At 38.2% G+C, this 66,646-nt stretch overlaps 1 protein-coding gene across 1 annotated transcript; it reads right to left on the bottom strand.

The window, feature by feature from the left end:
• Positions 1 to 15,230: 15,230 nt before the first annotated feature.
• On the bottom strand, positions 15,231 to 58,575 carry LOC149804104 (uncharacterized). Its single transcript, XM_089954071.1, has 12 exons — positions 58,113 to 58,575; positions 56,591 to 56,729; positions 56,138 to 56,206; positions 54,363 to 54,691; positions 50,950 to 51,084; positions 46,187 to 46,387; positions 26,073 to 26,185; positions 25,226 to 25,457; positions 22,276 to 22,492; positions 19,857 to 20,571; positions 18,824 to 19,118; positions 15,231 to 16,853 (listed from the first exon to the last, which is right to left on the bottom strand). The coding sequence occupies exons 1-12, from the start codon at positions 58,326 to 58,328 to the stop codon at positions 16,449 to 16,451; spliced, it is 3,066 nt and encodes a 1,021-aa protein (XP_089810197.1). The 5' UTR covers positions 58,329 to 58,575; the 3' UTR covers positions 15,231 to 16,448.
• Positions 58,576 to 66,646: the final 8,071 nt, after the last annotated feature.

Below are 66,646 nucleotides of genomic sequence, written 5' to 3' on the forward strand. Positions count from 1 at the left end.
AGTATATCGTTTACAACCATCAGAGATGAAATTACAAGAAGCGTTGCTAATCGTGTAAGAAACACCGGTGACACAATGACAGGTGAACTCAGCATGAACGGAAATAAAATAGTAGTGTTAAGAGATCCAACATCCGACGAAGACGCAGCATCAAAAAAATACGTCGACACCGTAGATGGTAAATTATCCACGTTGCGGGCCAAGTATGACATTCACGTAGGCGCGTTTGTAAGACTTCGAAGAAACTTTCAAAAAACCAATGAATCTTTTGATGAGTTCTTTGGAACTCCTCCCGTCATCGGCATGAAACTTTCTGATATCAAGACCAACATTTACACGATCGAACAAACACAGCAAAACATCGTAGCGGGGATTCCTGAGATCGTTAATAAAACCAATTTGATTAAAATTTCAGCCGGAATAACTCCCGGGCATATCACAAACATCGTATACACTGTATCATCGGGATTCGCAACATGGTCGCAGCAAAATAAAACTATCAAATATACTGCAACAGTCTCTGGCGTGTACAGGTTGTCTGTGTTTAGTGCTGCAAAATTTGAAATATCTACAACGTATCCATGGCGTCATTCAACGGATAAGTTTTCCGGGGTTGTATCTGTTATATTAAATAGCGGAACCGAAGAAATATTTATTCTGGAAGCAGCTGATAAGAAATTAACCGCAACATCTTACTGGTGGTGTTTGGAATTTGTAGCTGAAACACCTCAATTGGTTACGTCATAAAGTATAATGAGTACCTCAATCGACGTTCAAAAATTTAGGTACAATCAAGCGCGTGAATGGCAGGCAGCATTAAAAGATAGAGTCGAACAGTATACAGTAAAAGTAAAGAAATATCGACGACGATTAGTTATCATTGATGTGATTGTTTATTCAGTATCCGCTGTTGTTGCTGGAACGGGTGTTATATTATCAGCGGTGACAATGATGGCACCAGTAGCCGTAACTATTTGTATTTCAGCAGCAACAACTATTGCAGGTGTGCTTAATATCATCACCAAAAAAAATATGTACTTGCACAAATGAAAAATTATCCGATTACTTAATAAAATTACACACAACGACGGTAGCATACTCGAAGTTATCCTCGTTGTTATCAGCGAGTCTCAGTGATGGAATTATATCTGATTTTGAATTTTCAATGATAACTAAAATATATCATGAAGGTATCGGTATTAAAGATACAAGTATTAATAATGAGAGAATTACTCCAGCAGATCGTGACTAATACAACTCCGTCAAAGATAACGATGATCTCGGTAAGTTCAACTAATCCTGAATTTAGTATTAACTTTCCTACTGCAATTCCAGTGAAGGAAATAGCACTAGCGCAATTACGAGTATATTACAGCTGGCTAAATATCAGATCAAAATCATTTAATGGTACACCAGCAAATAATTCGCTTGTATTTGCTAACAAGAACAAACCAGATGGTACTCCTGACTGGATAGATGTTGGAATACCAACTGGTAGTTATGAGATTAAAGATATCAATGAAGAATTTCAACGTAGAATAAAATCAATAACAGGAAAAGAAGCAAAAATATCGATTAATGTTCATGACCCGACGTTATCCTCGACGGTTGAAATACATTCTCCTGATTACGTCGTTGATATTTATCAATCCACGATAAGATCCGTACTAGGTTGGCCGGATGTTCCTCCAGTGTATGAAGGACCACCAGAACCAAAAAAATCTGATTATGTCACAGATATACAATCATATCATGAAATTAATCCATCATACAAGATCATTTACTAGAAATAGCAAGCGCAACATTAGGCAGTAGATTTACATTCAGTAATGCGGACCATATGCAGTGGGATTTTATTTATGAACAAAAAGACCGAGGAAGCACATAATCTTAGGCTATTCACCTGATTGAACTAAAAAAATATTTTGGGATCATTAATCAAGAGCATGGGATATATTTAGAAAAACTACAACAAGCTTTCCAGGAACATCTACTTAATCTGTCATCAGGAGATGGAACCCCCCATAACGAAATTATCAAACACCTAGAAATATTAAATCAGCTGGTATCCGATATGGAATATCTTCACCTGCGAGTAATTCAGGCAACAATTAATTATGTTGATGATAATATAAATCAACATAAACAAAAAATTTTAACCACATACAATATAAAACAAGCTGACCTCATGAATTTTAAATTTCCTGGGTATAATGTGTTCCAGATAAAAAAATCCACCAATGATCTCATCGATAAATTTTTTCCTAAAATACTCAATGCGTGGAAAAAACTAGCATCACCTCCAACTGTTCTCAGACACAATGATGATCCACACGGCGGCGGCAGACACGTATCTCCAGGAATCGTTAATATAGCCAGCACGATCGTGGTCAATCTGGTTTGTGACGTAACTGATGGTAGCTATCAAATAGATCTCCGAAAATCAAATCAGGCTCAGCAAGGATATATTTTATATACATTTACACCACAAAGTATCCCCTGGAAGTTTAATCGTGCAAGAACCAACTAATCCTGTGTATCTGCGGTGTCACAATAATATGTTAACACGAATAAATTTTAAACTCACAGATCACCTTAATCGCTTAATTGACATACGTGGAGAAGAGCTTGTAATAAATCTATATGTGAAATTTTAATTAATCAAGTAAATATTATATAATGTACCAGCACGTGATGGTTTTTATACATGACAAAGAAGTACTTGAAAACGCCAACAGAACAGCGTTTTCACAACCTCCAAACATGGAGCAATTTAATGTTAATTTAGTTATTGATGAATACGGAAACGAGGATTTCCTATCAACACAAGAACAGTTAGATGAGCTCTGTCGAAAACATATTATCGAGATCATTTGTAGCAGAGATCAGATTCTAAATTATGCACACTCCTGTATTAAACTCGATCAACTTAAAAAATATTTCAGAATAAATAAATAAATAAATAAAAATATTTCAGAATAAATAAATAAATAAATAAATAAATAAAAATATTTCAGAATAAATAAATAAATAAAAATATTTTTTATTATGGATATGGTGATTGGTACTTAAAATTATGCAAAATAATCAGATTGTGTGTCTGATATGGTGATTGATACAAATCAATCAGTTTTGTAATTCTGATGGGGTGATTGGTACTCAAATTCGTGTAAATTAATTCTGATGGAGTGTTTTGTACTTAAATTCATGCAAATTAATCAGTTTTGTAAATAATTACTATAATCTGAAATAATTTATTCAGAAAAGAAATATTTTATTATTATTTTAAAATTTTTTATTATTATGAATTCGATCAGTTTGTGTCTCTGATTTGTAGTTTGGTACTCAAATTAATCAGGGCTTTGCAAAAAAAAATATTTCTGAAATATGTTTTTACTCGAATTCATGTAAATCAATTCTGATGGGGTGATTGGTACTCAAATTCGTGTAAATCAATCAATTTATTAATTCTCATAGGGTGATTGGTACAAATCAATCAGTTTTCCAAAAAATACTACAAAAAATATTTTATTATTATTCTGAAATATTTTATTTTTTTATACAAATCAATCAGTTTATTAATTCTGATGGGGTGACTGGTACTTAAATTATACAAATCAATCAGTTTTGTAATTCTGATGGGGTGATTAGATCTTTGATCATAGATCCTTGATCTTAATATTTTATTTATTTTATTTTATCAGAAATATTTTATTTTATTTTATTTTATCAGAAATATTTTATTTTATCAGAAATATTTCAACATTTTTAGTCAAATTTGTTATTTTTTTCAGCTATTTTAGTCGATTTGTCAAGGAAAATTTGTCAAATTACAGTTTTTCGTCAGGTTGCACGATTCTGAGTACCAACTAGCCCATCGAAATTACGAAATTGATTGGTTTACATAGTTCTGAGTACCAGCTAACCCGTCAATTTCAGAATAAATATGTAATATTTCAGAATAAATATATAACATTTCAGAAAAAATAAAATATTTCAGAAAAAATATAATATTTCAGAATAAATATATAATATTTCAGAATAAATAAAATATTTCAGAATAAACATATAATATTTCAGAATAAATACAATATTTCAGAATAGATATATAATATTTCAGAATAAATATATAATATTTCAGAATAAATATAATATTTCAGAATAAATATGATCTCAGAATAATATTTCTGATCAAAGATCTACCCAGTTACCGAAACTTTCATCTTCATTTTCACTAGAATTACTCGAGGTTACTCGCTAACATAATTTTTCTTAAGTATCTTATGCGGGTACTGATTGTTTTTTTCGTTTCGTACTCGTTGGATAATCCCGATCTGACCTTTTCTACTGCAACAGAAAGAGGAATAAATTCATTTACGTGATCATCGTTCACCATAGCTAGTGACTGAAACATAGCTGCCTGAATTCGCTTTATGAACTTATACTGAGATGATAGAACATACTTATTTTCATTTTTAAGTTCTTCTAACATTTCAAAATCAGATATTATTTTTTCAGGATTTAGTTCATCAGATATGTTAATTTCGTTTTCTTCTAGTTTTTTAATAGCAGAAATAATGTCTTTGATATTTTCATGGTTCATTATATAATATATAAATATTTAAAATAAAAAAAAATTATCCCTATAAAACCCCTATCGAGTGTTTAGCGAGTTCGTCGGGATGTTTTAAGGACGCCACAACATATACGATGAAATGGATATATACAATCAATGACGAGCCCCTATCGAGTGTTTTAGCGAGCTCAGATTATGGATATATACAATGAATGACGAGCCCCTATCGAGTGTTTTAGCGAGCTCAGATTATATATGCAATGAATGAATGACGGCACAACATATATTATGAAATCAACTTCTATTCGAGTGTTTTAGCACGTTAATTAAGTATGAGATGAAATATATACAATGAAATGAATATATACAATGAAATGGGTATATACAATGAAATGGGTATATACAATGAATGAATGACGGCACAACATATATTATGAAATGAACTTCTATTCGAGTGTTTTAGCAAGTTCATTAAGTATGAGATGAAATATATACAATGAATGAAATGAATGAATGAATGAAATGGATATATACAATATACAATGAATGAAGGACAGTACAAACATACACGCTTAGCAGACCCCACCCCCCAATAATCGGCCCGTGGGTGATACAAAACATGTATCAACCTCCAGTTGATATGTGGTTGAGGGTTTTGCTGAGCGGGGTGGGGGTGGGGGTGGTGGTTTGCGGTTGCCCCCAATTATTATAAAAATCCCAATTATGCGTAAAGCACCGACAGTTGTCAGCCATGGGGATTCGATCCTGGACCGCGAGCGTCACAGTCCAATACGATACCGATTAAACTATCGAATCAGTTAACAGTATATGTTTCGGAAATTAATATATAGCTAATAATCATTGAAAAGGAACTAATTTCAAATATTTTTGCTCAAAATACAATTCTGAATTCAAGAAATACGTTTTCACCAAACAAGTTAGATTTATAAAGCTGGATTAAGGAATTTCCTATTTACTATACCGCTTATGATCCACGCCATCTATGATAGAACAATCCAGTCCAGATCATCTAACTGCTAGATTTTTCCATCCTCTCTATAACATAACTGCTAGATTTTTCCATCCTCTCCATAACTGTTCAATGGAGAAATATATATTACGAGATTTCCACTCGTAAATTTGTATACGTGAAAAATATAGTCAAGGGAGTATTTAGTTGCAAATATTACTCGATAAAAAGAAAGAAAAATAAATAACCACACATACGTACATAAATACATATCATATATATTTGTGTACTGAACAAGAAAAATGCAACTAATTTTTAATTCCAAACATTATTATACACATATTTCTGTAATCGAGTAAATACATTCAGGATCCCTGTACTGTACTGTAACCCGATGCGATCGATACAGACTAGACGCTGGATTCTACACTCAGTAAGCTAAATATACATGTCGGTTTTCTGTGTTTACAAGTATTTTATGTGCTGTCTATGTGTAGTGTGCCGTTATAAATATTTCACGAATAGAGAAGAAAATACACGAAACGTATATTTTTGTAAGTTAGAAACCATAAACGGGTATGTAGATAATTATGACCATGTACCGAGAATCATAAAATTACCTCCCTTTCGTATGGTCAAAAATAAGTAGTATAATAATGATAATTTCTGACCCAAAAAATATAATTCGAGATATTGATGATAATTACTGATATTGGAAGGTGATTCTTTGTTTATATTTTTTGAGAAAGCAGTTTTATATATATTTTCTGCTACTTTTTGTATTGAATACGGGTGAATATCAAAATATTTCGCAGGAGCACATCGAACGCAATATAATTTCTTCACCAGTTTCTGTGTTTGTGGAATTTACCGCCCTTCTAGAAACTGTCTTTCATCTTCCAGTATTATCACGTGCAGAGTTTTTTGCTTTGTGTGATAACTCGAAGGTTGGATAAACTATTATTTTGAGGATCAATAACAAAACCATCTTTGATTAAACCCTTGTGACACTCATAAATGAAACGATGACATAGATAATGTTTCTTTCCAGCAGTAAACATTAGATAACCAGTATTAGTAACAACACCAACCGGTCTTTTTAACCTACAATTTCTGATCACACCATTACGATCTGATTCGTAATTCTTGATGATAGGATGTGGGATAAATTTATCTTGCTCTATATATGCAATAATATTATTTGTTTAAATCATTGTTTGTCTGAAATCTTGATATATAATCCTCCACGGATTTTATAGCGTTTTCACTACTATTATTTTTTTGGTCATAATATCTTTTAAGTTCTCTGAACCGTTTTCCACCGCTCTTTCCACATAATCCTGTTTTTCCTCGCACTCCAATACCACATCGCAGACACGGTATTGGTCCTGGACTCCCCCGCCGTATGCCTTAAGTGCATCCAACAAAATTCACTTCTACAGGATTTGTTGCATCGATTTACTGAACCGATGATCAGCCATTTGCATTGAGACATTGTATATATAATATTTTTTATTTAAATATTTGTTTTAATTATATGAACGAGTTTGAGAGATTATCCCAAACTAGGCATTCTAAATATAAATTCAACCTCGACAGATTAACTTCTGACTTACCAGTACGAGATCTGGTTGATCCGAAAAATAAAAGTTTGATCAGTAAAATTCATGACTTCAAGAAAGAATTTTATACAGATGGCGCATCTCATGTATGGTCAAAGTTCAAGATTATTCGCAACACTGTCAAGGACGCTACAATGAATGACAAAAGAGCGGCAACTATCATTAACTACATCGCTGAGTACGAGGGCAATCAAAAATATTTCTTCAGAGTAAAATGTATTGTATTAACAGAAACAGGTAGTTGGATTATCAGTGACAAATATGATCCTGTCCTTGGTAATAATAAAATTGCCATATTAAGTAAAAATTCCAGACCGGGTCTATTGACTGATATTGATAAACCGTATTATGAGCGACCGTACCCTGTATCAGCAGTTATTTATGGAATCTATAAGATAAATAAAAAACCCAGCGTTGATAAACTGACACCTATGAAATTTTCAAGGTTAAATTGTGTAGCCGAACGAGTAATAGAACATTTTACAAACGCGATGCGTGGAAACGGATTAACTGATTTAAGACGTGAAAAAATATACTCGTGGGCTGATTCAGTTAAGGATACCGGTGCTACAGTAAAAGATGTTGCTGTATTAGGAAAAATATTAAAATTTCCAATCAAAGCATCAACGATAACGGGAGAAGTACTGTACGAATCAAAATATAAATCGAAAGGAGCTCCAATAAATATTATTGATCATAACGCGCATGCATGGACTAGCGCAGTAACAATATTTCCACGTGATCGAACTGTTAGATTTTACCCCTCAGATATGGGGGAAAGTATGTTTGATTTTATCAACGAAATAAGTAAAAACGATCCTGCATCGGTATGGTTATTTAAAAGTAGTGAGGAAGGTGGATTTGATCAGTTTGTTAGACCAAACGGTGAAATATATCGAACAGAATATCTCCATGACGAGATGAAAAATCTCGCGGAAATGTTTTTCACGGAAAATACTGACAAATTACTAATTGTTTTACCGTTCCATCTGTTGCGGCTCATTTTGCTTGAGAAAAAAATTCATGGAAACCAACACGAATTGATTTACTAGAGGACGTACGCGCAAGTTGCGTCGAATACGGACACGGCGGATTGTGGAATACCAAATATAATTACAATGATGTTATTTCGGTTGATATGGTTGAATGTTATTCGGGACGTTTTCTAGGATACGGAGATTGTTCCGCGTACTTTAAAAGATTCTGTCACCCTACAAACGAGATGACGCGAGTGGCAATTAATAGACCATTACCTGATTTTGATCTGACTGGATTCGCTTGTATTGGATCATTCGAGTTTAACGAAAATCTTCACCAAATTTGTTATGTTTGGTTTGGCAGACATTTTTGTGAAAAACGTCGGGTGCCTATGGTTTTATTACGATATATGCTAGATTGTGCGGTACTGACATCGTTGGTGGTTAGTGAAGCAATGATATCATATCACGCGCAGACCGAAGTTTGGTTGCCCATGCCAGATTCTATTAATCTCGATGAAGTCATTAAGGAATTTAAGGAAAAATGTCCTGGTGTTTCCGAAGATGATATTATCAAAGAAGCTCCTAAAATACTCGAGATTAAACTTAAAACCGCAAAAGATCTAGGTAGAAAAATTATAGGTAAATTTACTCAGGGTGGTGCATATGATCATAAAAGACATCACGCACGATTAATTCTAGATGATGCCGAGTACGATTTTATAATTGCTGATACAACAGCGACAAATATAATTGTAAATCGAGAAAGTGTTTATTTATCCGACGGAACAAAATTAGGTACGATCGTTAGTTACATAAATGATGTCTCCCCACAGTATACTCATCTAAGATCTTCTATGTTGGCTTATGTTTCTATACATTTATTATCGATGATTAATAGATTTCCTGAGACCGCAGTCAGAGTCGTAACAGATTCGTTTTATATTTCGAGTAATATTTAGAATCTGTTATGGAATTTATAAGTAATGATGAACGATGGAGTTCGTGGAGAATAAAAGAAGAACTATTACACAATTATACAGAATCAGCAGATGTTCCGATGAGAAATTTTTATCGTAAGTGTAATAAAATATCAGAAATGTCGAAAGCGCCGTCGCTGAGTGATCCAATATCTAGATATAAGACAGTATGTCTCAATGGACCTGGTGGATGCGGCAAAACGACTCGAGCAATTAATGTTTTTAGAAATTCAGATATGATCGTGCTGACACCCACACATGGACTTGCTCGAGAGATGACACAACGGCAAGTACAATCGTGCACGAATCATAGTTTCTTTCGGTGGCGCGGGGATACATGGACTCCTGAACGAATGGGAGAAAAATATATACCTAAAATAATTATTTGGGACGAGATATGTACGGTGTCATTGAATACATTAAAAACGTTGCTTGATTGGTTGTTGACGAAAAATACCGCTATAATAATGTGTGGCGATCATGGTCAACCGCCGCCTTTTGTTGGACCATCTCCACATGATTGGTTAAAAAATTTCGCTGATTATTACGAAGAAATAGATGATGATCATAGATCTCTCGATGAAAATTTAAAGGAATTAAAAAAATTAATCAGATTACAATCAAACAAAATTCAGTGTGAAATAATACGCGGAGTAATCGCAGAGACCTCAATGAATGATTTTTTGAATTTATGGAGACCCAACGATTTGATAGTAGCAAGCAGAAAAATAATCAGAGACGCTTTACAACAGCAGTTATTTCAACTACATAAAGAAAAATATTCAGAATTACCCGTACCGTTGTGTTATAGACCATCACATACACGAAAACAGAATATTAATGTTGATATTCCAGGACAGACTGAGAAGCAAAATCTCGTATTAAATGATATTGTCGCCGTTGATATCAGTGAAGTCGAAGATGCATTACACGCTGACAAATCTCCATGGGTGTTGGGATACGCTATGACGATCCACTCGTCTCAGGGATTAACTATTTCTGATATACGAGTCTGGATTGTAGACGATCGTATTGAGTGGTCAAATTTAGTCTATTTAGCGGTATCGAGGGTCAGAAAAATATCTCAATTACGTAGAATTATAATTCCTGAAATCGTTAAAAAAATTTAACATCATCGACGGTGATGTAATAAGAAAAAAATTAATCGGATACAAACAATCTGATAAAAAAAATAAACGCGACTTTGATCTTGATGTTGAATTTATTGTTGAGTTAAAACAGCAGCAGAATAATAATTGCGCAAGTTGTAATTGTATAATGCTGTGAAGGTACTCGAATAATGATTCGAGACAATTTACCGTAGACAGAAAAGATAATAGTCACGGTCATACACCAGAAAATGTGATGTTGACCTGTCTCGAGTGTAATCGACGTCGCGGCGCTAGTTAAGTGATCGCGATGGTAGTTGTGTATCCTCAGGAATTATTTGTAGTTGTTCACGTACAAATCCACGTTGAGGAGCAGCCGAATCTAATCTGTAGATTGCAGGTCTACCTGGGGATCTTGTCATGGTGGATATCTTGTGTGTGGTAACACTCCAGATAGGATCAGTCGCTCTTTTCTTACCACCTTCAAGTTCACCAGGCTCGTATAAATACCTTACAGTAATATTACCTAATAATGGCTGTGTTAAATCACGTCGTTATATTGGTATATTTTTTTGTGTAATTGCATTTATAGGTTTCATGTTGATTGTTCGTGTAATCTCATTATTTAATGCAGCTATCACACCTGGTAATCTTGCAACCCATTCGCGAGATCTCGTAACCTGAATAAATTCAATTGCATATTGATATCCAAATAACTGCTCGGCAAGTGTTCGATTAAATCGCTCTACAGTTGCTTGATCACGGTGAATTGCAGTATGCCCTCGTCGTATTTTGGTATTATGTTGTTTCATCAACGATGATACTGGACCAAGAAATTCCTTACCAGGATCAACCTGTAATAACTGTGGCCATCGTAATGATCCTCGTTGATAAATTCGTTCAAACGCATCAGATACTTCAGATGATGTTTTCGTTGATAACGTCTCTGCCTCTTTATACCTACTTGCAACATCAACAACAGTTAACGCGTACTTGTACGTTTTTCTACGTACAGTATCATGTGGTAAAAACAGAATATCTGCTTGATGAACTTCATTAGGAACACTAACATCGAAATATGCGTACTGAATTCGTTTCGGTGGTGGTAGATAACTTTGCCATATTGCTTGTTTGGATAACCACGCTTTAGCAGTAGAATGTTTAACCGCTGCTGCATCAGCACGTTTGCTAATTGCTGCTTTGCCTCTCCAGTATCCTGTTGGTGAATAATAAATTGATTCCATTATATATTACCAGCCCCAAGCGCTAATTTACCTTTCATCGCAGATCTTACCAACCAATTAGCTAATTTTTCTTTAATATTCTTATTTTTTATAGAATCTAGCGCATGAATTAATTTCACATCTGCAATATGCCTATCTTGTAGATTTTTACTTTTATAAGCTACATCATGAGCGTGACAAGCTCGATCAATAGCGTTTATTGGTTCCTCGCCTTGTTTTGGTTGATCCTGATTATCAAGTCTGATATCAAGTCTGCTACGAGGACCGCAATAATTATATCCTGGTAGATGTTTTTCTCCTGAATATTTAGACCATGGAGCACCTGGAAACTTTGACATCAAATTAGCAATATCACCACCGCGCTTATTAGGTAAAAATGAAAATTTCTTTCTACCGCACACAGAACATTTTCCACCATACGCTATATTTTTATTTTTTGTTGTAACCGTAGCTAAATCAGTAGTTGGAGTTTTAACTTTACAGCGTAAACAATATAAATTCATGTTATAAAATATAAGGATATAATTGATTTCTCAGCAACTCGGCGACGAGAGCCAGTTAAACACCACCCTGCGTTACCAAATTCCATCAGAATGATTATCATAGGACCATCTGGATCGGGTAAGACGCAATTATTACTTAATTTGATAATGAGATGGTTAAAATGGGATAAATTGGATTTGGTAGCACCATCCGTTGATGATCAGAGGTGTTATGAAGTATTAAAAGATTTTAACGAAAATGCAAGATTACTGGACGAAGATAATGATGTTATAGAGTTTATAACCGATATTGATGAAGCGCCGAGCGTTGATGTTTTAGACGGATTTACTAATAATTTAGTTGTGTATGATGATGTGATGCTAGATAAACAAACAAATCCAGCCAGAATATTTTCTCGAGGTAGACATAAAAATACAGATGTGATCTATGTTACTCAACGGTATACACAAATACCAAAAGTGATCAGAGACAACTGCAATATTTTAGTTGTTTTTAATGGAGTTGATACATACACGATGAGAAATATTCATCAAACTTGGTGCAGCAGTGACATGGACATAATTAAATTTAAAAATTTCTTTTCACGAGCGCAAGTTACTCCGCATGGATTTATAACAATAAATTTACATGATCCAAGAACAAGATATCGTGTAGGTCTTGATAAAATCTTTTAATGTTTCTGATCTTTTAAAAAATTTAAAATTGATAGCAGCAGAGAGGGCGCCTACCAATGTTGGGCGTCCAGTAGAGGAAACAAAAAATAAATAAACATGTACAGTACTTTATTTTTCAGCTATTATTTCGATCTAAGGTTTCATTGATGGGGTTGGTTTCAACAAAAATGAAAACCTCCCAGGAAGCTTTTATTTGTAAAAATCTGGACCCTTCTGCGGATTAGATTTCCATGACGGTTTTTATTTTTTTGTCGGAATTCTTGGGTCTGTTCGCCCTCTTTGCTGCTCATTTAGACAGACGTGCAGGCATGCGGGCATTCATCTATCCAATCAATATATATATATATATATATATATATATATATATATATATATATATATATATATATATATATATATATATATATATATATATATATATATATATATATATATATATACATACATACATACATGCATACATCCATCCATGCATACAGACAGACAGGTAGATGACAAAATGTTTCTGTTCAATTTGAAATAATGCACGTCTCCATGGGATGTGCTAAAATGCTTACAAAGTAATGAATCGCAATAAGAATTATTGCTCCGAAAGTCTAAGAAAATTGTTTTTCACCTTTGAGTTGCAGGGCTAAATTAATGTCACGTGTGCCTGATTATTGATGATTTTCTATTTACCAGTGCTACCTATACATTTACATTTGCTTATAGAACACAGGAAAGGGTACAATAACGACTGTTTTTCCCTGAAGTGAAAATTGAGTTTGCTTCTAAGGCTGTCGGGTAACAAACAGAAATGTTCAATGGCAGATACTTGTGTTCAGATGTATGTTTGCCCACTGGATAGCTTGAGCTGGATGTAAAACGATGTACCCAGTTATATTTATAACATACAACAATTCCTTCGCAAAATACATGATAGTCGCATGGATGTACGATCAATGTATTATTTATTCATCGACATATATGATGGATATATAATTGATTCTCACATATATAGTGACGTTGATGTTTATGTTCAAATCATGTGATACTATTTATCTCGAGGCTGCCAAATGATAAACATGAGAATCCGATTCCGACGAAATGGTGAGGAACTACCTTACTATGCATAATCCTCCCAACGTACCGAATGAACCATCAATAACCGCCTTAATTCCGCATATCCGTTTGTCCAGAAACATTGGTCTCTCATATTAAGTTATTCACCATCGTCCCTCGAACCAACGTCACCAGTGACTGCAGTATCCGGGTTACACAAAACGACTCCACGTAACAACTAAAATTACAACGACGGAACCCTGTGTTAAGCAAATCTACATTTTGTGTAAACTTTGGTGAATGACTGTATTTATGTTGTGTGTAATTTTCCTTCATGACTGTAAGTCGTAGTGATCATCTATAAACAAGATATTAAAAAGTTAATTGTTACTAACCATCTGCATTGGTCCGAAAATGTTTTGTTGATAGCGTGTGCGACGAACTGCAGCACATCAGAATTGGGTTCGGTACCAGCCAGCGACATTAGACTTTGTATCCCTTTCTGATACGATATTTCAGATTTCGGCTCACAATCTGAATCAGTAGTCAAGATTAACTTATGTGTAATCTACGAAAAAGCGATTGTGACATCATCAACGTCTTTAGTCTCAAGTCCAAATAAAGCAAGGAAGATAAAAATGGAAATAAGAACAACACGAGACGAATATTTCTTTTAGCTGCACAATGCTACATTAGAAATGCTGGAAAAGAAACTACCAGAGCAATTATAACCAGAAAATGAGCCAGCAAAAAGTATTTCCCCGGCTACGTGTTAGTTTATTATATTTTAGTCTTGTTGTGTTGCATATAGTTTAGGTTGTCGTTGTTGTTGTTGTGGGGTTTAACGCCATTTTTCAGCACACGATACACACACACACACACACACACACACACACACATATATATATATATATATATATATATATATATATATATATATATATATATATATATATATATATATATATATATATATTTACCACACGTATGTTCGTGTTAGATTTTAGTTGTCTTGCATATCGCTTTTAGTTCTGGACTTTGCCATGTCGTATTCTCTACATATGTGTACAGTTTTGTCCATATCATTGTTTTTGAATATTTACAATTTATGTGCAGATAAAACTGTATCACAAGCGTGGATTACATAGTCATTACACATTTATAATTTAACGCTGCATTTATTTTTAGTTGAATGTAATCATGTAAAATGATGTCTTTGCATGTATTTTGCAGCACAGAAAAGAAGTTATAAATAAAGAGTTACCTAAGTATGTATGTATGTAGGTAGGTAGGTAGGTAGGTAGGTAGGTATGTTTTTTACTTTTTTTATGGTAGATATACTCCGAAATTTGTTATTTCTTACGTGAATGCTAATCGATTTTAAATAAAGTTTATCTATATATGTGCCCATTCCTAGAAAAGCAAATACAGTGAAATTTTCTTTCATATGCGTGGTCTCCTCAAATTTGAAAAGGAAAAATGAATCAACCAATGATTCATCAGTCATTCAATAACGAGATTGTACAAGTAATATAAAATCACTTCTTTTATTAAAAAACCATGATATTTCAAAAACATTGTAACATCGTACATCTTTAAATAGAAAATACTTATTCCACAGTAGTTCCAGAAAAATGGTTCATCCTTGAAAAACAAACATTGGCTGATTTCTTTAAACTGGAGACGACAGCACTGAACGAAATGGTTTATGAACTTGAACAAGTAGATGATAAGACTAATGGACGCGTGACTTTAATTGTATAATTTACAACGGTTGGCTGGAAAACAATCTTCACAAACGCCTTAAGTTATGTATGAATAATTCGTGTATCGATCCTACTAAAATTTGTTCGTTAATTGCTGGTGTTGCTATTCAACGTATAAACGGGATCGGTCCACTAATTGATTTCTCATAAGCTTTAATCAATATATAAGATATTACAATTACTGTCTTCATTAGATTAGCAAACAAACCACACGTTTCCGTTCATTTAGAGATTTTCCTCAGCCTTGACAAACATATATTTCGTAGCATTTCTTGAGACTCGTCCTGCTAAACAAAGCATCTCCTAGCCTGGACTTAATAACATAGCCTTGCACCAAGAGTTCATATGCTATTTTGTCAGTAGGAAATTAAATAAAGGATATTAGATATGTATTGATGCTGATGAGATGTACATAGAGTAAAACAAACAACAAAAAAATCCATTTACAAGCCAACGGGTGAATTTAAAAATATTTCGTACTCTCCCTTATTCCTCCATATTGTAGACTGCTTCTCTGACTGTGAAATAGTCACTGGTCCTGTGCCTAAGCAGGGTTCAGATCTGCGTTGAATGTCATTCACAGAAAGAGCTCACATACGCCATTTTTGCCTTTAACCTTAAAGGGCTTTCGTATAAAGTTGTTTTGCTCTCGTCCTTTTGTATTGCATATATTTTGTTGCTGTTTATTTCTACAGCAAATTAGAGCATTGTGAATTTGAACGTTTTCATATGAAGGGTCAGCGCTAATAGTACAATCTTATTAAAGTAAGGTTTTGGTCTTTATTTCTGTAACAAATCTGGCCTTACCGATAAATATCAGGCAACAGGGCAATCGAAATAAAATGGAGAATGAGTCCAGCTAATGAAGGATAACTGTCTTTCATCTTCTTTCGAAGAAAGAAACAAAACAATAAATACATAGCTGGAAGAAAGGAATATCCACAACTCACAACATTCGGATTCAGATATTTGAGTTCCTCAAGATTTATTCTTTCCTCAAAATAGCCTCGAAGAATTTTTTGAGACCTTGCAATTCAGGCCGCTGCTTTGGTTCGTATGCCCATGCTGCCTTGATGCAGTCAACCCAATCATCTGGCGGCTTGGAAAATCCATCCATCGTTATGGATGGTCTCATTCCATTTCGAACACTTTCCTCAAATGACCCAAACACTTTTGGCTGCGTGTGTTCTGCTGCATCTATCCCATACCACATCTCCCAGAGAATAATACCAAGAGCAAATATGTCTGCTCTGTGGTCATAGTTCATCGCGGATTGGAGGAGCACTTCAGGTGCCATATACATACGGGAACCAGCCACAGTGTGGGCGATATACTCTACCGGTTTGGTAAGTCCTACATCGCTTAGCTTTACAACGTTGTTTTCATCAATCTGAGAATAGAATGTACTTGTATAAATTTTTCATGCCAGTAAATAAATTAAATAAGAATACAAGATAAAATGGAAGCTAAAAAGTTCAAAGGAATTTTGTTGAGATAACAAAAGTCACTAGAAGGGACAGACGCTATGCTGGCGATACAGACTTTCCTTGAATCCAAGATTTTAAAAAATCTTCTCTTACTTGCGGAGTTTTAAAGCCATCTGACAGACATGAGAGGTGTAATATTGACACCATTTCCATTAAGAATCAATGATATATTATAAGAAGTCTTTTTGTGACAACCCTTGTTGATATGTCCATCCACACAAGAAAAGAAGCAATAACTAAATTAGCAGCCACATTGAGTGTCAGATGGAATTCTTTCCTAGACCAGCTAGACATCATAATTAGTCTTACCTTGAAGACCCTTAGCAGTATCAAGAGGTTTTAGATGACGGCAATGACGATCATATTGGGGTCAGATCGGCATCATTTTGTTTATTTTCAACTTGGTCCTATAAAAGTACTTTACTGACAACCCATGTTGATATGATCCTTCATGTAAGTGTACTAGCGATAACAAGATTGTCAACATGGCTATCGTTGAGGTCATAACGTGCGTAAAATACCATTTTAATTGAGAAACAACTATGCTTTGCGTTTCATTTATCCGTCAGATCTGATGGACATCGGTCCAGTAGTTCAGAAGCACGAAAAACAAATTTGTGTTAAAGGATGATGAACAACAACAAAAGGCCATCCCATAATTTCTCGGCTGTCAGAAGTAGAACTAAATATATAAATCTAATTAACAGAAACTTCCCAGTGTGTCTGCACCAACCACAATAGGGACTGTCACTCGCGTATATGCCTGCACAGCCACAGCAGACGATGCCAACACCCCAGAGACAGACATCACTCCAAGGGCACTATTCTCATGGTCTCTCGAGACTGAGACGCCAATGATGATGTTGATGAACAGAAACAAAATAGTTTAAGGTACTATCGAATTACATATTTTACAGTGATCTAAAGACTAGCGTGTGTGTGTGTGTGTGTGTGTGTGTGTGTGTTTACATCAATGTTTCGTCTGGTCTTGCGTATATTAAAGATTATTCTGGCACGTACTTAAGCATTGCTATGTTATGCCTTAGTGAGATGAGATTGGGTTTTCCTGCTAATTCATGGCATTATTTGCTTCTTCATGACATGCAATTTGGATAATAATTGATTCAGAATCATATACGTTAATTCTCAAAGGATAGACGTGCTTTGCGTTTGCATTAATATTTTTTCTTCGAACATTTTTCTTTCTGTAATATTTTGTGCATTTGAAAATTGCTTGGATCATACTAACCACCCTAATGGAAACTGTACGGGTTACATTTTCTTAAAAGTGTTGCAGTACAAAATATATTTTATATATGTCAAGAAATACGATATTATTATTGCTTCTTTGGCTCTCTATGCAAGAACAATCTAAAGCGGTTGCTTAGCAACGCCGATGGTACCTTCATTGGACCCTAAACAGTTATGTGTTAGGTTAATGGGCTCCATGTGCATGTACCATCTCAAGCACTCGCATGGAAATAGCTGAGGTTCCTTCAGTGTACCCCAGACAGTCATATGTTTGATTCATATCACGGTTATTTGCAACGATTTCTTAGCATCAACAACTAGTTAGCATAAAAAATGGTCGATGAATTTATCTGGAAATTAGAGACACAATATTACAAATGTTTTCTTAATGTTCCAATCTATATTTAAGGCATCTAATTGGGAAAACTGGGCCAGACATATTATATTCAATCTGATTGAAGGATTCAGCGCTTCGATTTTGAGACAGACTACAGTTATGTTTTTTTTTATATCAAGGCTGGATAGATTAAGCGAGGTAATCACCTTTAAAACGCCTTGACCTTATCTATTGAAACATGTTGAAAATGTTGCAAAAAATAATTGAAATTTATATTATTCGTACCAGAATATTGTCCAGCTTCAAGTCCCTGTGAACTAGCCCCTTTCCATGTAGATACTGAAGACCACTGGCAATCTGTAAGAAATATTTCGCCAGATTATGCATGGCACGTAGCTGTTGGGAGGAACCGTCTGTCAGTTTGCCAGGATTCTCGCTGTCGTCTGAGATATATATATTTTTCAGTGTGTTCTCACACTTCTCCATTATTAGTATCCACTGAACTCCTTTCTTCTGGGCAAGGTTCTTGTATCTGTATGTTGCGCCATAATACTTTATTACATTTTCATGCTCAACATTTCTGAAAAGTTCGGAGAGATGTGTGTTTACATACGTATGAATACATGCTTGGATAGTTGTGTGTATTGCGCGATTCCAACGATTGTGCAAACGTGCAATGAGTTCAAAAGGGGATGTGTCACCAAGTAAATTAGGATAATTTCTGACCATCATTGCTGAAAATTCGCTAATTAGATCTGGGAAAGGATTTATGTATTGGTTATACGCAAAATCTTTAGCAGACGACAGCAATCTGATAGGATGATACTGTGTCCACTGGTATCATCTTTTGAAAAAGTAAGCGTGGGTAGTTTTACATCATATTATGTATGAAATCCTAGATGAGATTAAAGATAAACCCATTTATTCTGCAGCATGGTACCAGTTAAAACAAAGAATATTTGCATAAAATTACCAAAAGAGACCAATATAAAACGTCAAAGATTTGCGCAGGATTTGTGTATTGCAATGTCAATTTTTGTTGTACACTTTACATTTACGTGAAACGGAAATTCATTTACGCAGTCATAACAAAAATAGTTGCGTGTATTAAGGTCCGTACTTATGAATAACTTTTTAATTGGTGATGTATTTCCCAACTTAACTTTTTAATGACGATCGTTATATGGTAAATTGTATAAATACGCTATTAATATTAGCCACGTATATTTCTTTCGTCTTTGTTTTGAACGATGTTTACTGAAAAATAATGAATATATTCACTACAATCTAACTGAATACTGGAATTGATTATAATTACCTTAAAACTCTGTCCTCAAGTAAAATATCAGTAACGGTACTTGCTCTCAGTTCATCACGAAAGACTTTCAGGGCAACTGGAATTAAAGATGACTCACTTGTTCCTCCTTCTTTTAGCTGTGCCAGGTAAACGTCTGCAAACGAACCACTTCCTATAGGAGCCGAGTCTTTGCCCCACACAAGGTCGCTCAGTTGATAATCAAACTTCATGATGCTGCTGACGAAAAACAGATCAAGTCTTCCTTGTAAATTTGTTCCTTTTGTCAACATCCTCGGATATTCATCTGCCAAGCTCTTGTCAAATGTCTTCAGCTCTTCTTGGAGAAATTTAATCAGTTCCCTGTCTGCTCTAAGGAAATCGGGGATCATGTTGGCAACTGCGTCAATTCCTTTAATAAACTGACTGAAGTAATGGTGTATCCTTCGCCCAATATCCTTTGACTGGAAAATGCTTCCAACGTACAAGGATGTAGCTTCCTGCATCATCCCTTGTGGAGATTTCTTTTTTATATCTTTCAGCAAGGCTTTTGCTTCTTTGATTCTATGAGTATCTATGCTTCCGAGTTCACTAATTGCACCTCCCAGACCCCTAACAGCCTTAGCATCATCATCTACATTCTTGGCGAGTTTCTTGAATAGCATTTTTATAGGTACTTGTTTTTTTATAGATTGATGCAAATCTGTCACAACACCTTGTTCTCCACCAAGCAAAGCTCCTTCATAAAGAAAGGTCAGAAATTTACGTTCTAACTTGAATAAATGAGAGTTAAAGTGACGGAATGAGAAGAAAATGATTTCGCGTACAAGATACCATTATCTTTTACATAAATTGCAAACAGTCCTGACCTGACACGAAATCTATCCTTGCATATAGTTGTCCCAAAGATGTTCGCATTTGATGCTAAGTATATTTTTGCAAGAAAATTCAATCAAATATTATAAATAATAATGCCTTGAACAACCTCTTTCACTTTATCTAATACTGCATTTCAATTGAGCATTTTCCTTTACTTGTACACAATTCTTTTCTGTAGAATAAATATTAATATCCTTAAGAACTGGACAAGAGCCTCAACAGAGCCATCACATGACAGGAACATGTGGAACTAAAGACTTAACAAATAAGATGCTGAAAGATTCACTTGCGTGTTTCAAAACTGTGTTTGACTCATGTCTGACAATGCATTGTTTTAGCTTCCATAAAAAAGAAACAGTACAATAAACACAGTTAATGAAGACTACATAAGATTCAGTGGCGTCACTAGGGTTGGTGTCACCCAGTGCGGTAACTCATGATGCCACCCCCGTGGACCTCCTTCCTGCACAAAAATTCTAAATTTTTATCGACAGTTATGTACAGTAACTCATAGTGTCACCCCCATGGAACACTTCCTGCACAAAAATTCTACATTTTTATAGACAGTCATGTACAGTAACTCATGGTGTCACCCCCATGGAACACTTCTTGCACAAAAGTCGAAAATTCTATAGACAGTCATTTGGGTGTCACCCCCTCTAATAGTGTCACCCGGTGCGGTCCGCACCTCCCGCACCCCCCCCCCCCAGTGACGCCACTGATAAGATTTGTTAAGTTATAACTCTTTGCGGCAGGATATATTCTGATCTGAACGTATCGAGATAATCTAACAAACGTTAAAAAAAATCTTTAGAGTCTAATATCAAAACCATATCAAACAAGCCTAAGAACATTTTAATTAGTTGTGTTTTCCAGAATGTCAGCTCAAATTGGGTTTGTACATCATCTTTCTTACGTGACACATCAAAGAACATTGGGACTTCTTCCAAGAAGAAACCAATATTGAAAAGATGAAAAATAGACGCATCATTTTGTAATTGTATACTCTGATATACTACGTTCGGATAAACTTATAAAAAGTGGAAATTCTAAGAAAGTGATAAATTACATAAAATTCTATTATGAAATCAAATAAACAGGAGAACATAATGTTTTGACATTATCATAATCTTTAATTCCTGCAAAGTATGAATGATAATTTCATTGTCGTTAGCCAACTAATAAGAAAGATACTGATATCTCAATCTTCGGAAGCAAGTTCAGAGAAATAAGGGTCTCGTCTCGTATTCAAGATACACTAAAACTTGACAGTAAACTCAAATTCAAATATTGCTTGTATTCCAAATGCTGCATTTTTGCAAGATAATTGTTCCAAATTCAGCAATAACTTTGAATTCGATTCATCACAATGATGTTTTCTTAAATATCAAAATTTGAATTTCATGTAAGAAGCAGTCGTTAAAAGAGATAGAAAATGTACCTACCTTCACATTTTGAATTTCATGTTAGAAGCAGTCGTTAAAAGAGATAGAAATGTACCTGCCTTCACATTTTGAATTTCATGTAAGAAACAGTCGTAAAAAGAGATGGAAAATGTACCTACCTTCACATTTTGCAAGCTGATCCTCCATCAACTCAAAATCTTTCTTAAATACATCAATGATGCTGTCCTTAATTTTTCGTTCGATGTTGTTTTCCTTTTCCCAAAGATTAATCTGGTTGGCAATTCTTTCGGCAATCTTTTCAGAAGCCTCCTTGATGAATTTTTTTGGGTCTGTCCCAACAGGAATCTCGTTCGATTTCCAATCCATTAAATTCACCTGAAAGACGCTGCAACTGTTTGAACTTCTATAGTGTTTACTAATAAAGACCAATGATCCTTTAATTTATTCCTATTATTTTCATCAGTATCGTCATCGTCATCATTATCATTATAATTATTCTTATTCTTATTATTATTATTATTGTTTTTGAAAATATTAAATAACAAGATACCATGTAGCAAGTTTGAAGTCTTGTAGAAAGTTTCAGAAATGTCAGAATTTATTTTCTACATAATTATCCATCAAGAACATATTGTCATCGCCACCCATTAAAATTGGACTTATGCTCTTTTTTATCTCTCCATCCTATGAAAATCAAATGTAAAGAGCACAAGTAGATTTAATTTTGCCAATAGCACCTGCACATCTTATGTCCAAAAGGTATGCTTTAATATGATTGTCTAAACATGTTCATACTGTTCTTGGGTCTTATTCAATAAATAAATGAAGTTGATTCATTATTAATCAAGATCAATCGAATCAATAATCTGGATATTTATTTGTAGCATGATGAATTGTTGTAGGGTTTAACGCCATTTTTCAGCACACGATAGGCTATACATGGCGGCCAGTATTAATGGTGGAGGAAGAACCCAGGAAAACCCTGGAAAAGCATGATGGACATAACATGAATACCAGCTCTAAGTCCATAACCACGCATGTTGATAAGTATTTGAGATTGAAAAACATTATATTTTAACTATCTTCACGGAATAGGACCTTCTAACCCAGCTGAGTATTTTTTAGATGACCTATTTATGATCTGGGACCATTCAAATGAAGAACTGAAAAAAATTATTGATCGCCTGAATCATTTTCATCCGACAATTAAATTTACTTATACTGCATCAAGTACGCATGTTTCATTTTTAGATGTAAATGTAATTATAAGTATTGATAACACTATCTCTACAAATATTCATATCAAGGAAACTAATATCCACCAATATGTAGAATATTCTTCATGTCATCCCATGTCATGTAAAAACGGTATACCATATAGCCAGGCCAAAAGATACCGACGCATTATTTCAGATGATTGTCAATTACAAAATTCTTTGAATAAATTACGAACTTATTTCCAAAATAGAAATTATCCTACATACATAATTGATTCTGTACTGAACAAAGCCTTTAATCTTACTCAACATGAGGCTTTAAACACAGCAGAATGTAAAATAGAGAGAGACGTAATTCTTTTCACAATGCAATATAATCCTTCATTACCTGATATAGGTCGTATAATTAATAAATATTATAGTCTCCTAAATTTATCCAATAAAACTAGCGTCAAATCACTTTTCAAAATTAAACCAGTTCTCGATTATAGAAGACCCAAGAATTTGCAAGATTTTTTAATCAGAACTAAACAGACAGAAAATAAAAAAATACACTTTTCGTCATCTAAATGTAACAGACACCGGTGTTCTCAATGTGCAAACATAAGAGAAAGTACTTCTTTCAGTAGTGCTAATACAAAAGAGATATTTTCTCTACGCGATAACACACACTGCATATCAACTGATGTGATTTATTTAATAACCTGTAAAAATGTAGCATGCAATATGTTGGACAAACACTAGAACAAGTTTCTAAGAGAATGAATAATCATCGCTTTCACATAAAAAATTATAGAGATCCTCAGTTTTCCTCTATTGTTTCAACACACTTTAACACCAATAATCACTCTCTACTTGATTTTTCTTTCATTCCAATAGATATTGTGCATGGTGACATGAATAGACTTATAAAAAAAAATTATTGGATTCATAAGTTAGATACTCTGTATCCTAATGGACTTAATGCTAATGCACTATATAAAATTGTATAATTTAAATTGATATATTGTATATCCTTTATAACAATATAATTATATGCATGACTGTTTGTCTCTAGTTTATTTTATTATTTTACTAATTCAAGTTTCATTAGAGACTCGTGTATCTTTTAGATCCTGTCATATATAATTGTTATGATGATGTATATCATTTATGACGTTACGTAATGACGTAATTGTTGTTTTAAAATAAACGACGTCATCCGTTACTTTCAAAACATTTCGTGCCTGAAGAACCATACATTAAATGCGAAACTAGTTGCACAGAATTTTCGGCGTTTGTGTTGTTTTTTTTTATCACAAAAATGAGTACTTTCATAATTCTAAAAATTATTTTAGATAAATAATTCCTCTCGAATCATATCTGACTTCAATAACACAACTGAACAATGTATTCCCGCATACTGATCTAAAACAGGAATGAATTATTTGCATATCCAATCCCTATTTATACACATTTTTACTTTACCTAGATGCGAATCGTCCTAAAGAAAAAAAAATAGTTTAATTGTAATCAAGGTTGGCTTGACCTTACATTCTGTTTGCAATTTGCAATCATGGATTAAGGAAGGTTTCGCCTCGCAATTGATCAAATATATCCATTTTTCACTCATTTTAAGCAAATATCCTCTTTATCAGGATGATTCTTCTAATAATTTTCTTATTTACAACATCAGAGTTATAGGTCTGACCCAAATGTATGTGACGTTGAAGCCGTGCATCATTATTAACACTACTGATCATAGATAACACTATATTTGTTTGTTATGTGTCAAACTAAAATCTTATTACCTGAATTAGAAACACGTAAAGTAAGAATATTCAAATACCCCATAATATTATCTCTTAATTGTAATTTCTTCCACTGCATTTATATATCTCCTCTCAACTACCTGCATTTCTTTTGACTGCAGAGCTTCTAGAACTCTTCTCTGGACTTGATCTGTTTCGGTCTCCAGGCTTCTTCGAAGTCGGTCGATGCTGTCGTTTGCATTCTCCTCAATTTTTTTCATCTGGGTCTCAAGCTTCTCGTATTGCTCCTGAATCTTATCTTTTTTTTCGGAAGCCATTACCCTCGCCACCTTCAGGTTGTACAACGATCTCTTCAACACAACGGACAGCCATCTTGAAATGTACACATTAAAATTAAAATGCATGAATCGTTGTTTAAACGTTGTATGGCAAGCATGGTTTTACTTGTTTTTTTTTTTGTTCGTCATATGCCGTCTATCGTTCAAGTAATGTTTGCAGATATTACACAATAGAAAATAAAGTTTGTTAAACCTAGGATATATTCACACTTCAACTAACCGATAACTAGCATTGTTACTTATTTATATTATATATATATATATATATATATGTATTTACTTCACAAATATAGTCTTTATTACAATTTAACTACTAATCGAACATAGGTTTTGAGTTAACTTTTAAATCCGTTTATAATGGATGAGATATTCAAATAATAATTTACAATTCTAATTTGTTTATATTGAAATCAGCCTACCGATTTAACCAAGCTTGCCTGTGGTTTGATATGCTATCACATAATAAACAAAATTCAGTGAATCATAAATTAATTTAGAATAAAATTAATTTTCTTTCTGAAATAACGTTACTCTGTAGTTTCTATTTCATGCTCCCCATTGGAATCATTAAAATTATCCAACCACCTACCCCACAGCAATAAATATTATAACTGTGCATGACGCTTGTGTTACATATCACTAAACTCACCTGTAGTGGGTATTTGACTTGCTTCTCAAACTTTCGGGAAGAAGTTTTTCTACAGCAAGACATAGATCAGTGTGATCAGCTGTCTGGTTTCGCAGACGGATCCCTTCATGCGCCTATCAACGACAAAAACAAAAGATATGTGAACATTTTACCTAGCCTGACATGCATTTGTATACATTTCTGCAAATCAAAATGTGTCCAGAATGATATATGATAACGTGCTTACCAATGAAACATTTGATCATAAATACAAAAGTCTTAAGTATTGTCAATGACCTTGAACTCTTTTAATTGTTTCAAGTGATTGTTATATCTTTCACGGGATTTTACAGTTTTCTACTTTGGACTACGGCAGTCACAATTACCAAAAATTGCAATATTTTAAAAAGAATAACATTTTCACTTATTGACAGGAGGAATGAATTTGAGACATATATTCAACTTAAGTCTACAATTAATGCAAGACAGAAGTGTGTGTGTGTGTGTGTGTGTGCAATTTACAAATATTAGGACAGAATTTTTTAGTTCAAGTAACAGGATTGAAATTTTCTCTAAATTGTATTAAAAGTAAGTTGATAAATTATATTGAAAGTAAATTTCTATTAAAATATATTGAGATTGAATCCATTTATTTCGGTATTACAATTATATACTACTTAATACAGATTGCGCCCTTATGATCAAGTACGAACCATCTATACATACATTTTCCTTGTATCCTAAAGTCGACACACACAAAACCTACATGTAGAGTACCGCATTGCGGAAACCTAAAAAAATCATAAGCTATTACTAATCGCGCTGACGTTCTAGAGATGTCTGTCTAATGACATACATAGATCTAGACGATAATCTGTAAGAGACTACGAAGCCTCACTTGAGATTCTGGCCTTCGCAAAGAGCTAGGAGCGCGCCATATTTGGCGTTGTCTTAAGAAACTGGTATATAAAGCCCCAGCCACGGGCTGACACCAGTTTTGCTGGCCAGAAGCTCAAACAGACTTTTGTCTTTACAGCTTGATCCCGAGTACTCTCGCATTCCAAGCTTCCCCAACAAGTAGCTGTATTTACAACATCATCAAGTGACACCTCTTTCAAGGAGATTGGACTTTCTTTCTTTTCTTTCTCTCTCTGTGTCGGGTTTTGGAAACAGATTGACATAGAGTTTACGAAGTAAATCTTCTTCGTAACAGCTGGCGGAAAATCTTTTCATAAAACAAATATAATAGATTTTCTAGATAAAAAGAAAAATTGTAAACTAAATGTGTAGCTAGAGTGTTGCAGATCTCCAAGTTATTTTAAATTCTATCTTTATACTTCGAAAAATACACATAATGGATATTTTATTAAATCAATGATTATATCCGTTGAGTTTTGTAATACAACCTACTTAAATCTAGTATGGAAGGCATTGTTGTCGCTTTGGGCAGGAACAAATGTTCTACAAATACACTATTCAGTGCTTTGTATGATAGTAAACTTGTGAGGCTTAGTTGCGCTCCAATTTTTACCCTTACTCATATGCTGAACCTACGAGACTGCACCGAACGTGTAAGCATAAACTAGATATGTTCCCAGGATGCATCTAACAGTTCTATGTTTGGCAACAGTAAAATACATATCATCATACGCTTATAAAAAAAAACTAGGGACGAGATTATGTAAAATCACGTATTCCATGGCTTAAGGATACAAAAATTATGTTGTTGATTTTGTTATGAGGTTTAACACCATTTTAGCACAAGTTAGGCTAAACTGGTAGAAGAAGAACACGGGAAGAACCACCGACCAGCATGAACCTACTGGCAAGCTTTCTCACGTACCCACGTTGGCCGAGGCCGAGACTAGAACCCACGCTTACAGAAGTGAGATGGCAGTGATCAGTAACGGTAAGTACTTTAGATCACTTCGCAGTAGTGAAGGGGGATACCCTACGGACAATGGGAATTAGCATTACAGAACCCCTTGGGACAATCTACGGACAATGGAAATTTAACATGGCGAAAAATCGTGGGACAATCTACGGACAAGGGGAATTTAACATGGGAATAAGTCGTGGGACAATCTACGGACAAGGGGAATTTAACATGGGAATAAATCGTGGGACAATCTACGAACAAGGGGAATTTAACATGGGATTTTTTTTTAAATTTTAAAAAAAAGGGATAGGCAATGGAAAGGCTATCTCTTTTCGAGAAATATGGCTGGCACTGAAAAGGGCCTTTGGTTTATGTTAATATGCCCTTAACATAAAGGGCATTTGCGACATCTTCTTTTCCTCAAACTTTGTCTTACAGCAGGGCCATACATCAGAGTCCTCTTGAGGCAACCTTGTCTCTCTATATAGACTCTTCTTATCCACAGGCTGCTGTTGGTCCTGTGGACAACGGTCCACTTGGATCGGACATACATGAGCATGTCCGTCCTGAACATCATTGTTGACACAAGGGTTGAAGATTCAACGTCTGTCCACATCTTGAGGCTCCGAGAATAGGTGAATCAATGCAGTGAACGGCGCTTATTTATAGGGACAGGAAGGATTGAAACGGATTGAGTTCATTCACCAATCCGAACACGCGTTACAGAATTCAGTCAGCCCGCATCCAATCCGAAGAGTGCAGTCTGTGACGTCACGTAGTCTATATAGATTCGCTAGCGCTTGTGTGCAGTCAATCTATGCGACAGTGATTCAACATGACGGAAACTCAGAAAACGATCCATTGGGGTGCACCAGCAGGGGAGACTGCCCAAGGGAACTCGGACTTACTTTCAGAAGAGGTGAATTGGGATTTTGTGGATTTTCTCTCCTCGCAAGAATTTGTTCCGGAACCTTCGTTACCTTCTTCATTACCGCAAGTGGAGAATTTTAGACAGAGACAGAAAGAAGAATTGGAGAAATTTATACAACGACAAAAGGAAGCGGAACAGGCTTTTCTCCTACAGCAACAGCAACAAGAAGAAGAGGTAAGAAAAAAACAACAGCAAGAAGAAGTAGCAGCAAAGAAACAAGAGGGTGAAAATCAAACGGTCACGGTACTGTTGGACATTTTAGCAGAGTTAAGAAGTCTGAAACAAATGTATCAGACTTCTTTATCACGACCGAAGAGAATACGACCTTTCCGAGCTAAACACGTCAACCCTGTGACTAAGCCTACCGTACCACCCTTAGTGATTTCAACCCAATCATCATCAACATTACGCAGTCCAGAAGTAGGCCTTGGCCGTGGCAAAGGCATAAGGCAGTTAAAGTTGATTGCTTAAACTCACCCCTTCACCATGAAGAAAAAGGCCCTTTTCAGGGCCACCCACATTTCTCGAAAAGAAATACAATTTCAATTTGCCAATAACTCAAAAAAAAACCCCACCCATTTTACCCTTATAGTACGTGTCTGTGTATGAGTGCGTGAGTGTAGCTTCTTATTTTAAAATCACAACTCAAAGACACTTACCTTTTATTATTCATTTATTCTTTTCTCCATTTTTTTATAATCCAATTCACAATTCACAACACAACACTTTAATAAAAAGTTCATTGACTTCTTCTTTCTTCTTGTTTACTCTCTCTGTTTTTTAAATTTCTTCACCGTCTTTTCCTCATTTTCTTCCCTTCTTCTTTTCTTCTTCTCCTGTTTCTTTGCCTCTTGTAAATAGAATTGTCTTTTTTCTTCCTCTTCTTCCTCAGAAGAATCCCTCTCTTCCTCTGAAGAATCCCTCTCTTCTTCTGAAGAATTCCTCTTTTCTTCTGACTCCTCTTGTTTCTTTTTTGGGCAATCTGGAGACCAATGTCCTTTTTCTTTACAATAATAACAGGTATCTTGACTTTTGTCTTTTTTAGTCCCTGTTTTTGTTCTTTTTTGACGGTCTGGACACTCTGAAGACCAATGCCCTTTCTTCTGACAGATATAGCAAGTATCTTGACTTTTATCTCTAAAGGAAGGAGAGTAGTCCGTAGGCTGGTCTGAAGAGAATTTTCTAATGACCCCTCGCAAAGCTCTGACGAAACGTTCCATCTGGTTAGTCTCTTCCATCGTTGTGCTCGGCTTGAGAGTGAAATGAATAGTGAAAGGACAAGACACACACCCTTTGATATACGCTGGTCTGCTATGACTATAAAGTAGTTTATGGTGTTTGAACTTGAGTCATTTGACTTTTTGCTTTCAAGATGAAACGATCCCATTCATTCGAGAAGAAAGAAGAAGAAAGTAAGAGGCAGAAACGTGATCTATCGCCTCGTACCAGGGCTGAAATCTTGGCACAAATTCATGCCAGTGATTTTGAAGAGGACATGAGTGAACCAGAATCCGAACCCTCTAAACCAAGTTCACCACCCTTTGTCAACCCTGAAAAGTACTATTCCATTCGAGAGACGGAAAAGCGCTCCTCTAGAAAATTTAGAACCACGGCTTACAAATACACGGTGAAGTTTAAAGATTTCAAGGCTGAAGTGCCGTTAGAGAAAGCAGAAGTGTTCATCATTGAGGTGTGGGATTCTTTGCTCACTGCACTCAAGCGACAATGTCAACCCAAAGAAGACGATCGCTTGAGACTTTCCATACAACACGACGGTTTGAAATCCCCTGTTTGGATCGAGTTTAGCACCCCTGCAGAATTGACTGCTTCCAAAGTCATGGACAAGATTCAACACGTACAACAATCTAATGATCAGTTTGACATCACCGATGGTAAAGCCACACTGGACATGACCCACGTCTCTCCTCCTCAAGGGACAGGACGCAAAAAGATGTTATTGGTGGACGACCTTCGCAACACCAAAACGAGTCTCGTCCGAATTAACAACCCTCATGACCAGATGTGTTTAGCCCGTGCCATCGTGGTGGGACGAACCTATGCCAACAAGAACGACACGGTAGAATGGAAAAGAACCTGGGACACTATTCAACGTTCCGACCGAGCCAAACAACGAAACGAAGCAGAACTCCTGTTACAACAAGCCGGACTGCCCAAAGACACACCCTGTGGCATTCCTGAGATGCAAAAATTGCAAGATGTCCTAGCTCCACGATACACCTTGAAAGTGCACCCTCAAGAAATGCGCGGGTCTCTATTGTTTCGAGGCCAAGATTTTAAGGACGGAAAATACATTCATGTTTATCATCACGATGACCATTTCGATGCCATTACCAGTATCACTGGATTCCTGGGATACGGTTATTATTGTGAGAAATGTGACCATGGTTATAACAATCGAGAGCAACACAAGTATTGTGGATCGAAATGCACAGGATGTTTGGCCTCTTCACCCTGTCTGAGCGAAGAACCAGTGCCTTGTTCCACTTGTCTGCGCACGTTTGTCAGCCCTACCTGTTACCAACAACATTTGAAGACGCAAGGTTCACAGAAAAAATGCGCTTGTCAACTCCTGAGATTGGGCTCTACGTGTGAACAAGTCATACGTACCAATAATACCAAGGCACACGTATGTTCAGGAAAGAAAAAATGTCACATTTGTCACCACATCGTGGACTTGGAACACGAATGTTACGTGCAAAAATACCAACCCCCAACAGAGAAAGAGGACGGTCACAAGAAGAAAGGCAATTTCATCTTTTTCGATTTCGAATGCATGCAAGAGACTGGCATTCACATTCCTAATTTCTGCGTGGCTCATCGAGCGTGCGAAAAGTGCATTCAAGAACCTATCTTCAGTCATTGCCCTCACTGCAGCAAGATTCCCGGAGGGCGTGAAAAAATCTTTCGGGGACCAAACACGTTAGCCGATTTTGCCCAATGGGTCTTAGACCCCGTCGACAAGACGTGGAGCCAAGAGGACATCGAACGTTACGGAGATTGTCATCGTCATGCCACGGTGATGGCTCACAATTTCTCCGGATACGATGGACAGTTTCTTCTCAGATACTATACGGAACAAGGCACCGAGCGTCCTAAAGTGACTTTGAACGGAGCCAAAATCATTTTCATGCAAGTGGGACAAGTACAGTTTAAAGATTCGATGAGCTATTTGGCCATGCCTTTGAGTCGAATGCCTAAAACGTTTGGAATGACAGAAATGGCTAAAGGGTACTTTCCACATTTTTTCAATACGGAAGCCAATCAACACGCCGTTCTACCCCATTTACCAGAGGCTCACTATTACGACCCCGACAACATGCGTACCGAACAACGAGAAGCTTTCTACGCTTGGTACCAGATTCACGCCTCGGACCCTTTCGACTTTCAGGAAGAAATGCTAAAGTATTGTCGTTCCGACGTGGACATTTTACGGCGTTGCTGTGGAAAATTTCGAGAACTGTTCATGGAACACGGAGGGGTCGATCCTTTGAAAGAAGCTTGCACCATTGCCAAAGCGTGTTCCTTAGTGTATCGACAACGATTCATGCCTGAAAACACCGTGGCTGTCATCAGTCCTCAAACGACCCACTTTGTCAAACGTCAATACTCGGTCAAAGCCCTACGTTGGTTACATTACTTGTGCGACAAGGAAGACAAGTGGATTGAGCATGCCCGCAACGGAGGGGGCGAAAAGACCATCGGAACGTATTCGGTCGATGGCTGGGACTTAGAAAACCCCAAGATCGTGTACGAGTTTAACGGTTGCTTATTTCACGGATGTCCCGTCTGTTACCCTGACCGTGGCACTAAAAATCAGTTTTTGCAACGAACCATAGAAGACTTGTACCAGGACACTTGTCAGCGACGCCTAAAGTTAGAACAGCAAGGATACCAAGTGGTGGAAATGTGGGAACACGAGTACGATCACCGTATGAAAACCGATCCCGAGTTTAAACGCCTCGTGGAAAGTTACCAGTTCATGGACCCGCTGAACCCGAGGGATAGTTTGTACGGAGGAAGGACCAATGCCACCTGTTTGCTGTACCAAGCCGACGAAGAGAAAGGAGAAGAAATCAAATACTTGGACGTGTGTTCGCTGTATCCCTACGTGTGCAAATATTGTCGCTTTCCTGTAGGGCACCCGCAATTGTTAACGGAACACATCGACCTGAAAAACATTCGACAATACGAAGGCTTGATCAAGTGCAAAGTTTTGCCTCCCACGAACCTCTAACATCCCGTCTTACCTCACCATTGTCAAGGCAAACTGATGTTTCCCTTGTGCCGTACTTGTACCGAAACGTGCAACCAAGACCAACCTTGTCAGCACAGCCAGGAAGAACGTGCCTTGACGGGAACCTGGGTCAGCGTAGAATTGTTCAAAGCTCTGGACATGGGATACCAACTGTTAGAAGTGTACGAAATTTGCCACTTTCCCAAGACACAACAGTACCGCAAGGGTGATCCCAGTCAGAAAGGCATTTTCGCAGACTACGTGGATGCCTTTTTGAAACTGAAGCAAGAAGCCAGCGGCTATCCTTCCTGGTGTCACACTCCCGAAGACCAAATAAAATTCAAAGAGAAATACTACGAACAAGAAGGCATCACTTTAGACCACATGGAGAAAAACGAAGGCAGGAGATCGTTTGCCAAAGTGATGTTAAATTGCTTGTGGGGTAAAATGGCACAACGACCGTGTTTACCCAAGACGGAATATTTGACAGAACCTTCCCGCTACTTCCAGATGATTCACGACAAAACCAAATACATGAAACACGTGGACGTCGTTCGAGAGAATTTGATCTTGGTCAATTACGAAGAAGATCTGGACTTTGTACAAGACGACCCTTTTGGAAATGTCATCATTGCGGCTTACGTGACAGCCCATGCTCGCTTAAAATTGTACGAAGCTTTAGAACTGTTAGAAGAACGCGTCCTGTACTTTGACACGGACAGTTGCATTTACATCCATCACCCGATTCAACATCACCCTAACATCGAAGGAGACCGTTTAGGAGCCTGGACAGACGAGCATCCCGACGACAAGATTCTAAGTTTCGTCAGTGGCGGTCCCAAAAATTACGGCTACGAATACCGTGACAAACAAGGAGAAGTGCACACGACGTGCAAAGTGAAAGGACTGACTCTGAATTATCGTACCAGTCGAGTGGTCAACTTTGGGTTATTGAAAGAAGCCTTGCAATCGGGAGAGGATGGAAACTTTAAAGTGACCACCTATCAACCGAACAAGATTGTACGTTTACCCACTCACCACATCGTCAGTCGACCCTTGGAAAAAGTCTATCAAATTGTATACCAGAAGCGAGTGCGACTTCCCAATCACTTTACGTTACCGTACGGTCAGGTCGGTATTGGTCTGTATATAAAAAGGAACCCTAAACAAGATCGATAGTTCATTGGGACTACCAAGACCGAACGAACAAGATGAATACTTTGAAAGAGACATCGTTCCAGTTTGGGGATTGTAAAAAAGTTGTATCTTCCTCTAGTGTGACTAATATTGGATGGATAAGACCCAGGCATTGCGACGGAAAATGTCCGGAAGGAAACTGCGATTGTCCATGTGGTTACCATTGTAATTGCGTAACGGAGTTTGCAGACGAGTGCGATTGTGAGCCTTGCGATGGATACGATGCTGTACCTTGTGACCTGAGCGATGCCGTAAAGCATCATGGGAACTTTGTTCTCACTGCCCCTATCATGGAAAGTGATGCTGTGCGTGTCAAACCTGAGGGATGCGAAAGCGATGCCGCTCGTCCTCTTAGACATTTTACCGGGTTTAAAGGGGAATGTCGACCTTCACGTTTACCTCCCTACGGATGTCATCCAGCCCTGAGCAAACTCCTACCCATGTCACTCAACCCTCATCGAAACGAACCTGTGAAAGACGAATATTCGTTTCCTGTGCGTTTGTCGGAATACTGCGACTTTGAAAATCGTCTTCAATCGTTCAAAGGAAAATGGCCAAAGTATCTGGGAGGACCGACCCCTGAAGAATTAGCCAGAGCCGGATTTTTCTACTTGGGCGAAGGAGATAAAGTCAAGTGCTTCAGTTGCGGTGTGTCACTTCACCACTGGGAACCGCAAGATTCGGCCTACGTTGAACATGCTCGATGGTCACCGAATTGTCATTACTTACCTTTAGTGGGACCGAGACATTGAAGTAACTTCTTACCATAATAATCTGTTCATGGATACTTTACAAGAGAACATTCGTGCTTTGCCTGTGGAGTTGAGAGAACGCATTTACCGAGAGCTGGTCAAAATACAAGTGAAACGTAAAGAACAATTGCATCCGTTACGTCACCGGTGCTTGAACCACTGGTACCTGAAGGCTATACAAGGATTCATTCAATTGAAAGTGTTCCATCGGACAGACATTGATCAACGATCCTCTAGTTTTAAAAAGGATTGGTTTGGTATGGACGATTCTACCTACATCATTGTAAACGTACTGCATCGAATTCCAGAGGAAGAGTTAACGAATTACCAACATCTTGAACACAATGTCAACTTAGTGAAAGAGGAAACTTCTGAACAAATTGTAATGTGTAGATTAGTGACTCAACGATTTAAATTCGACACTGAAGTGAAACCATGTTTGTGCAAACAGTACATTTCTTGTGTCAGACCAAAGAGGATTTAGTATGACCTATTCATGGATACTTTGCTAGAGAACATTCGTGCTTTGCCTGTGGAGTTGAGAGAACGCATTTACCGAGAGCTGGTGAAAATACAAGTCAAACGTAAAGAACAATTGCATCCGTTACGTCACCAGATCTTTAACCACTGGTACCTGAATGGTATAAGAGAACTGATTCGTCAGAAATTGTTTCAGTGGTCAGACCTTGTTCAACACTTTGAGTTAGTGAATGATCGAAATGTTCATTATTTTGGTTACTTCGAGATTCACCTACAGCAATACATTGAGGAAGACAAGTTAAAGGATTATCAACATATTTTACGTGGAATCTACTTAGAGGAAGAGGAAACTTCTAAACGAACTCTGAAGTTTCGGTTACAGTATGCAAGATTTAGATTCCCTACTGGAGAACGAAGATCTCTGGCTAGAAAGTACGTGTATTGTTTCCGAAACAAAGAGACTATAAAAACAGGCTGCCATGCCACGACTTATGTCACATGTCATCCAACAGATTCCGTGGAAGGAACTCAATGACCATATTCAAGCCGTGGATCATTACCATCGATTATTACAAGAACTGTATCCATTCAATTTGGGACGACAAGTGGTGTGTGTCTTAGTGACTTCTTTTTTGGGATTTCGTTTACCAGCCGATTCTTTGTGGACTCTTTACGATCAGTACTTACCACCTCAATGGCCTTAAATGGTCACGAAAAACTCCTTTTGCTCAAAGCCTTGCGTTTTCATCTGGATACTTCTCGACCTCTACGGGAAAAAAAGATTCGTCAACTTTTAGCTACCCAAGACGTGTATGACGATGTGTGTGTAGCTTGTGACTTACATCCCCATTGGACAGATGTCCGTGCCTGGAAAGAATGGGATTTTGAGGCTTGGACCCAAGAAGTGGCCCAGTATGCACGAGAGTTGTTCAAGGAAAAAAGTTACTTTTCAACCCGTGTTAGTGACGGTGCCAGAAGAACCCGTCACCCAGGACAGGACTGTCGTGGACAGACCTGAAAGACCCTTTCGGGAGGACACTTGTGTGACCTTACCCCCTACTATAGAACTGGTTAGAACATTACCCAAAACATGTGATTGTTGTACAGACACTTGTGTTTATTCCACGTTCATCGTTATCATGTGCCTTTTATCCTTGTACTTAAGCCTTTGGCTTTTATGTATTTTTGTCTTTCGTATTCATGTTTGAAAAAAAAACATTCAATAAACGTGTTCTGAAAAAAGTATATAAACTCTTGTCTTGTTTGTTTTTCGTGTCACAAGTGACATTTCTCACACCATGGCTACCTCTACTGTCTCTGCTCCCTCTTCCTCTACTGTCAAAGTCATCGACGAACACTTAGATCGTGCCAGTTGGGAGGCTTTGTATCTTCGCCATCCCTTTAACATGCTCATTGCTGGACCTAGCGGTTCAGGCAAAACCGAATTCGTCAAACGTTTGATCGAACATAAACATCATTTGATCGATCGGCCCCCTCAACGGATCGTGTGGTGTTACAAAGAGTGGCAATCGGCGTACAGCCTCTTGCGAGAAAGTCAAGGCGATTCCATCGTGTTTGTGGAAGGCATTCCTAAAGAAGACGATGGCATCGTCTCTGACTCCCGTCTAACCCATTTGGTCATTTTCGACGACATGTTAGGAAAAGACGAAGAAGAAATTAAATTGTGGTTTACGCGCAAAAGGCATCACCGTAATGCCAGTGTCGTTTACATCACCCAAAATTTGTTTCAACAAAGTAAAGCCCATCGCACCATCAGTCTCAATGCGCATTACGTGGTCTTGTTTAAAAGCCCTCGAGATAAATCGCAAGTGCAAGTCTTAGCCAAACAGTTAGGAACGCCTTGGCTGACTCAGGCGTACGACGATGCCACTCAAACGCCACACGCCTATTTACTCGTCGATTTGAAACCTACGACTCCCGAGGATTTGCGATTTCGTACCCACTTGTTTCACCACTGGTGCCAAGACGGAGGGCCTGTCCTGTATACGTCTCCGTCCTCGACTTCATTTCACTCCCCATGAAAAAAATCTATAAAAACCTCAGACCCTTTTTCGTCTGTCTCACACAGTGTGAACATGACGTCCCTTCAGTCGCATCTTCCCGTCAAATTGATTCGTGCCTTGTATGGCATCAGTCGAGAAAAAGATCCACAAACACGAGCCCGTGTCTTAGAAGCTAGTCTCAAAGAAGTCTTACGATGGTTCACGGTGACGGCACGTCAATTACTCCAAGGAATCATTCAGATTCCTCATCAAACCCAACGCTTTTTCGATCGAAACAAAGTCGCTTTGGTCCAACTGGCCGATCCCCGCATCGACACTCAAACCAAAAAACAAATCATTTTGAAACCTGGAGGGAGCGGTACTCTAGGAGGGGTCATCATTCGCTCACTCTTAAGATGGGATCCTAATGCCCCCAAAGTTATCCCCAAGACAAAAGTCCAACGAAGCCCCAAGAAGACAAAGAAAAAGACCAGGTCCCCAAGAAGAATAACTTCTTCAGTGGCAGGACCCTCCTCTTACCAGACACCACCCCGGAAAAAGAAAAGAAGCCCCCAGAAAAAGAAACAGAGAAAAAGTCCCCAGAAAAAGAAAAGTCCACAGAAGAAAACTAGTCGCAAGAGAGGCACTTCGGCCAGGACGCAACCTTACAATCGCAAACCACGACCTGCCACGGCAGTGACTGCGTCTTCGGCATCCTCACGTTCATCCACTTCTCCGTTGATGACACCCAGAACTGAAGAGTACTTGGAGACGTTGATCACACCAAGAACATCTCCGTTGATGACCCCCAAAAGAACTTCCCCAGTGGCAGGACCCTCCAATTTAGCGGCAGTGGCTGCTGCTCACAAAGTACCTTCTCCCAAAATCAAAGTCCATGAAAGATCGGGCATGTTACAAAGTTTACTGGATTTGTCCAAGCAAGAACTGGCTCGATTTAGTCCGTTACGTACCCCTGCACGACGTGTCATGCCTGTCCTCAAACTGATAAAACGTAAAGACAATCAGTGGCGACGCGTTCCAGTATAAAAAGACCTGTGACCAAGTCGGGGTATCAGTGAACTTGTAAAAGATGTCACCTCCAAGAAGCCACAAAAGAAAGAGACAAAGGCAGACGCGTCATCCGACAAAGCGCTTAGCCAAGCATCGACGTTACCCTAAAAAAAAGACACAGTCGTTCCAAGAAAAAGAGGCGTCAACAAAGGGGAGGATTCCTTGGCGATTTTAGGAAAAACATTGTCACCTTTATGACAAAGCGATAGTCCCAGAAAAAAAGATAAAAGGGTGTGTGTTAAGTCATCGACGTTAGTGTCTGTTTGGTGAATGTCCCGGAACCCACAAGCAAAAATGTCACCCTCCAGAAAACCCCAAGGAAAGAAAAGAAAAGGACTGCCAGCACGTTTAGCCAAACATGGGGACATGTTATCTGTCCTGTCCAAAGCTTCTCCACCCCTACGAAAAAAACTCATTCAAACGGCCTCCAAAGAGGTCATCGATACCGTGTGCGAATGTTGTTTGAACGTTTTGAAAGGCACGATCCCTTTGTCCAAACACCAGAAACAATGCTTAGGCAAACATCGTCACGTTCTTCGGAAAATGGTTCAAAAGAAAGTTCCCATTCGTCAGAAAAAGAAGATGTTGGTCCAACGTGGAGGCATTTTACCTCTCTTGTTAGGCCCCATACTGAAAGGAGTCTTGGGAACCATGTTGGGAGGACTGGTGGGAGCAAGATAAAAAGGCCTTCGGAAGTCCCAAGATCTCAGAATTCACCCCTGACAACCCCATGGAAGGACGAAAACTAGCTTTAGTGCCTTACAAACGATGGATGGAATACCATCGGTGGCAAGAACAACGCACCCCGCATTTACCTCCCAATCCCAATTTGAGCGAGATGTCCCAGTTACAACACGAATTGCAATCCTTGATGGATCGCCAAGATTTGTCCGAAACAGAAAAATCGCAAAAGTACGGTCAACTCTTGCAAAGACTGCAACTCTTTCACCAGAAAGCTTTAGACGAAACAGCTCTACCCACTCTGAAAGATTTTAAGACCTTGATGAAAAGTCCAGCACCATCATCATCATTACCACCACCACCACTACTGTCATCCCCAACCGTCACCAGAGATGCTACCCCACAAAGACCAGAGGAAGAAGAGACGCGCGAAGTGTTTCAAACACCGTCAGCAGCTCCCATTTCGAGTAAGATTGCAGCATCCTTATTGACCCCGTCCCCCACACCCCATCGAGAAGAAATGAAAGCTTGGGTTAAAAAGATGATGTCCACGCCTCCTTCGACAGAAGTGAAAAAGAAAGAAGGGAAACCAGAAGCGAAAAAAGAAAAGAAAACCAAAGCCATTCCATTACCACCTCCACCTCCACCACCACTACCTTCGACTTCTACTCCCGTAGCCCATCGGACACGTAAATCCGTTTCCAAACCACCCTTTCGACCCACCCAAAGTAGCATCACCGAAGAGTGGGTGACTTATTAACACACCAACACAAAATAAAAAATGAAAAAAGTCTTAGCCAGCATTTACTACGATCCCTCGCATCCTGCAGGTTACGCAGGAGTTCAAAAATTGTATCGTGCTGCCAAAACGCGACTGAAAAGTCTCCGTTTACCTCAAGTGCAACGATGGTTACAAGAACAAGCTACCTACACTTTGCACAAACCCATTCGACGCAAGTTTGCCAGAAGTCGCACCCGAGTGGAAGGCATCGATCATCAATGGCAAGCCGATTTAGCCGATGTCTCTCATTTGGCCAGCTACAATCGTGGTTACAAATATTTGTTTTGTGTCATCGACGTCTTTTCCAAATTTGCCTGGGTCGTGCCCTTGACTTCCAAATCGAGCAGCGAGTTAGTGCGAGCCCTGCAACGGGTGTTGAAACAAAGCGGTCGTCGCCCTCTTCGATGGCAAACGGACAAAGGCACCGAATTTCTGAACCAAGCTTTCCAAAAAGAATTAAAGGAACGTGACATTCATTTTTTTACCACCGAGAATCCCGAAACCAAAGCCAGCATCGTGGAACGTTTTCAACGCACTTTGAAAGAACGCATGTGGAAATATTTTACGCATCACCACACTCTGAAGTACATCGACATCTTACCGCACCTGGTGCAAGCGTACAACCAATCTTACCATCGAAGCATCGGACGTGCCCCGCAAGACGTGACTCCCGACAACGAAGTGCTGGTGTTTGAGCGTCTGTTCGGTACGTCCCCGACGAGGGCTGTCCCCAACAAAAGTGGAGAGTTGACCGTAGGAGATTGGGTGCGCATTGGCAAAACCAAACGCACTTTCGACAAAGGTTACTTACCTAACTGGACGACCGAATTGTTTCGCGTCACTGGACGAGTGCATGGCCGTCATCCTGCCGTCTATAAATTGGAAGACATGAACGGAGAAGTACTCAAAGGAACGTTTTATTTGCCCGAGTTACAACATGTCACCAAAAAAGAAGACGACGTGTACGACATCGAAAGCATTCTCGAACGCAGAACCCGTAAAGTGGGCAAACGACGTGTCAAAGAAGTCAAAGTACGTTGGAAAGGATATCCACCCAGTTTCGATTCTTGGATCGACGCTTCGCAAGTCATCGACTATAAAAAGAAGAAGTGACCATCATGCCCTTTCACACAGCAGCAGACGCAGCTACGTCGACCACTCCTTCTTCCCCTAGTTCTTCTGTGCAAGATTTACAAAAACAACCCTTGTGGGTGTGGTGCGGAGAACGTGTGCCTAAAACGCAAATCGTCTTTTTCTGCCAAATCTTCGTGGTGTATTGTGTCATCGGGGCAGCTATTGCCAATTTGAGTTTGCAACAAGGAGACAAACAATTGTGGACCATTTTATTGAGCAGTTGCATCGGTTACCTGCTTCCCAATCCCTCCCTGAAATTCTCCTCGAACGGGAACGTTGTGTCGAGTGCCAGTGCCAGTCACCACTCCAACAACCACAACCAGAACCCCATTTTGGGCGGAGACACGCCTCTGACGTACAGTAACCCCTCGGACAGCCACAGAACTCTGGAATTATGAGTCACCAAAACCAATTTTACTTAACCTTACCCAGTGACAGTTCCATGGAGGTGTTTCCCAATAACACGTTGTGCTGTTACACAGCCAAATTACCTCAAGCCATCCCCTTAGATCACGAAGCCCATTGGGAAGTGGCTTTAGTAGAAATGATTCACCCGACCCAAGTCCTCAATGTCCTTCCCCAGCAAAATACTTTTAAGGTGGAAGTTCATGACAAACAATTGCAAGATGAGTTGGATAAGATTACATATACCAATAAAACCTATGATGACAAAACTAAAACGTGGACCTACAACTTGTCCATTCCCCCAGGCTATTATTTCAGTGGTCATCATTTGGTCAGCGCCATATCCTCCAGGTTTAATGGCGTGTTTGGGAAAGCTTTTGAGATTGTCAAGAACAAAAGTGTCACCATGGAGTACCACAAAGTAGCTCGTCGCTTCTTGATGAAATTTGAGCGAAGTAAAATCGTGTCCATTGAATTTTGTCCTGAATTGTTTGACATGTTGGGCGGGGACACGGAGCTGAGGAAGAAATTAAAAGAAGAAAAAAACGAATTACCAATCATTCACGACAACGTGACTTTTGGCCAGTATTTTCGTACCCCGGTAGAACTGAACCAAGGACTGAATTTGATCTTTGTGTACTCCGATGTGGTGGAATACAACGTGGTGGGACACACCTCCGTGCCGTTACTGCGTGTCATTCCTTTCAAAGTGGATTCTGCCACGAACGCTGACGAGGAAGGTGGAAACACTTATCACGTCCACCGCGAATTTGTCCATCCTCACTATTTGCCGGTCAGTAAGTCGTATTTGGACACGGTCAACATTACTATAAAAGGAGATTTGGGACAAAATATTCCATTCACCAAAGGAAAAGTCACGGTGAAACTCCATTTTCGAAAACGGTTCTCTCACGACTCGTAAGCAAGTCATGTATCCAGTGTACCGAGGGGTGGCTCGACAACGAGGACACGGTTTAGGAGACATGTTAAAATCGGCCTTTCGTTCGGTGGCCCCGGTGTTGAAACCGATGGTGACACGCGGATTGCACGCCTTGAAAGATGCGGCACTGACGCAAGGCAAAGAATTTCTCCAAAATGTCATCATCGACAAACAAAACCCTAAAGAAGCCTTCATGAGGGCAGGCAAAAATGTCTTGCTGCAAACGGGCAAAGACATTTTGGGCCGACGAGAGACACCTATAAATGCCCTGCACGCTACCGAATCAGGCATTCAGCAAGGACAAGGCAGAAAGAGACGACGAAGAAGAAAACACCCTTTCACCAGACTTCAAGCGAGAAAGGCCAAGAAAAGAAGAACCGTTCGAGACTTAGACGTTTTCGATTATTGAAACACAGAACAAAATGATGCACCGAGAGTCTTGCGCCTGTTCCAAGACGGAACTGGATCTGTTTGCCATGCCCCCTACCATGATGACCATGCAAGAATCCCAATGGGTGGAATTTCATCCCGTCTCCTCACTGACCGATTCCGCTCCCATCGAGTTTGAAATCAAGGGACAGCCCGAAGATTACATCGATCTGAATAGTAGTTACTTGTACCTGAAAGTCAAAGTTCTAGATAAGACTGGAGGTGAAATAGACGGTAACGAGAAAGTAGCTTCAAGAAACGATGTGAAAGTAGATCGATGGTTCTGTGACCATTATGCTTATCTTTTGTCTCAAGCTAGGAAACGTAGTGTCCATCAATGGCCTAATGATTTCCAACAGTGGAAATCACAATTTCATTCACAACGTTGTCAGCCCTGTTTAAAGTAGATTGTTAATTGAGAAAAAAATGTTTGTGATTTGAAAAAATTGTTTGATGTTATAGTGTTGGATTATTGTTAAAAATGTTAGAGTTGTTGGTTAGTGTTGAGTGATTTTTGAATAAAAAATGTTGTGTTTTGAAAAAATGCTTTTGTCTTTTGTTTAGCTATAAGAATGTTGGATTGATGCTCTTTCATTTCTTACTATCCCTCTCATGACATTCACTGAACGTTGCGGCTCGAAAACCGTGTGGGGGATGTTTTCCTTCACGTCCGCGCTTTGACTTTAAGAACCGGGTTGTTTCCAGTCTAACCATCCATTGTCGACTCATCCTCCTACGAAGATGTGCTCCAAACTAGCTAAGCTCAACGAAGCCTACGTGAATTTGCATAGGGTCAGACACAGTCTGATACCGAAGCCAGAAGAAATAGAGGATGTGAGAATGCTAAAAATCACTGAAGACCTGATAGAAGAGCTCTTCAGAGAAGAAATGAACAGGGAGAAAGAAGAATGGACAGAGAAGTACAGACTTCAGAGACAGCAGCAACAGCAGCAACAACAGCAACAGCAGCAGCAGCAACCTGAAGCTGACAGAGGCTTTGTCGATTGTCGTATCGACACCAAAGAGTTCTTCTTCTCTTTCCGAAGAAGCAGACCTATCGCCAGAAAGTCTATCCTCAGAGGACATCGCATTCTTAGAAACTAAAAAAAGATTGCCATAGCAAAACAAAAAAACAGCCCTTTTCAGGGCTACCCAATACTCTAGAAAAGAAATAACGATCGATTTGCCAATGCGTGTAGGTAAAGTAGTGTGAAAATAAACACTAACTCTTTCTTAAAAATGTGAGGGTATGTGTTTGTGTGTTTGTGTGATTGTGTTTGTAAGTGATAAAGTACGTTGGTGTGGATAGTAGATTAAAATGATGTTTGTTTTTTTTGGGGCTGTTTGAGGTGTATATTTGGGGTTAGATTGGATTGCCTTGCGTATGTGGATAGTCTATTGAAGTGATTTATAAAAATTTTACAATAGTGATGGGTAGCATAAAAAAGTGAGCGAGTGTTTCTTTTAGGTCCGCGCGTTGTTTTGGGTCATGATCTAGGTAAGATCAATTTTATGTTTTTTAGGAGAGGGGATGTTTTCCATCACGTCCGCGCTTTCACTATAAATTGAAACTCGCTGGGCAGTCTAGCTACCCTTGTTGATTGATCAACACAGCCAGAAGAATGAATAGTGAAACTGTTAGAACTCCAGATGCACCTGGAATATGTCAGGCGCATAGTAAACGAACTATCAGCGGAGGCTATAGTAGAAGAAGCAAGAGTAAAGAAGGAAGAGGAGGAGAGAAGAGAGAGGGAAGAAGAGGAAAAGAGAAGAGAGGATGTCGTTCAATATTCCCGAGACAGAGGATTGGGGTGTTGAAGCGAATCATCCTCCCTCTGCGCTCCCCAGAAGAAAGGTGAAAGAAGACTGGGGAAGAAGATGCGTGTGCGGCGCCAGGCCAGGAAGGTGCAACCATTAGATAGGTGCATCAGGAGTTCAAAAAACAGCCCTTTTCAGGGCTACCCAATACTCTAGAAAAGAAATAACGATCCATTTGCCAATGTGTGTAGGTAGAGTAGTGTGAAAATAAACACTAACTCTTTATTAATAGTGGAAGTGTATGTGTTAGTGTGTTTGTGTGTTTGTGTTTGTAAGAGCTGAGGTATGTTTGTGTGAATAGTAGATTATGGGTTTCTTAGCGTATGTTAAGAGTATAGTTAGGGTTTTATTATATGAAATGAAAAAAGTAGGGGATGTTTTCCTTCACGTCCGCGCGTTGTTTGGTCATGATCTAGGTAAGATCCATTTTATGTTTTTTAGGGGGATGTTTTCCTTCACGTTCGCGCTTTCACTATAAGAACCCACAGTGTTCGTCGTTCAAACCATTCTGCAAAGAATAAAAAGAAGATGGCGTCAAACCAAATGGACAAAATACAAACCTTACAAGACGTTTTAGACAACTTAGGAATAATGGAACAGATGCTAATAAGACTCGTTGAAGACCATTATTCCTATAGTCCCCATCGTGTAAAGATGGAAATTAACAACTTAAGAAAAGCAAAGGACAAGATTAGTGGTGTGATGAAGGAAATAAAGGAGGAGAAGGAGGATGAAGAGGAAAAGATAAGAATAAGAACATGGAACGAAAAAATTGAAAAAGAAGAAGAAAATGAGAAGAGGAAGAAAGAAGAAGAGGAGGAAGAGAAGAAAGAAGAGAAGGAGAAAAAAAAGAAGAGAAAGAGTGTTGGAGATAAAATAAGAAGTTGGTGGAGGAAAAGAAGAAATTAGAAGCAGAAGAAAACCCAAAGGCCCTTTTCAGGGCCAGCCATATTTCTCGAAAAGAGATAGCCTTTCCATTGCCTACCCCTTTTTTTAAAATTTAAAAAAAAAAAAGTCCCATGTTAAATTCCCCTTGTCCGTAGATTGTCCCACGATTTATTCCCATGTTAAATTCCCCTTGTCCGTAGATTGTCCCACGATTTATTCCCATGTTAAATTCCCCTTGTCCGTAGATTGTCCCACGATTTTTCGCCATGTTAAATTTCCATTGTCCGTAGATTGTCCCAAGGGGTTCTGTAATGCTAATTCCCATTGTCCGTAGGGTATCCCCCTTCACTACTCTTCGCCACTCAGGGCCCCGATACACACATTATACATTATATTTACGTTTATCAACACAAATTCAGATATAAAGTCCCACGTGTGTATCAACAGCCACCTTCAGCACTGTTCTAAAACAAAAACATTTCATGAGTTACCTGCTTTATTGACAGAAACCGCAACTGTTCGTTTTTCATCCCCGGATAAAACCCCAATAGTTTTTTACGCAAGTTCTCTGTAAGTAACGGTCTGTCTTTTTCTTCTATAAGATCCCACTTGTTTGCGATAAACAAGGTGGAGTCCGAATCGAATCCGTCTTCGCCTGCCGAGTTTACCACAGTCCTCAAAAAGTCCTGCAACTGTTTAAAAATGGGCGCTGTATTATCGATCGAATTGAAGTATTTCAAAAGCTCAAGAGACCTTTGGAAAAGTTGGTGGCAAGTCTAGATAGGTTAATTTAGACCTTATGAATCCAAAAATACTTGTTACATACTTGTTACGTACTTGTTACATACTGTAGTTTGCTTACTGGGAGTCCTAACAAAACGTTATAATAATGCACATGGATGTATAGTTTTGTACCTTAAATGAATCTGATGTAGCAAGTTGGCTAGTGTATGTTAAAAGTGATAGCCAGAAATATATGTACACATAGCTTTTGTAATGGTATTGCCTTGCCTGCTTCGAAGAAGCGATACAGAATTCCATCAGGTTTGCTGCAGGTGACAGTTTCAATATTTCAGTTGTGGTGTTAACAAAGTTTGGCTGTTGTTATATTTGAACCTTTGCATTAGGTCTATGTCAAAGTCATTTAAAAGTTGTACATTAGGTTTCTGTTATTTTGTTTCCGTACCACTATTATGTTTAAATTCCGTGCTAGGAACAACATTTCTTGTTGCACCTTTTCTTCCTATATATTTGGACGGTTTGTAATAACAGGAAACACTGCACAGGAAATATATCCTAAAGAAGAGTTCAAGTTACTTCAAATGTAGGTTATACGATAGAAAATTCAATATCTTCCCTAAAAATTCTTACATGAATTAAAATAGTTTTGAAAGAAAAAAAATCAGCATACTTAATATTCCTTCACCAAATGAATATATGTTAGTACCCTTTAGTGTCACATACCAACAAGCGATACTTATTTTTATTTTCCATTGTTATTGCCTTATTATTCTGCAAGCACCACATTGTATTTATCTGAGTTAGTAATCCTAAAACACTAAATCGTATTTATCTGCCTTAGCAATCCTCAAGCTCCACAGTGTACTTATCTGCCTTATATATCCGCAAGCATGACATTGTATTTATCTTATGAATCCTCAAGCACAACATTGCATTTATCTGCCTGATTAATCCTCAAGCACCACATTATATTTATCTGCCTTATTAATCCACAAGCACCACACTGTATTTATCTGCCTTAGCAATCCTCAAGCTCCACAGTGTACTTATCTGCCTTATATATCCGCAAGCATGACATTGTATTTATCTTATGAATCCTCAAGCAACACATTGTATTCATCTGCCTCACTAATCCTCAAGCACTACATTGTATTTATCTGCCCTAGTAATCCTCAAACACCGCACTGTATTTATCTGCCTGATCAATCCTCAAGCACCACATTATATTTATATTCCTTATTAATCCACAAGCACCACACTGTATTTAACCGTCTTAGTAATCCTCAAACACCACACTGTATTTATCTGCCTTAGTAATCCTCAAGCACAACATTTTATTTATCTGCCTTAGTAATCCTCAAGCACTACATTGTATTTATCTGCCCTAGTAATCCTCAAGCTCCACATTGTGCTTATCTGCCTTATTAATCCTCGATCATCTCATTGTATTAATCTGCCTTATATATCCGCAAGCATGGCATTGTATTTATCTTATGAATCCTCAAGCACAACATTGCATTTATCTGCCTGATCAATCCTCAAGCCCCATATTATATTTATCTGCCTTATTAATCCACAAGCACCACACTGTATTGATATGCCTTAGTAATCTTCAAGCACCACATTGTATTTATCTGCCTTACTAATCCTCAAGCACTACATTGTATTTATCTGCCTTAGTAATCCTCAAACACCACACTGTATTTATCTGCCTTAGTAATCCTCAAAGCAGAACATTGCATTTATCTGCCTAATTAATCCTCATACGCCATATTGTATTTATATGATTGATTATTCCTCAAGCACCACATCTGCCTTATCAATCCTCAAGCACTACATTGTATTTTTCTGCTTTACTAATCCTCAAGCCCTACATTGTATTTTTCTGCCTTAGTAATCCTCAAGCACTACATTGTATTTATCTGCCTTAGTAATCCTCACGCACAACATTTTACTTATCCGTCTTAGTAATCCTCAAGCATTACATTGCATTTATATGGCTTAGTAATCATCAAGCAGAACATTGTATTTATCTACCTTAGTAATCCTCAAGCACAACATTTTACTTATCGTCTTAGTAATCCTCAAGCACAACATTTTACTTATCCGTTTTAGTAATCCTCAAGCATTACATTACATTTATCTCCCTTAGTAATCCTCAAGCAGGACATTGTATTTATCTACCTTAGTAATCCTCAAGCACAACATTTTTTTTATACGTCTTAGTAATCCTCAAGCATTACATTGCATTTATCTGCCTTAGTAATCCTCAAAGCAGAACATTGCATTTATCTGCCTAATTAATCCTCATACGCCATATTGTATTTATATGCCTGATTATTCCTCAATCACCACATTGCATTTATCTGCCTTATTATTCCTCAAGCACCACATTGTATTTTCTGCCCTAGTAATTCTCATGCACCACATTTTATTTATGTCTTTGTAATCCTCAACCACTACATATTATTTATCTGCCTGTTTAATCCCGAAGCACCACATTGTATGTATCTGCCTTAGTAATCTTGATAGTGTAAGCCACCTGCCCCTGAACATCAGCCCTGAAGGTGTCAGCATGAAGCTCCCAGTAATGTTATCAATGGAAGCAAGGAGAAGATGAGAACTTAAGGTTTAATATATACATTGACGTGCCCCAAATAGCTATAGCTTATCTCTTGTCAGCAAAGGTCCTACTTAACGACCTTGTGTTTAAATAACTACTAATCATTATTCCTCAGTATGGTGATCTATGAATTTTCGAAAGTTTACATCAGCAAAACCGTGCAAGGCGATAAAGCAGGCGGTCTTTGAATTCCGGAACAAATGACTTTAATTACAACAAACTGGTGCGAAGGGCTTCATTTACGTTTGCACTACTTACTGCTGTCATGAAACCTGTGGCAAGCGTATAAATACCTCCCTAAAACAGTGTTAAGGGTGTCAGTTTATTCTTTAGGGTCCGAATAAATTGCCTATATCCAAGTTTTGTGCTAACCTAGGACTCAATGAAGTGTGTGGTTGGTTGAATTTTGTCGTTCCATAATTCTGGTTCTTAAGGATGTTGGGTGATAAAAAACCATATTCGAAACATGAACCAGCACACAAGAGCAAATTCCTTTAGTACACTATCGCCAAAAACCGGGCCAGTCTACATACATGTACTGGTTGGAAGTATTCACTTACTAAAGAATGAATAAGACCCATTTCTGTTCGGCTGGCAAGATAGTATAGTCTCTGAGGTTTTCATAAAATGCGATTCTTAAACACCTTGCTTTAGCATACCTAGTGAATGTTGGATTAAAACGAGGATGTAAACGTTAGAATCAAAACGTTGTGTCTGTCACTTTAATGCCAGTTTTGAACCCTTGATATGCAATATACAGGTTGGTGGTTTAAGCAGGTCCAGATTATCCAAGAGAAACAACCTTTAGCGAAAGCTGTTCCATAAAATGTATTTCTTTGTCAAACGCTGCCGTGAATATAATTATGTAAGTCTGATCATTATTAGAGGATAACAGTTGTATTGTTTTAGGATAATTAATGTTAATTAATTCATTCTTACACTTAAATAAAGAATCAGTTCTAGGAGTCTGTATCTGCATGTGTTATTGCTCTAATGTGTTATGTTACACTAAGCAATGAAGTCTAAAAATTGTAAATGTATAACTTACAATTAATAAACATACGCCTTCGAAAAACGTTATTATGTCATTATCAAACTCTCGTCCGACTGTTTGCTCATGCGTGGTGTACCTGTAACTTCGGTAACCTACTAACAACGATTGTGTATTCTAGTGATTATAGCTGATATGATATCCTACACATATGTGACGTGTTTCGATTGAACTCTTAAGTGTTGCGCGTCATTTATCCCCTCCACCTTCGAGCAAGAAACATCTCTACAGATAAAAGGTGTACAACAACACTAATTTAGAAAAAAAATGTGTGTGTGCTTTGGATTTTTAACGTAGCTTTAACATTTTTTCAGTCATATCGCTACGATGTCTGCAGTGTGACAGTTTATAGTGATGTCTAGCACTGGGTCATCATGCTGCAGACATGTAGCATGATGTCCTACCCAGTCACATTATCATGACACCAGGCCGACCAGTCCTAACACTAACCTCTTAATACTGAGCGCCAGGCGAGGCAGCTGTTAGTACCATTTTTGTAAGTCTTTGGTATGACTCGGCCGGGGATCGAATCCACGACCTCTCGCATCCAAGGTGGACGCTCTTACCACTAGGCCACCGGGGGCGGTCCGATTTCAGTAAACTAGTGGAACAATGTACCTAGCGCTTTCATGAATAGTTTCTTGTTTGAGCCAAAGAAATTAATACCATATGCCTGTATGTATTATTTTTTGCGAAAAGGAGATTACATGAGCGACTGAACCGGGGTGACCCAGGTGGCCAAAGAGGCTCTCCTTTTGGGAAAATATGAATTTAAACCTTAACAACAACTTCATGCCTTCAAAAAATAACTGACAGTCACTCATAGATGAACCTCTTACCCGTCCTTTCATGATGCCACTAGTGCTATTGATGACGTAGATAAAGCCAAACGACTTTTCCAAGTAACGTGTAACGTGTTGAGACATGCGCCCGATTCCTCCAAGACCTGGAGTATCTACTATAACCATTCCTTCCTGAAATATTAATACAATTAATCAGGTAAAGTATAAAGGCTAACCACAAGTGCACATTGTCAGAAAAATGACAGATGTTACTTATTTAACAAATTCTGCGGTTAAAATGCAATTTTGGAAAAGTGTGGGTAGGACAGGTTACGATGTGTCGGCCATTGGAAAGAAATTATAATGTATTGTTTCTTTAAGTGCTCCAAACTGTTGTATTCCGTCTCTCTCGATCATTTTTCTGGATCGCTTGTAAGCAACAGTATCCTCTACTATAACGCACAATATGCAAAACATACTCTCCCAGCAGAAAAAGTAACAAAACATCCAGAAAAATAATAAAAACAAGATCCATTATAAACGAATCCTGGCATTTGAAATATTATCTCTAGAAATCTATGAAAGGAATATGAGGTTTCTGTAGTGTTTAATATTGATTACTGAATCAATTTATTCCAAAAGTTAACGTTACGCTGACAGAAATCCAAAACACAATACATTTCGCCAATATATATTCTGACCCTTCCCCGTTTCTTGTTTTTTTTTTTATTACACTGGTCGCTGCAGGACAAGCGAGGAATCAAACCAAGCCAATCGAAAAATTAAGTTGTTCAAATTTTGAACACTGTTTCTACATGATCAAGACAAAGGGAGCATACAACTTGAAAGGAATGATAAGTAAGCAATTTTCCACTGCAGGTCCATCTTTGTACAAATACATTTCACTCAAATGCACCTGCAATGGCTTCCCTCTGTTACATAGTCATATTTTCGATGTGAAACTTCCAAAGTATCCTTTTTAGGTGAATTGCCCCCACCATTTTTGGCCGATGTACAACGCATTACTCTATTGGTTAGTTCGCTTTACATACTAAGGGAGGCAACGCATGAAATCCAATAGATGTCGCTAGAACAAAGCACCAATATATCTGTTCGACCAGCCAAAGTGTAGAATGGGTTATCATATCGGAACCTTGGCTAGCAAAGATACCATAACTAAGTCTACTGTGCATTTCTCTACTGATATTCTTTATAAAATTCACAAGAGGAACACGATATGTATTTAGTACTCCTGCGTATGCGTTTCGCGGAATCATGGTGATCACATTCGTGACCTTTTCATTTTGAAATCATTTGGCTTCGTTTTCGTCGAGGGCAACAGTTTTATGGAAGATACATTTAGTTGAAGGTATTCTGCAGAAACGTATCTCTCATAGTCAGATCTCAGTGAATTAATTTTTCTTTTAAAACGTACAATAATCTATATAGTTCTTGCTTCCGTCAAGGGCAACACATGGTAATGTTTTGGTGAAGATATGTTCAGCAAAACTCACAAACATTATTATACAGAAATTAATTTCTTTTTCAGGTCATTGTGACCTTGACATTTAATCTTCCGATCTCCAAATCATAAACTTTTGGGTAACCAATATTTAGATGAGGTATATCAAGTTGCATTTAAATAAATGTACATAAACACATTTGGAACAGTTAGCCACAGTGATTTAGGCCTTTGAATTACGGCATCTGTGACACTTTACCTTTGACCCAAAATGTATCGATAGTTTGCCTTATAAGGCAAATCCTCTGCAGAGTTTGTTGCAGGTATGTGAATGAGAAGTTAAGCTTTTGCACGAGAACCAAATTGTTAAAGGACAGGCATGAGCATGATAGTATACGAAGACATAAAAATTGTTCTATGTTACAAGCAATGGACTATGTTCAAATGTTCATTTTAGTAAAGGTATTTAAAATATGAAATAACTTAATTCTTCCTTTAAATGAATCGAAGCAAAGATAGTCTCTAATAAATTACAGAGTGACAGCTTGTTAACAACAGGCCAGGTACAAATTTTCTCACTCTTCTCTGACAAAACATATTTTTAACGGATTTGATGAAAAACCATCGGTAAGTCATACATATTTTCAGAATATTTCTTATTTGATTTACGTATTTTTACCAAATCGCCTATTGTATAGAATAGGAAATTAAATAATCAATGTATCCCAGTTTTCTATAAATGTAAGAATCATTAGCTTTGTCAATCTTGCCGCCTTTACGGAGTATTGAGAAACAGATAGTTTAAATACATATACAAAATTTTATATAAATCAGCAAATACGATTTAACCAACTTAGGAATATGCACGTATGAGAAACAGAAATTCATATATCATCATATAACTAACTCTGCACGTGTAGTGTTGCCCAAACGGACCTGTGAAATACGTCCATATACCATACCTGGTTCTACCTTTGAGCACTTATTGGAGACACTCTATTCTCATCTGTTTTATGTTGAAAAGGAAATATCAGTGCATTGTAATCGAACCATGATTATACCAATTACAAGGCATTCTGGATTTCTCTATAAAGAGCATGATGTGACCCAAAGATGACCCGTCAGTCTAATAGTTGTATGCATGAATAAAAACGTAAATAACGAGCCAAGAGAAGACCTCACGCATGAAATGTGAACTTGCTTAAACAGTAAGGAATAATTATGTTTGATGGAACTTCTCACACACACACACACACACACACACACACACACACACACACATATATATATATATATATATATATAGAGAGAGAGAGAGAGAGAGAGAGAGAGAGAGAGAGAGAGAGATGGAGAGAGAGAGAAAAGCACAACACACGGAATGACTAGATTGATTTTTCACTCAAACACTGTGGCCCCTTATATTTAGACTCAAGCCCCAAATGGAGCCAAAATACTGTATTTTTAACATCTCATTTAACATATTTCTTAACACCTTCAGTATCATGAATGGATGTGATGCTAAGAGTGTGCCGTCCATCAGATGGTAAATCTAAAAGTGGCTTTACTTTTTGTGCAGAAGAAACGTCCCACCCTGTGCAGATAGAAAGATCCCTTCCGTTGCATTCTAAAATAGTAATAGTATTTTGCCCATGTGCACCACAACCCCGCTCGGTATAGAATGGGATACATTTGCACATGCCCAATTACATTTGGGAATTGGGGTGTGACAGTAGCAGACTGAACTAACATTGGAAGAATTTCAAAGACTGTTTAGAAATATTAAAAACCCATCACAGGAGTTCGTTCCTATTTGTTTTGGATTATATAATTCCCAGTCACCAATTAATTGTTTAAACTTTTTATAGTATTCAGTGATAACGACACTAAAAGACATTCATTCAACATGATTATTAATCGATGCTACAAAAGGTTCACCCCTTGACAATTTTCAACTGATTAAAATTATGGTATTTTCAGAAAGCTGAGTATCTAGTTAAAATCCATATACCTCTAACATTGAGAAGGGCCACGTCAGTTCCACCTTGGAGTAGGGCGAATTTCCATCTTCATCCGTTTCTTGAAGGACTTTGCGAAGGTCTTCTATACCCTTTCCTTCCTTGTCACTAAGGTCAATAATACGAGGGGGTATCTTATGGGCTTTTTTACTTTCGTTTGCCTCAACATTATTTATTCTGTAGCGAGCAATAGCCTCCTTGCATCCTTGCTTGTCCGTCCGTATCTCACAGATCGTAGCGGTACAAGACAACGAACTGGTGGGAAGAAGATCTACACCTAGAAGGAGGTTGATGAGGCTGCTTTTTCCCGCAGTTGTGTCCCCTGAATCAGAATTAGAAATACCTGTCAGTGTTTATTTTGATATCAGAGAGTAATAAATGTGTACCACGAAGAGGAAATAGTGAGATGGGGAAATAATTTTGGGTATTGTGTGATCTTTCGCACACACCAATACGTAGGGTAAAATTTGTGTACAAAAAAAACAACAATTTTACAGCACAATAGGAGAAAGAAATATTTTACAGCTAGTTTGAGGTATGGTCATTCAAAAACAATAATTAAACTTGCAGTCTCTCCCCAACCCAAAACATTTAATGGTCAATTCTTTTGTCAAACATTACTCAATCTATAATTTAAAGGGTTCAGGTGGAAATATTTATGATATTGTCCACCAAAAATTGTAGCTAATATCATTGAAAAAAAATATTTATATTAAATTTGGTGTGGATATCATTCAACAAGAATTCGCTAGCCTTTACATCATGCCCAAAGTGACATATGCAAACTCATAAAATGTATTCCTAACAAAATACGTTTTACGCAGAGAAGATAAAGTATGTAGTTGAGAGAGTTACGGTAAATAGTTTCACCAAATTATGGGTAAAGAAAAGAAAATAAATGTGACACGTACAAAGTTAAATCCGCATACAGCTAACACGATGCTATTAACAGTGTTAAATATTGGATATAATCTACAACAATCCTCATCAAAAAATATAACTGACATTATGAACAATAGAAGTCTAAGTGGTCATCAGTCTTCTGACATCCTTTATTAGACAACTCTTTCGTATATGCAAACCACTGCTTGCAAGGGTCTGAAAGGAACAAGTGTAATATCACCTCAAGACCGAGAGAAACCAATCAGTGTTTAGCATCCTACGTTAACAAGGGCCGCATACAAAAGCTGTTGCCAATTGATGAGTTAGTAAACGGGCTAATACCACAGTGAGTTTTCTCTAATCGAACTAAGTACCACATATTTATGAGAATTTATCCTTGCATGCCTTTTATTGCTTAACATTGAGTTGATTTGCAAACATGCATGTGCCATTTTAGAAATAAATCAATCCTACCACAAAATCCCGTAAACAATGTTCAGTAAGAATGGTGTTTACACCTAATAATTAAGTAATCACTACGTTTTAGAAATAACTTCGCAATACCAATTCCCACAATCAAGTATTTACTCATATCTAAAAATGTAAAACGAATACGTGGTTACATATACCACTTACATATACCACTTACATATAACACTTACATATAACACTTACATATACCACTTACATATAACACTTACATATAACACTTACATATAACACTTACATATAACACTTACATATACCACTTACATATAACACTTACATATAACACTTACAGTACTTAGTTCTTTTTCCTTATTACTTCTTTCTTTGGTTGTTTGGATATTGATTTATTAGACACATATAATAACACAAATTATTTTTCAAACAAAATCAAACTTACCTGCCACTAGAATTGTGCAGTCGTTCTTCTCTAGATCCTTCTTTCTCTTACCAAACATGTTCTCTATGTCTGTAATGGAAACAAATGTCACTGATGTTATGACATACACATAGTATTCAGGCAGTTACAGACTTTTAATTCCATTGAAACTGAATGAAACAGATCCATAGACAGATCGAAGAACAAATTGATGCATATGGAGACATATAAATGGATAAAATGTAGAAAAGCGTGGTGACTAGGGAACCGAAAGTGACACCAAGTGACAGAGACGGAAGGAATAAGAGGTAAACTGGCAGACAGACAGACATACAACATTACAACCTATAGATTGACTGTTTCGTATCCGATACCTAGTTCATATTCTCTCTTTAAATTGAATACACTACTTCGATTGTTATCCATAATAACGCATTTGATTGTTGAAATGTTTGGAAGTACAAATTTACTTACCAGGAAACACTTGATTCAGATTTAATTTTAAGTTTTTGGGTAACTCATTGAAGAAGTCGTTGACCTCCGAATACATGGATATAAGCTTTTGTTTGTTCTCATTCTCTTTCTCTGTAGCCTTGGCAAGTCCTTCAGAGACCTGATCGAATTAAATTAGAATTAATTTTATCTCTTTCGAAAAACAACGACCTGAAACACTCAACAGATTTTGATTTGTAAAAAGACTACTGACAATGCAGACCAAATGAGTCGGAGTCCCTCCAAATTCAGCAAGGAAACTTGCTCTTTCGACACGTAGATCACATCAGGTCATCTACGTATGCACACAATCAATCATATCGAATTTAATTTGTCTACCCTCAAACCTGTGCACATAAATTTATTGATCTTTAACAATTTCACAAAAGTTGTAAAATTGAAGAAAAAAATATATCCAAAATGATGTTATATTCTTAAATTAGGTCATCTACGCATGAATCCATTTATACCTATCCACTTGAATTAGCCTATGTATGGTGGTCGTTGCTTAATTGTGCACAAACAGTCTTTTGTTGAAACATAAAGAAAAAGGTATCAATTCAAAAGTTACAAATAACTGAAAGACCTAATTAATTAACTGACAAGGTTGTTTTTGTTGTTGGGTTTAACGTCATTTTCAGCACAATAAATGCTACACATGGCGGCCAGTATAAAATGGTGGAGGAAGAACAAAGGAAAACCCCAGAAAGAACCACCGACCCACAAGAAGCTACTGGCAAGCTTTCTCACGTACCCACATTGACCGAGCTCGACACTCGAAACAACGCAGACAGATGGTGAGATGGCATTGATTCGTAACCGTGAGCGCTTTAGACCACTAGGCCACTCAGGGCCACAACTAACAAGGTAATATAGTCATGAAAATATGAATACAAATATGTTTACCACAATCTACTTGTCTATCTCAAATGAATACAAATATGTTTACCACAATCTACTTGTCTATCTCAAATGAATACAAATATGTTTGTCACAATCTACTTGTCTATCTCAAATGAATACAAATATGTTTACCACAATATACTTGTCGATCTCAAATGAATATAAATATGTTTGCCAAAATCTACTTGTCAAATTGTTTCTACCTAACTGTGCTAAAAATATGTTTGTTAAATAATCTGACTGATTTTTTTTTAATTAAAACAAAGGAAAGACCTAAAACATTGATATATGACCTAAAATCTAACAGGTCAATATAATTTCAAATGTTGTTCGTCTTCCTGAAGCGAACTTATTCAACTAAGCTAAAAGTATATTTGTCATGTCTAACATGTTAAAAACAATGTGTAAAAAGAGAAGAAGAAATTTCTTTAAAGTGGACTTAATGATCTGAAAATCTAATCATATCAGACTTTGACAATGTCTCACTGAGTGTCAGACGCTCTTAGACTCATTCGAAACTAGTTTTACACTGTTTGTTCTCGGTTTTGTAGAATTTATTTTACTCAAAGTTTCCAGATAAAATAATTTTCAGCAAACGTACCTTCCCTTGGACCAACATGATTTTCTCTCCTTCACATTGTTTCTCATCGTACAAATCCACAAGAAATTTCTTGGCCTCGTTCAGAGACTGTATTCCTTTAGGATCTAAACCAACTTCCTTAATTAACTTTATGGCTTGTCTAATATCTGGCAATTTACAGATATCTTCTTTGGTGACGGATGCTCGAAGTAACTGTGCGCCAGTTGAAGAACTCATTTCTCATCATTAAAAATGTGCATGTATTCCTGTTCGATCAGTACAATTTACTTGGCATGTATGTTCGAAAATGTACAAGTCAAAACTGTAAATGAAGTAATCAATGCGCTTATGTTCAAAAGGATATCATAGGATCGTCAAACTACTTGGTGAGCGGTAGAAACGTTTGAAAGAAAATTCACTAATATATGAATGCGTCCGTTGTTAACAAGATCACTCTCTACACACCCCGTGAATTTCCTTTGTGAAAAACCATGTTGATATTTTACTCAACCCGTACCCTTATCTGGAATAATAGTTAGTATAAATACATGTACTATATTCAAGGTCGATTGCCAACAGACTAGTGTATAAAGTGTCTCGAGTTCAAACGGATATCTTTTATCTTCTTGTTCAAATGTTTAAAGTGACAAAATATATATCGTTGGCATTGAATAGATACAAATTAGATTACAGAATTAACATTTGCTAATATCCCATTACGTAAGGCCCCATAAAGTAATACGGAAGTTTGATTCTTGCTGAGAGTAAAATTGATATATTTTGTTTATATTTCCACGACAAAAGTAATACAATAAACCTTTCTCGAGTGCATTTCAATTTTCCACATGTCACATGTTTAGGTGGCAGGGGATAGATTCGCAAATTGGCCTGAATTTCTTAACTTTTGGCTACGGTGTGAATCTTTCGGTTATTATTGTTTAATAATTGAAGATATGAATATATTTGTGAATAAGGTTTTTCGGGATTGTGCTGTTCTTGAGCTGATTTGAGGCCTGTACACCTCCCATGGTTACTCAGCAGTATGTAGAGAGTGAAATACTAATAGTCGGCTAGAAAGAAGAGCTGCTCCCCATACCAGTAAACACGTGGGTTCAGGGCAAGTAGAAAATCTCAAACACTACTTGGATGGCAACTATTTTTAATTGCATCAAGATGTTTAGTACACAATATTTTTTTCAGAAGTATCACCTACAATGATACATTTGTGTATCCAAAAGATCTCACATTACGTCTTAATGTTTAGTCTTTCTATAATTGCACATGTTTACTTATGATGTGATTTGTATCTCATATGTTAGTGACGTGGACTTACAATATTGTAGCAGTTGTAGTATATACCACCTATGTGTGCCTGAGATTTATTTTTATTAATAAAAGTTATATTCCGTTCTGTTCTACCTAGGAAAGGAGTTTGTCTTTGTAATGTGTCAGTATAATAGACATGGTCCTGTGTCAGAACGGATCATTAGGTAATCTGATGTAATGTTGTAATTCGGTATGGTTTTTTTCCTTCAGATTATTGCTTTTTAAGCGCCGATCACCTCTGGTTATTCCTTAAACTTTGTGGTGAAATAATAATTGAATAAATCATTCGGTTTAACTACTCTTAAACTATTGCTTATGTTGCTGTCAGAGATCGCAATTCATCTAATTTATGTGACGTCAATGAATATTTTAAGAGTGCATTGTTAAGTTCTCTGATTTTATCGTTGTATACACCGTTATTTGTCAAACCGTTATTTGCTGTGTGATTCTAGTCGGGTTCCCTGCTTGGTATGATCACTGTGTTGTACTCCTCTATACGTATAGCGGAGTGCAACGCAGGGAGCATACGAAGCAGGGAACCAGTCTAGGTGATTCGGCAACTGACAGTTGAAATCAGATCCCAATTGTTTGTTCCGATTCGGTAACCACAAATATAGTCCAAGTCTAATTTTATTTTTCCTGTCACCTTTTGGTGGTGATACAAGAGTTAGATTTAGGCACTCTCGGTATGGATTTAATATTAGTAAATGGGGCCACATTAGGGACAATGGGACTTAGCATTAAAAACACCCCTGGGCCACTTTAGGGACAATGGAAATTTAACATGGAGAAAAACGCTGGGCCACTTTAGGGACAATGGGAATTTAACATAGAGTTTAGGTCTGTCTAGGGACAAGGGAAATTAACATGGGAATAGAGTTTGGGTTTGTCTAGGGACAAGGGGAATTGAATATGGGATTTTTTTATTTTTTTTTTTAAAAAAAGTTTTTTAAATTTAAATTTAAATTTAAATTTAAAAAAGGGTAGGCAATGGAAAGGCTATCTCTTTTCGAGAAATATGCCTGGCCCTGAAAAGGGCCTTTGGGTTTATGTTAATATTAATATTAACATAGATGGCATCTGTCACATCTTCTTCTTCTTAAACTCCTTCTAACTGCCGGTCCATACACAAGTACCCTCTTGAGACATCCTTGTCTTTCTATGTAAACTCTCCTCATCCATTGACTAGTATCTGTCCTATCAACAACAGTCCACTTGGACCTGACATACATGAGCATGTCCGTCCTAAACATCATGGAAGACACAAGGGTGGATGACTCAACTGTGGTCCACATCTTGAAGCGACGAGAATAGGTGAATCAGTGCAGTGAACTGCGCTTATTTATAGGTACAGGAAGGATTGAAACGGATTGAATTCATTCACCAATCCGAACACGCGTTACAAAATTCAGTCAGCTCTCATCCAATCCGAAGAGAGCAGTCTGTGACGTCACGTGGTCTATATAGATTAGTTAGCGCTTGTGTGCCGTCAATCTATGCGACAGTGATTCAACATGACGGAAACTCAGAAAACGATCCATTGGGGTACACCAGCAGGGGAGACTGCCCAAGGGAACCCGGACTTACTTTCAGAAGAGGTACATTGGGATTTTGTGGATTTTCTTACCTCGCAAGAATTTGTTCCGGAACCTTCGTTACCTTCTTCATTACCGCAAGTGGAGAATTTTAGACAGAGACAGAAAGAAGAATTGGAGAAATTTATGCAACGACAAAAGGAAGCGGAACAAGCTTTTCTCCTACAGCAACAGCAACAGCAACAAGAAGAGGTAAGAAAAAAACAACAGCAACAACAGCAAGAAGTAGCAGCAAAGAAACAAGAGGGTGAAAATCAAACGGCTACGGTACTGTTGGACATTTTAGCGGAGTTAAGAAGTCTGAAACAAATGTATCAGACTTCTTTATCACAACCGAAGAGAATACGACCTTCCCGAGCTAAACACGCCAACCCTGTGACTAAGCCTAGCGTACCACCATTAGTGATTTCAACCCAATCATCAGAAGTAGGCCTCGGCCGTGGCAAAGGCTTAAGGCAGTTAAAGTTGATTGGTTAAACTCACCCCTACACCAAAATAAAAAGGCCCTTTTCAGGGCCACCCACATTTCTCGAAAAGAAATACAATTTCAATTGCCAATAACTCAAAAAACAAAAAAAAAAACAAATCAACAACCCATTTTTACCCTTATAGTACGTGTCTGTGTATGAGTGCGTGAGTGTAGCTTCTTATTTTAAAATCAAAACTCAAAGACACTTACCTTATATCATTCATGTATTCTTTTCTCCATTTTTTACAATCCAATTCACAATTCACCACAGAACACTTTAATTAAAAGTTCATTGACTTCTTCTTTCTCCTTGTTTAGTCTCTCTGTTTTTTGAATTTCTTCACCGTTTTTTCCTCATTTTCTTCCCTTCTTCTATTCTTCTCCTGTTTCTTTGCTTCTTTTAAATAGAATTGTCTTCTTTCTTCCTCTGAAGAATCCCTCTCTTCTTTCGAAGAATCCCTCTCTTCTTCCGAAGAATCCCTCTCTTCTTCTGAAGAATCCTTCTTTTCTTCTGACTCCTCTTGTTTCTTTTTTGGGCAATCTGGAGACCAATGTCCTTTTTCTTTACAATAATAACAGGTATCTTGACTTTTGTCTTTTTTATCCCTTGTTTTTTTTTCTTTCTTGACGGTCTGGACATTCTGAAGACCAATGCCCTTTCTTCTGACAGATATAGCAAGTATCTTGACTTTTATCTCTAAAGGAAGGAGAGTAGTCCGTAGGCTGGTCTGAAGAGAATTTTCTAATGACCCCTCGCAAAGCTCTGACGAAACGTTCCATCTGGTTAGTCTCTTCCATCGTTGTGCTCGGCTTGAGAGTGAAATGAATAGTGAAAGGACAAGACACACACCCTTTTATATACGCTGGTTTGTCATGACTATAAATTAGTCTATGGTGTTTAAACTTGAGTCATTTGACGTTTTGCACTCAAGATGAAACGATCCTATTCATTCGAGAAGAAAGAAGAAGAAGAAAGTAAGAGGCAGAAACGTGATCTATCGCCTCGTACCAGGGCTGAAATCTTGGCACAAATTCATGCCAGTGATTTTGAAGAGGACATGAGTGAACCAGAATCCGAACCCTCTAAACCAAGTTCACCACCCTTAGTCAACCCCGAAAAGTACTATTCCATTCGAGAGACGGAAAAGCGCTCCTCTAGAAAATTTAGAACCACGGCTTATACCTACACGGTGAAGTTTAAAGATTTCAAGGCCGACGTACCCTTGGAGAAAGCAGAAGGGTTTATCACCGAGATGTGGGATTCTTTGCTCACCTCACTCAAGCGACAATGTCAACCCAAAGAAGACGATCGCTTGACACTATCCATAGATCACGACGGTTTGAAATCCCCTGTTTGGATCGAGTTTAGCAGACCCGCAGAACTAACCCCTTCCAAAGTCATGGACAAGATTCAACACGTACAACAATCTAATGACCAGTTTGACATCACCGATGGTAAAGCCACACTGAAAATGGCTCACGTCTCTCTTCCTCAAGGGACAGGACGCAAAAAGATGTTATTGGTGGACGACCTTCGCAACACCAAAAAGAGTCTCGTCCGAATTAACAACCCTCAAGACCAGATGTGCTTAGCCCGTGCCATCGTGGTGGGACGAACCTATGCCAACAAGAACGACACGGTAGAATGGAAAAGAACCTGGGAGAACATTCGAAAATCGAACCGAACCAAACAACGAAACGAAGCAGAACTCCTGTTGCAACAAGCTGGCCTGTCCAAAGACACACCCTGTGGCATTCCTGAGATGCAAAAATTGCAAGATGCCCTAGCTCCACGCTACACCTTGAAAGTGCACCCTCAAGAAATGCGCGGACCTCTGTTGTTTCGAGGCCAAGACTTTAAGGACGGAAAATACATTCATGTTTATTATCACGATGACCATTTCGATACCATTACCACTATCACCGGATTCCTGGGATACAGATATTACTGTGAGAAATGTGATTATGGTTATAACAATCGAGAGCAACACAAGCATTGTGGATGGAAATGCCCAGGATGTTTGGCCTCTCCACCCTGTCTGAGCGAAGAACCAGTGCCTTGTTCCACTTGTCTGCGCACGTTTGTCAGCCCTACCTGTTACCAACAACATTTGAAAACACAAGGTTCACAGAAGAAATGTGCTTGTCAACTCCTGAGATTGTGCCCTACGTGTAGACAAGGCATACGTACCAACAGTACCAAGGCACACGTATGTCGAGGAAAGAAAAAATGTCACATTTGTCACCACATCGTGGACTTGGAACACTAATGCTACGTGCAAAAATACCAACCCCCACCAGAGAAAGAGGACGGTCACAAGAAGAAAAGCAATTTAATCTTTTTCGATTTCGAATGCATGCAAGAGACCGGCATTCACATTCCTAATTTCTGCGTGGCTCATCGAGCGTGCGAGAAGTGCATTCAAGAACCTATCTTCAGTCATTGCCCTCACTGCAGCAAGATTCCTGGAGGACGTGAAAAAATCTTTCGGGGACCGAACACGTTAGCCGATTTCGCTCGATGGGTCTTAGACCCCATCGACAAGACGTGGAGCCAAGAGGACATCGAACGTTACGGAGATTGTCATCGTCATGCCACGGTGATGGCTCACAATTTCTCCGGATACGATGGACAGTTTCTTCTCAGATACTATACGGAACAAGGCACCGAACGTCCTAAAGTCACTTTGAACGGAGCCAAAATCATTTTCATGCAAGTGGGACAAGTGCAGTTTAAAGATTCGATGAGTAACTTGGCCATGCCTTTGAGCCGAATGCCTAAAACGTTTGGAATGACAGAAATGGCTAAAGGGTACTTTCCACATTTTTTCAATACGGAAGCCAATCAACATGCCGTTCTACCCCATTTGCCTGAGGCTCACTATTACGACCCCGACAACATGCGTACCGAACAACGAGAAGCTTTCTACGCTTGGTACCAGGCTCATGCCTCTGACCCCTTCGACTTTCAGGAAGAAATGCTAAAGTATTGTCGTTCCGACGTGGACATTTTACGACGTTGCTGTGGAAAATTTCGAGAACTGTTCATGGAACACGGAGGGGTCGATCCTTTGAAAGAAGCTTGCACCATTGCCAAAGCGTGTTCCTTAGTGTACCGCCAACGATTCATGCCTGAAAACACCGTGGCTGTCATCAGTCCTCAAACGACCCACTTTGTCAAACGTCAATACTCGGTCAAAGCCCTACGCTGGTTACATTACTTGTGCGACAAGGAAGACAAATGGATTCAGCATGCCCGCAACGGAGGAGGCGAAAAGACCATCGGAACGTATTCGGTCGATGGCTGGGACTTAGAAAACCCCAAGATCGTGTACGAGTTTAACGGTTGCTTATTTCATGGATGTCCCGTCTGTTACCCTGACCGTGACACTAAAAATCAGTTTTTGCAACGAACCATGGAAGACTTGTACCAGGACACTTGTCAGCGACGCCTAAAGTTAGAACAGCAAGGATACCAAGTGGTGGAAATGTGGGAACACGAGTACGATCACCGTTTGAAAACCGATCCCGAGTTTAAACGCCTCGTGGAAAGTTACCAGTTCATGGACCCGTTGAACCCGAGGGATAGTTTGTACAGAGGAAGGACCAATGCCACCTGTTTGCTGTACCAAGCCGACGAAGAGAAAGGAGAAGAAATCAAATACTTGGACGTGTGTTCGCTGTATCCCTACGTGTGCAAATATTGTCGCTTTCCCGTAGGGCACCCACAATTGCTCACGGAACACATCGACCTGAAAAACATTCGACAATACGAAGGCTTGATCAAGTCTAAAGTTTTGCCTCCCACGAACCTATATCATCCCGTCTTACCTCACCATTGTCAAGGCAAACTGATGTTTCCCTTGTGCCGTACTTGTGCCGAAACGTGCAACCAGGACCAACCTTGCCATCACAGCCAGGAAGAACGTGCCTTGACGGGAACCTGGGTCAGCGTGGAATTGTTCAAAGCTCTGGACATGGGATACCAACTGTTAGAAGTGTACGAAATTTGCCACTTTCCTAAGACACAACAGTACCACAAGGGTGACCCTACTCAGAAAGGCATTTTCGCCGACTACGTGGATGCCTTTTTGAAACTGAAACAAGAAGGCAGCGGCTATCCTTCCTGGTGTCACACTCCCGAAGACCAAATACAATTCAAAGAGAAATACTACGAACAAGAAGGCATCTCTTTAGACCACATCGAAAAAAACGAAGGCAGGCGATCGTTTGCCAAAGTGATGTTAAATTGCTTGTGGGGTAAAATGGCACAACTGTCCGTGTTTACCCAAGACGGAATATTTGACAGAACCTTCCCGCTACTTCCAGACGATTCACGACAAAACCAAATACATGAAACACGTGGACGTCGTTCGAGAGGATTTGATCTTGGTCAATTACGAAGAAGATCTGGACTTTGTACAAGACGTCCCTTTTGGAAATGTCATCATTGCGGCTTACGTGACAACTCATGCTCGCTTAAAATTGTACGAAGCTTTAGAACTGTTAGAAGAACGCGTCCTGTACTTTGACACGGACAGTTGCATTTACATCCATCACCCGATTCAACATCACCCTGACATCGAAGGAGACCGTTTAGGAGCCTGGACAGACGAGCATCCCGACGACAAGATTCTAAGTTTCGTCAGTGGCGGCCCCAAAAATTACGGCTACGAATACCGGGACAAACAAGGAGAAGTGCACACGACGTGCAAAGTGAAAGGACTGACTCTGAATCATCGTACCAGTCGAGTGGTCAACTTTGGGGTATTGAAAGAAGCCTTGCAATCGGGAGAGGATGGAAACTTTAAAGTGACCACCTATCAACCGAACAAGATTGTACGTTTACCCACTCACCACATCGTCAGTCGACCCTTGGAAAAAGTCTATCAAATTGTTTACCAGAAGCGAGTGCGACTTCCCAATCACTTTACGTTGCCGTACGGTCACGTCGGTATTGGTCTGTATATAAAAATGAACCCTAGGCAAGATCGATAGTTCATTGTTCATTGAAGTAACTTACCATGTCGTTGACAAAGAAGAAACCAGATTGGTTTGGCTTGGACCCAAGAGGTGACCCAGTATGCACGAGAGTTATTCAAGGAAAAAAGTTACTTTTCAACCCGTGTTAGTGACGGTGCCAGAAGAACCCGTCACCCAGGACG

This window comes from Sinohyriopsis cumingii, chromosome 3 (assembly GCF_028554795.1).
Source record: "Sinohyriopsis cumingii isolate HCF-2022 chromosome 3, ASM2855479v2, whole genome shotgun sequence".
In the NCBI taxonomy this organism is placed as follows: Eukaryota; Metazoa; Mollusca; class Bivalvia; order Unionida; family Unionidae; genus Sinohyriopsis; species Sinohyriopsis cumingii.

Coding starts and splice junctions, on each gene's coding strand:
- LOC149804104 (XM_089954071.1), bottom strand. CDS start 58,328: ATGAGTTCTTCAACTGGCGCACAGTTACTTCGAGCATCCGTCACCAAA. Junction 25,458..26,072: donor AAGTCAAATACCCACTACAG/GTGAGTTTAGTG, acceptor GTACATTTCAAG/ATGGCTGTCCGTTGTGTTGA. Junction 22,493..25,225: donor TGCAGTCAAAAGAAATGCAG/GTAGTTGAGAGG, acceptor AGCGTCTTTCAG/GTGAATTTAATGGATTGGAA.